At 36.3% G+C, this 69,756-nt stretch overlaps 4 protein-coding genes across 4 annotated transcripts; all 4 read left to right on the top strand.

Moving 5' to 3' along the window:
- Window positions 1-11,098: 11,098 nt before the first annotated feature.
- LOC311606816 (olfactory receptor 8K3-like) lies at window positions 11,099-12,040 on the top strand (the record flags this gene model as incomplete). The annotated part of the gene is made up of 1 exon (XM_084798226.1): window positions 11,099-12,040. The coding sequence occupies one exon, from the start codon at window positions 11,099-11,101 to the stop codon at window positions 12,038-12,040; it is 942 nt and encodes a 313-aa protein (XP_084654352.1).
- Window positions 12,041-22,108: 10,068 nt separating this feature from the next.
- LOC311607360 (olfactory receptor 8K3-like) lies at window positions 22,109-38,120 on the top strand (the record flags this gene model as incomplete). Its single annotated transcript, XM_084799012.1, has 4 exons — window positions 22,109-22,208; window positions 22,620-22,690; window positions 36,411-36,479; window positions 37,093-38,120. The coding sequence occupies exon 4, from the start codon at window positions 37,116-37,118 to the stop codon at window positions 38,118-38,120; it is 1,005 nt and encodes a 334-aa protein (XP_084655138.1). The 5' UTR covers window positions 22,109-22,208; window positions 22,620-22,690; window positions 36,411-36,479; window positions 37,093-37,115.
- On the top strand, window positions 22,930-23,871 carry LOC311606817 (olfactory receptor 8K3-like; the record flags this gene model as incomplete). Its single annotated transcript, XM_084798227.1, has 1 exon — window positions 22,930-23,871. The coding sequence occupies one exon, from the start codon at window positions 22,930-22,932 to the stop codon at window positions 23,869-23,871; it is 942 nt and encodes a 313-aa protein (XP_084654353.1).
- A 6,653-nt stretch (window positions 38,121-44,773) lies between the features above and the next one.
- LOC311607359 (olfactory receptor 8U9-like) lies at window positions 44,774-60,836 on the top strand (the record flags this gene model as incomplete). Its single annotated transcript, XM_084799011.1, has 2 exons — window positions 44,774-45,703; window positions 59,895-60,836. The coding sequence occupies 2 exons, from the start codon at window positions 44,774-44,776 to the stop codon at window positions 60,834-60,836; spliced, it is 1,872 nt and encodes a 623-aa protein (XP_084655137.1).
- Window positions 60,837-69,756: the final 8,920 nt, after the last annotated feature.

The following is a 69,756-nucleotide window of genomic DNA, read 5'->3' as shown; positions in this document are numbered from 1 at the left end:
GTCTTAAAATCAAATTTGATGATGACCTGGAAACTGCTAATTACAGTTCATGATGTAAGTGTAATTCATGAAAATATGTCCAAGCATTGGTCCCACATGCTAAATGTAAATGCCTTTCCCTTATTCTCCTTATTCTCCTTTTCTGTATGAAAGTGCTCATTCTGCATATCTGGCTTTTCATCAGCTATGTGATCAGTGCAGCATCTGATTTCTGTGATCTGAGGGGTGTCTGTGCCCAAGAGAGTCAACCAGTTACTGTGCTTGTCTAATGTACTCAAGTTCTGTCCTGTGATTGATCATGATTTTGCACCATGCCTCTTAGTAAGTATGTGTGTGGACTATCTTAAGCCTAATGTGCTGTGTTTCATCCATAGATGGCCTTGCATCTTTAATTTGATATTATATCTTGTAAAAGCTACGAGAACTATATATTTGTTCTCAACTATGCTATGTCAAAAGACAGCGGTAGAGTAAATATTCATGGACAAATTATTCACGTCTTCTGTACACCTAGCATCTCTCATATCACTCTCTGTATAATATACAATATATTGTACAATTTCTAATGTTTACAAATTGGTGTTTTATTTTCATCATAGTCTTTTTGGTGTATTTCTTTAGTATGTCATCATTCAGTTAATAAAATCATTTTAGATACATACATTGGAAAGCTATTCATTGCAATTGTAAAAGCACACAAGTTTTAATTTTTCTTATTCTTTAGAATTCAATATATATGTACACAAAGAAATATGATCCTGTCTGAATATCACTCCCTTTCTCATCCTTGCCCATATCCCCATAATAGACCACTGCCTTACTTCATAGCTTTTAACTTTATATTTTATGATTATTAATATAAATGCATCATTTCCATATTCCTTTTCCAAAACCAAACCTTCTTATGTATGCTGTCTTTCTCACTCTAAAGTCTATAGCTTCTTTATAAATTATTTGTTGGCATATGATTTTTAAATTTCTCACTAAGTACAGTTAGTGCTCCTCGTAAGTTCATGGGACAGGATCAATCCACTGGAGCAAGAAAATTATTTGCATTTGGTACATATGGATGTTTTTACAATATTCATTGTGCAACATTCTTTTATTATTGATGTTTTATTTAGCTCTACAAAATATATAGCTTAATTTTACCATTTATCTGTATATAATAAAATATAATAATTCAAAGGAAAAGTTTTTGTAACAGAAATAAATTGTTAATTTTAGTGAGCACATAAAATATTTAAATATGTATGTTTTAAAGTATTTTAAGCTGGACATAGTGGCATATGCCTTTCATCCTAGCATTATGGACACTATGGAAGGCAGATCTCTATAAGTTCTAGGCCAGTAAGGTATATGTAGTGATTTCCATGACATCCAGTGCTACACAGAGAGATCCTACATCAAAACAACAAGAAATATTACATTATATTAATTTCTTCAGGGAATTATAATTTCAGTTGCTAAAGACTATGGTTTATATATCTTAATAAAATACTTATAATAAGTGTAGTTCCATATTATACCACTTTAATAAGTACTGGGTACTAGTAACAAAAACTGCATAATTCTGGCATAGACTGACTAGTGGATCAAAGGAATCAAATTGAAGAACAAGAAATAAACTCACATACCTATGGACACATGATTTTTGACAAAGTAGTGAAAACATACAATGGAAAAAAGACAGTATCTTCAACAAATGATGCTCGTCTAACTGGATGTCTACATGTAGAGAAATGCCAATAGAATCATATTTATCACCCTGCACAAAATTGAAGTCTAAGTGGATCCAAGAGTTCAACACCAGATACACTAAATTATTAGAAGAGAAAGTGGAGAAGAGCTTTCAAGTCATTGGCACAGGAGAGATATTCCTGAACATAACAACAACAACTCAGGCCCTAAGATTAATAATTAATAAACAGCACCTTTGGAAACTGAAAAGCTTTTGTAAGGCTATGGACACTGTTAATAGAGCAAAATGGCATACTACGGATTAGGAAAATATCTCCATCAATCCTACATCCAACAAAGGGATATATATATATATATATATATATATGTATATATATATATATATATATATATATATATATATATATATAAGAATATACATATATATATGAACAACAAAAAATAACCCAGTTAAAAATAGGGCACAGATCTAAACAGTGAATTCTCACCAGAAGACTATCAAATGGCTGAAAAGCACTTAAAAATGCTCGACTTCCTTAAGGAAATGCAAATCAAAACTACTCTGAAATTCAGTCTTACACCAGTCAGAATGGGTAAGATCAAAATTCAAATGACAGCACTTGCTGGTGAGGATATGGACAAAGGGAACACTCCCATTGTGGGTGGGAGTGAAAACTTGTACAATCATTTTGGAAATTTATATGGTGCTTTCTTAGAATGCAGGGAATAGCTCTACCTCAGGACCTAGCTATACTACTTCAGAGCATACACCCAAAAGATGGTTCGTCCTACCACAAGGGCATTTGCTCAGTTATGTTTATAGAAGCTTTATTTATAATATCCAGAACCAGCAAAAGACCTACATGTCCCTCATCTGAAGAGCAGATAAAGAAACTGTGGTACGTTTACACTATGGAATACTACTCAGTCATTACAAACAAGGAATCCATGCAATGTACAGGCAAATGGTTGGAACTAGAAAAGATCACCCTGAATGAGGTAACTCAGACTCAGAAAGACACACATGGGGCTTGTCATTCAGTGTGAGTAATATTTCTAGTGATATTACATTATAAGAACACTAATTTTACTTTTGTGAGCAGATGTAAACAATACATTTTGGTTATTGATGGGAACTTGAATCCTCTTCATTCACGCATTACTGGGACCCTGTCTATCTTGAACGTGTGAAAATTCTGTGCACGTCCACAGTTGCTATTAGCTCATTGTGCATCAATCCTGTTGTGCCTCAAAGTCAGTTTCTTTGTAATCATCCATCCCCTCTGACTATTACAGTCTGTCTTTGTCTTCTCCATAGTTTCATCATCACTGACACGAGTTCAATAAAGACATCCCATTTTGTACTAGCCCCTAACCAGCAATAGATGTCCAACACAAAAGAAACTCAGTAGGTTTTTTCCCCTTCTTCTCATATTACTTTGTTTGGAGATGTTTTATATTATTACTCTTTTGCTTATGAACTATGGTTTCAGTTTTTATGGTGGTGGTGGTAGTGGTGGTGGTGGTGGTGGTGGTGGTTGTGTGTGTGTGTGTGTGTGTGTGTGTGTGCGCGCGCGCGCGTGCGCGCGGGCACCCGCCCATGCATGTGTATGCGTCTTGGGCTCCTTTGCTGTTTGTTCTTCTGATTTGTCTGCTTCATTATTTGCCTTTTGTTTTCTTTCTTTTTTGTTTTTATTTTTATTTGTTTATTCATTTTACATCCTAGTTATAGCCCCATTCCTCATCTTCCCTCGGTCTCATTCTCCCTCCTTTCCCCCTTCCCCCTCTCCACTATTTCTCAGAAAATGGGAGTCCCCCTTTCCCCATTTCACCCAGTTCTCCAAGTCACATCAGAACTCAGAAAGTCCTCTTCATCTGTGGCCTGGCAAGGCAGTTCTGACAGAAGGAAGTGATCAAAAACGTGGCAACAGAGCCCATGTCAGAGAAAGCCTCTGCTGCCATTATTAGAGAATGCACATGAAGTCTGAGTGGCCCATTGGCATCATCTGTGTTGGGTGCCTAGGTCTATGCATTGATCTTGACAGGTGGTTCAATCTTAGCAAGCCCCTCTGCGTCCTGCTTAGTTGGCTCTGTGGAGCTCCTCTTACCATCAGGTCCTTATCTCTTTTCCCCGACTTTTCCACAGGACTCCCTCTGTCTTGATCAATATTTGGCCTAGTCTCAGCTTCTGTCTCAAAGTCCTGCAGGGTGTAGCTTCTCAGAGGACAACTCTGAAAGCATAGCAGAGTATTGTTAATTGTGTTGAGAGTGGGCTCCCTCCATGGGACGGGTCTAGGGTTGGGTCCCACATTGGATGGGCATTCCCTCAATCCTTGCTCTATCTGTTCTATCTTTAGCCCTGCACATTTTGTAGGCAGGGTAAATGTTGAGCCCAAGTTTTTGTGGTGGGTTGGTGTTCTGCTCCCTCTACTAAGTGTCTTATCTAGTGGAGGTGATATCTCTTCAGTTTCTATGGCCCTTGTTAGTAGGAGTAGCTGGTAGATTCCCCTCATATCCTCATAGGAGTCTGTCCGGACTTAGGTTCCCAGTTTGTTACAGAGGTGCCCATGACCACAATTTTTTTCTCTGCAACCTTCTGCCTTCCCATGCCCATTCTCCCAAGCTCTGATCTCCACCCTCACATCTCTCCTCACTCCCTCTCCTACCTTCTTCTCTCTCTTTAAACTCTACCTCTGTCCACTGTATTTCTCATTCTGGCTGAGACTGAATCATCCTTCCTTAGATCTTCCTTGTTGCTTGTTTTCTTTGGGTCTGTGCATTGTAGTAAGATTATCCTGCACCATATATCAAAAATATACTTATAAGTGAGTACATACCACTGGTGAAGTTATCTATACCCTGTGTTTTCTTATGTATCCAAACCTCATTGGATTGAAGTTTTCATTCTAGGCCTGGGTTTCTGCATAGATATTTTTTGCATTTGGTTTTGTCTTGGAATAGCTGGATTCCTCCATCTATTGTGATTGAAAGCTTTGCTGGGTATAGTAGTCTGTAATGGCATCTTTGGTTTCCTAGTGTCTGTATGACATCTGTTCAGACCCTTCTGGCTTTTATAATCTCTGCTTGAGAATTCAGGTATGGTTCTTCTAGGTCTGCTTTATCAGTTAGTTGGCCTTTTTCTATTGCTGATTTTAGTATTTTTCTTTGTTCTGTAGGTTTAATGCTTTTATTATTGTATGGGAGGAGGAATTTATTTTCTGGTCTAGTCTATTTGGTGTCCTGAAGGCATTTTGTATGTTTACATGCATCTCATGCATCTCTTTCTTTAGGTTGGAGAAATTTTATTCTGTGATTTTCTTGAAAATATTTTCTGGTCTTTGGAGTCTGGAATCTTTGTTTTCTTATACTCCTAATGTTTTTAAATTTTGTCTTTTCATGTTATCCTTGATTTCTTGGAGGTTTTGTGTCAGTAATTTTTCAGTCTTAATATTTACATTGATCTATCTGTCCATTTCTTCTATTGTATCTTCTTTTTCTTTTTCTTTTTTTTTTCTTTGAAGACAAAGTTTCTCTGTGTAGCCTTAGCTGTCCCGGACTCACTTTGTAGACCAGGTTGGCCTTGAACTCACAGAGATCCACCTGCCTCTGCCTCTCAAGTGCTGGTATTAAATGCATGCACCACCACTGCCCAGCTTCCAGACTGTTTCCTATAGTTATGTTCTGATATTCAACAAATATAAACATGTCCTATAAACTGAATGTAAATGTTCATTATAGGAAGGACAAAACCACATCCAGGAGCAATCCAAGGCACAAAATCTGAACTTGAAGTAAACAACCTTTCAATTTTTTTTTCCTGGAGCCACTCTCACTGTTCCCCAAGGCACAGTCTACCATGGGTCATTCCTTTGATTGTGTTCCAAAAACCAACTCAGGTTACAACAATGATCATCAAAATCAATGCCATTCTCAAATAAAAGGCACCTTAGTCACAGAAACAGTAAAAACAAACAAATAAACCTTATGAAGCTACTTGTTATGCTTCATGTAATAATAAAACATAGCTAAAGCAACCTTGAGTAAAAGGGTTAAATAAAATCCATTACAATACCCCAAAACCATAAAATACTATAGTTGTAAATAATAAAAGCATAAAGCAAAGTAGAAGATGATGTATAACCTAAAATGTGTACATCACATTCACTTGATGTAACTATTGCATTTTATGAATGTGCCCATTTACTTACAACCTATAATGACAATGGAAATTAAATAGAAATATATTTCGAAAGATCTGCTTCAGAAATCTACATTTGGTGTAAATGAAATCAGACAACCATGTCTTACTAACTGTGAAAGAGAATTTAAGACTCCCACAGAATATCTCAAATAATGAAATGCCTAGAGTGGTGCATGAAATACAATGTAGAGCTATTTAAAAAAGGTGAAAAATTTAAAATGTAAAACATTAAGCATATATATATGTATGAGATTAAATAAAACTATAAACCTCATAATAATTGAGAGAAGTGTTCAGATTGCCATGTGACTGTAGAATAGTGGTTCTCCCACTTCCTCATGCTGTGACCCCTCAGTACAGTTGCTTATGTTGTTGTGACCCTGAACCATAAAATTATTTCATTGATATTTCACAACTGTAATTTTGCTACTGTTAAAAATCATAATGTAAATAGCTGTATCTTCTAATGGTCCTAGGCAACTCTTATAAAAGGGTCATTCCACCCCAAAAGAGTCATGACCCACAACAGGCTAGAACTGCTGATCTACAGTATGAATAGTAAATGAATAGTAAATCCAGTTGGAAATTTCCCTAAATGAAAAATACAAATTTAGAAACACTACATTATTAAAATGTGTAATAGCATTCAATTTACAAACCACAATATTACTTTCTATTTATTAATTAAATTAATTTACTTGGTGTATGTGTGTGTGTGTATGTGTGTGTGTCTATGTCTGTGTGTCTGTGCCTACAATAGAGGGCCATAGACACCAGAAGAAAGCATCATCAGATATCCTGGAATCAGAGTCACAAGCTGTTGTCAGCCACTATGTGGGTTCTGGGAACTGAACTCAGGTCCTCTGGAGAGGCAGGGCTGAACTATTAACAGATCATCTATCTCTCTATCCCCCACACTCCCTAATATAGAATGGCCATTCTCCAAATGCCTACTAGTATTCTCACAATGAAAATGCAACAAATGAATGTATTAAAATGGGCATTTGTAAAATATATTTTCTTTACTAATATCCCTTGCTAATATCTTTTGAGTCTCAGGAAGGTGTTTATTGATTATGGCTTATGGATATTATGTAGTCATCTATCATTCAGCATTACATTCAGGTTCATCCACATTAATACATTTTATAGAATATAATTTTTAATGCTGGATGATATTTCAGTGTCTATATATAGTGTATTTTATGTATTAATTCATTTATATATGGATATTTTACTTGTTTTATATCATATCTAGTTAAATATAGCTACAATAATTTGATGTTGTTAATATCTCCTTGATATAAAGAAGCAAATAGTTTAAGATAAAACCAGGCATCTGGTGGCAGGTCTCATAATATTTGTGTATTCGGAGTGAAATGCAAACTTTTCCTGACAATTAGTGGACAGTCCCCAGACATTTCATTAATCAATCTGACATTGTGGGTTAATAGAGGAATTGGCTGGATCACCCACAGGGAGACGCTTTAAAGTTTGAGGAAATATAATAAGTAACCATCTAACAGTCTATGTTACATTATGCAAGAGAGAATAGTTGAGGACCTCTCACCACAGGTAAAGGAAGGTTTTATGTTATTAGTATCCACAGAACAAGAAACAGTTTGCTCTGTCTTTGTAATTAAGTATCAGTGTCCATTTGTATTTTGTTCGTGGTTTTTTTTTTAACCTACTCTTTGGTGACTGAACAAGAAAACCCCTCTTTATCATATTAAGCTAAAGAAAGTTGATAAACCATTTTGAAGCATAAACATTTTGTATGTTTTTAAAATATCTAATTTAGCATATATGAGAGGTAAAATCTGAAACACAAATGTTGGAAGAGATGAAGTATTATTAAATCATATAAGTATTTTCAAGGCAAAAATTAAAAGCAGAAATTCTGTGATTTTAATGTGCTTTCAAATGGTTAAGCATTGTGATTGAAGTGTTTTCCATGATCATCTCAAAAATATAAGGTGAATAGGTAATTGTACTGGTGAGAATGATGCCCAATACATTAAGATTAAACAAGTACTGCATATTGGGTTTACATATAAAAGTAACTAATTGTATAACGAGAAGTTTAAGTAATAAGCTTCATTACTAATGTAAAATATTACTTATTATCTACATTGATCTATCCACAGTTTTCTATAAGTATATGTTTAAAAATATTTGATTAATTGGCAAAGCATAAAAAAGCACTGTGTTGCATCCCATTAACCTCTAAAAATACTGAGATAATGTACATGTTTGTTGCTTTACTATACAAGATTCCTGGAACATGATTGTCTCATACCTTTTATTTTGTAATATGATTATTATTACAAAATCAAGCAAAATAAAACAGCAAAACTATATTTCAACACTTTCTTATTGCCATTTTGCAAAACACTTCTCTAATATTATAAAAGCTTATTATTGCTGTGTTAACATAATACAGGCTTATTGATGAGACAGTGTGGACAATCATTTATGGACAATCATTTGAATAACATTTTATGTGAAGTAGGTAGAAACAATAGAATATGTTTGAGTTTATTGATTTACCTACAGTTCTTGTAATACAGACAGTAAATATTGGAAAAATGTAACCCTTCTTCCAGCCTTGTTCGCTTTCTTCTTGTCTTCCTTCCTTCCTTCTTTCCTTCTTCTTTCTTTCTTTCTTTCCTTCTTCTTTTTTTCTTTCTTTCTTTCTTTCTTTCTTTCTTTCTTTCTACCTTCCTTTTCTTTTCTTTTATTTTTATTTTTTGAGACACCCATAAACAGTTTTGATACAAGGAAACAGTCTCTATATAGAAAATGATGACCTACTGTCTCCGTGTCCCACGAGTTGGGACTACAGGTGTAAGCAGCAAGCTTGATATTTTATTTCCATATTATTCAGTAAAATAGAGAATCCCTCAAACCAAAGGAAAATTTACATTGCATAAAACAATTTTTAAGGGATTTTTTCCTCTAATTTGATCCAACAGTGTCAGTCTCCTAATTTTTCCCACAACAAAAGTATATCACCTTTGTTATATTAAAATAAATGAATATCAAATGTAATGAAAATCCCCATAGTAGTAAATCAATATTCCAGTAAACTGATATAAATACAACTTAAAATATTATTATATTTGTAAATGTTATATGAAAAGTATTGAAAATAAAAAACATTGATTCTTGACCTTATGTGTGTCATGAAGGAGTATCTGAGGAAAAAAAAAGAACAGATTGGTAAAAACAGAAGGTTGATGTGTTATTATTAAATAACCTTGTTTTTTATATTATGATCACTTCATATTTTTAAATTTTTAAGCAATATATTTTGATCTTATTTTTCATTCTTCAATACCTCCTACATAATCCCCACATCACTATCCACACTGGTTTATTCTCTCCCTGCTCCACTATCTTTCTCTGAAAAAATAATGAAGCAAACATAAATATTAAAGCTGAAAAAATACCTTAAAGAATATAAAAATAACAATCCATAATAAAAGAAAGCACACAAAAAGAAAATGGGTTCGTTTTGTGTGGACCAACTGCTACGGAGCATGAGGCCAGCCCTGGAATGTGGATCATAGACCAGTGTTACTCCATTAGAAAATACCAATTTTTCCCTTTATCAGAACATAGCATTTACTAATTGTCATTTGTAGGTGTAGAAGTTTGTGATGCTTTCTCTGGACTGACAAACCCTTTTGCATAAAAAGATACATATTTATTTGTATGGAATAAACCTATTCTCTTTCGGTTTTTGTGACTAACTTCAAAGTCATATTTCCAGACTCTAGTGAGTGAACAACAGGATTCATGTTCCTGAACAGCGTGGCCTGCACAGCAAGATGCTGCTTCTAGAAAGTAGAAGTAGAAGAGTAGGTAGGGTTGCTCAGAGATGGAGTTCTCGGCACATATGTGCCAGTGCCTAGATTTGAACCTTGTTGTATGTAAAACAGAAGTGTTAATAATGCCTGAGGATGACTTCATGACACCATTTCAATATTGAGATATCTAATTGTTATTCCAAATAATGCTACAAAGACATGTAAAACTGAAATAAAGGAGTTACGGATTTAGCTCAGTGGTAGAGCACTTGCCTAGCAAGCACAAGGCCCTGGGTTTGGTCCTCAGCTTTGAAAAAGAAAAGAATTTGAAATATAGTATTATGAAAAATTAAATGTACAAAGCAATGCTTATTTTCACTAAGTACATGTACCAGTGTTACGCCTGTGTATATTTTTCCAGTGCTTTGTTTCTTCACATGAAAACAATGTGATTTTTATTCACCTGTTCAGTGTTCATCAAAAGAGTTAACACCTTTGACTATGTTACTTTATAAGACTATATTATAAAGAATGATTTGTATGTTTTATAAGTATAAATATTTATTTAATTTATAAAATACAGACCTAGCATGTATGCTAGAAACTGACTCATACACTTATACTCTATAATAGCAATGTGTGGTTTTACTGCTAAGCCATCTGTCCAGGCACATGTTTGCATTTTTAACTTCTCATGAAAAATATGATAGAACTGGCATATGTATTATTTATTTTACTGAATTAATTATTGTTACAAATTGAAATTATTTGAAGACTATAAAGAACAGCAGTATAATAGTAATCCACTAGGCATTTATCTAACCATTACATTTTTAACAGTATTTAATCACAAGTTTACTTTATCTTTACCTACATCTTCATATATGCATTTATCCTCTTGTATCTTCTGTATCTGTATGCATGTTTGCATATGTATATCTATAACATGTTTCTATTACCTGTCTATCAATCATCTCTTAAGTATATAACATTAGAAGTATTTAACCTTTATACATGAGTTAATGATACAGTTTGTTTGGAGCTAGAAATTAAATATCTGTGGTGTTTACCAGACCAACTGGCTGCAAATCCTCAAAGCACAGTAGCAATTCATGTTTATATTGGAATTATCTATCTTTCAAAGTTGTATAGTACTTTTCATCATAATCATCATGAATGGAAACACAAATTAGAATCTCCTTGTTAAATCTCTTTATTAGCATACTCCTTTGAATAAATATGTTTGTTTTTAAATATTAAGTTGGAAATGTTAGATGTTTCTTACTTGTAATAATTTAGCCCAATAAATATCATTCAGGTGATAAATTATGAAACACATTTAAGGTTTTATTGCTCCCATTGACAACAGGTTTTCTTATAAAGAATGGAGGAACGGAACCTCTCAGTGGTGACTGAATTCATCCTGATGGGCATCACTGAGAATCCCGCACTGCAGGTCCCATTGTTTGTGCTGTTCCTTATCATCTATCTGACCTCAGTGGTTGGCAACCTGGGAATCATCTTTCTCACCAATGCAGACTCCAAACTACAGACACCAATGTATTTCTTTCTTAGGCATTTGGCTTTCACTGATTTTGTTTACTCAACAACCGTGGGACCAAAAATGTTGGTAAACTTTGTTGTAGATCAAAATGCAATTTCCTATTATCTCTGTGCCACACAGCTAGCGTTCTTTCTTTTGTTCATTGGCAGCGAGCTTTTTATTTTATCTGCCATGTCTTACGACCGCTATGTAGCCATATGCAAGCCTCTACTCTACACTGTTATCATGTCACATAAAGTATGTTGGGTCCTAGTCACAATTACCTATCTTTACTGTACATTTATGTCCCTTGTAGTAACCATAAATATTTTCTCTTTATCTTTCTGTGGTTACAATGTCATCAATCATTTCTTTTGTGACTGTATCCCCTTAATATCACTGCTTTGCTCGAATACGCAGGACGTTGAACTTATAGTTATGATCTTTGCAGCTTTTGATTTAATTTCCTCCCTTATGGTTGTGCTTATGTCGTACCTGCTCATTCTCATAGCTGTTCTCAGGATGAACTCTGCTGAGGGCAGACGAAAAGCTTTCTCCACCTGTGGGTCCCACCTGACAGTGGTTACGGTGTTTTATGGGACATTGATATTCATGTATGTACAACCTGAATCTAGTCATTCCATTGATACTGATAAAATATCATCCATATTTTATACTTTAATCATCCCCTTGTTGAATCCCTTGATCTATAGCCTGAGGAACAGAGATGTAAAAGATGCTCTACAGAGAACATGGCAGAAAATATTAAACACGTCCTCTTAACATTTAGAAATGGTACATAACCCTCAAATGAGTTTTGAATATGCGTCTATTTTGTTTTCCTCTAGAATATACAAGCAGCACCAATGTCGTCAACATGTATTTAGCTACTTGAAAGCTGGTGTTAATAAAATTTTCATTTACCATACTTACATTAGGGGAGATTAATTTCCTTCAGGGGACACTGCATTCTATAAATAATTGCCAAGCCTACTATAAAATATAAACAGATTTAGTGTCTAAAGAGATATATCATTCATAAGAGCAGGAAAGTATAGTAGGTTCAAAGGTGGACTTTGAACATTCTTGTGGAATTTTATGTTAAAACAAATATTCTAACATTTGTATATATTTGCATTGCTTTTGTTTTATTAAATTATAGTGTTTTTGATTTAGAGTTTAGATACTGGACAGTTTCATAATACATCTATACAATGAATGTTAATTGTTATCAATTCAGTTATTGATTCCCTCTTCATCCTCCCTCTCCATCTGAAACACTTTTTTTTTCATATATTCCCTTCCACTTTCTTCTTTGGTGTGTGGCCCACTGAGTTCCTAGCACAATGTTGGGGGCAGGTTGTCTTAAAAAACAGAGTGATCTATGAATAGCTTCAACACTGAAGAAAATGACAGTCCATTGCTTTTCTGCAGGAAATGAGAGTCTCTGGTACTCTTTCAAGATGCAACTGGGATGTTGGTGAGCCCAGTTTAGTGCAGTTTAGTACAGACAACCACAGCTGCAGTGAGTTCATGAGTTCCATGTCTGTGTTATATCCACGATTTCACTCTATTTCTCTCTTATCTCAGTCCTGAAATTCTTTCTGCTCCATTTTCTGTGGTGTCCCCTATGCTTCACAGAGGAAGATAAATCTGTTAATTTATGTCTAAGCCCTGAACCTCTCCTTAATCTCAGCTCTTTGCCTAGTATAAGTTTCTGCATTAAGTGAATCGAACTACAACAAGAAACATTATTTAATATTGGAAAAAGGGGAGATGTATCTCAATCTCTGCTTCATCTTTGGAATACAAACACAAGAAACAAATATCTTTTTAAGAGTTATTTCCTCTAACAAATATTGGAATTAAATATCAAAAATTCTACTAAAACTTGTTAACTGGTGCTAAGAATGAAGAACATTCTTTTCATTTCATAAAATTGAATAATTCAAAATGGGACAGACATTTTGTTTCCTTACTCAATAATTTAGATATTAACCATACACACATATTTATTTACAAAATTATTGAATAGCGTTCATAAGAGAACCTGGTACAAAATAATAAGCATAATATAAAAATACATGTGAACACGAAATGAGAGCTGGACGGGTGGTTGAGCTGATAAAGCATTGGGTTCTTTTGTAAAGGTTCTAGGTTTGGTTCACATCACCCATATTTTAGCCAAAACTGTTGATAATTCCAGCTACAGAAGTTTTGAAGGCCTTCATGAACATTAGAAAAACACATGTAGGCAAAAATATATGCAGACAAACACTGACACGTAAAACAAAAATACACATACTTTAAAATATTTTTAAAAGGTAGAAAAGAATGCCATGAATTTAAAATTCTATCACTAAAAATTATTTCCATCCTATTGAACTCCATCATAGACTTAATAACATCACTTCAAATATAATTTTATTATATATATTTTGACCATTTATATAAAAATAATATATTTTCAAAGAATTCATCTGAAGTTCTTATTAGCATATATAAAACTAATATGTTTTTTCACATATTTGAGGGAAGAAAAGGAACAGTAAATGCTCTCATCAGAGTCTGTCCAGGTGAGGGTCCTGAACCTCTTTATCAAAACCGTGCACCCAACCAAGCCAATTTTGGTCCAACATCCTGTGATTCCACCACAAATCTATGACCCATAAGTTGTCCTGTCAAGAAGAAGGAGGAGGAGGAGGAGGACGTGGAGGAGGAAGAAAAGGAAGGAAGGAAGGAAGGAAGGAAGCATAGATGGATGGATGGATGGATGGATGGATGGAAGGAAAGGAAAAGGGAAAGAAAAAAAGAAGAAAGTCGATGCAATGATACCTAATGATATTCTGCTACACTCATCAATCAGTGGCCAGACCAATTATCATCAGAGATGATTCCTGAGCAATCAAACATTAGGCAGATCTCAGGAACCCCACAGAAGAGTATGAGGGAAGATTGTAGGAGCCAGAGATGTCGAAGACACCAAGAGAACCGAGCCCATGTAATCAATTTAGCATGGCCCATAGAGCCTCAAAGAAGATGCAACCAGGAAGCCTGCATGGGTCTATGCTAGGGCTTCTGTGTACATGCTATAGCTGTTTAATTTGGGATTTTCTTGGACTCCTAACAGTGAAAATGGGGGTGGCTCTGATTCTTTTGTCTGTTCATAGGAGTCTTTTCCTCCAAATGGGTTGCTTTGCACAGCCTTGTTTTGAGGGTTTATATTTCATATTGTTAGGTCATGTTTGGTTGATATACCTGAAAGCCAGCAAGGAAAACCAGAGAGAGGTTGTGCTGGGGTAGAGGAGAGTCGGAAGGGGACTGAGAGATGAGGGAGGTGGAGAAGGGACTGAGAGATGAGGGAGGTGGAGAAGGGACTGAGAGATGAGGGAGGTGGAGAAGGGACTAAGAGATGAGGGAGGTGGAGAAGGGGACTGAGAGATGAGGGAGGTGGAGAAGGGGACTGAGAGATGAGGGAGGTGGAGAAGGGGACTGAGAGATGAGGGAGGTGGAGAAGGGACTGAGAGATGAGGGAGGTGGAGAGGGGACTGAGAGATGAGGGAGGTGGAGAAGGGACTAAGAGATGAGGGAGGTGGAGAAGGGGACTGAGAGATGAGGGAGGTGGAGAAGGGACTAAGAGATGAGGGAGGTGGAGAAGGGGACTGAGAGATGAGGGAGGTGGAGAAGGGACTGAGAGATGAGGGAGGTGGAGAAGGGGACTGAGAGATGAGGGAGGTGGAGAAGGGACTAAGAGATGAGGGAGGTGGAGAAGGGACTAAGAGATGAGGGAGGTGGAGAGGGGACTGAGAGATGAGGGAGGTGGAGAAGGGACTAAGAGATGAGGGAGGTGGAGAAGGGGACTGAGAGATGAGGGAGGTGGAGAAGGGGACTGAGAGATGAGGGAGGTGGAGAAGGGACTGAGAGATGAGGGAGGTGGAGAAGGGGACTGAGAGATGAGGGAGGTGGAGAGGGGACTAAGAGATGAGGGAGGTGGAGAAGGGGACTGAGAGATGAGGGAGGTGGAGAGGGGACTGAGAGATGAGGGAGGTGGAGAAGGGACTAAGAGATGAGGGAGGTGGAGAAGGGGACTGAGAGATGAGGGAGGTGGAGAAGGGACTGAGAGATGAGGGAGGTGGAGAAGGGACTAAGAGATGAGGGAGGTGGAGAAGGGGACTGAGAGATGAGGGAGGTGGAGAGGGGACTAAGAGATGAGGGAGGTGGAGAGGGGACTGAGAGATGAGGGAGGTGGAGAAGGGACTAAGAGATGAGGGAGGTGGAGAAGGGGACTGAGAGATGAGGGAGGTGGAGAAGGGACTGAGAGATGAGGGAGGTGGAGAAGGGACTAAGAGATGAGGGAGGTGGAGAAGGGGACTGAGAGATGAGGGAGGTGGAGAGGGGACTGAGAGATGAGGGAGGTGGAGAAGGGACTGAGAGATGAGGGAGGTGGAGAAGGGACTAAGAGATGAGGGAGGTGGAGAAGGGGACTGAGAGATGAGGGAGGTGGAGAGGGGACTAAGAGATGAGGGAGGTGGAGAGGGGACTGAGAGATGAGGGAGGTGGAGAAGGGACTAAGAGATGAGGGAGGTGGAGAGGGGACTGAGAGATGAGGGAGGTGGAGAAGGGGACTGAGAGATGAGGGAGGTGGAGAAGGGGACTGAGAGATGAGGGAGGTGGAGAAGGGACTAAGAGATGAGGGAGGTGGAGAAGGGACTAAGAGATGAGGGAGGTGGAGAAGGGACTGAGAGATGAGGGAGGTGGAGAAGGGACTAAGAGATGAGGGAGGTGGAGAAGGGACTAAGAGATGAGGGAGGTGGAGAAGGGACTGAGAGATGAGGGAGGTGGAGAAGGGACTGAGAGATGAGGGAGGTGGAGAAGGGACTGAGAGATGAGGGAGGTGGAGAAGGGACTAAGAGATGAGGGAGGTGGAGAAGGGACTAAGAGATGAGGGAGGTGGAGAAGGGACTGAGAGATGAGGGAGGTGGAGAAGGGACTGAGAGATGAGGGAGGTGGAGAAGGGACTAAGAGATGAGGGAGGTGGAGAAGGGACTGAGAGATGAGGGAGGTGGAGAAGGGACTGAGAGATGAGGGAGGTGGAGAAGGGACTGAGAGATGAGGGAGGTGGAGAGGGGACTGAGAGATGAGGGAGGTGGAAAAGGGACTGAGAGATGAGGGAGGTGGAGAGGGGACTGAGAGATGAGGGAGGTGGAGAAGGGACTGAGAGATGAGGGAGGTGGAGAAGGGACTAAGAGATGAGGGAGGTGGAGAAGGGACTGAGAGATGAGGGAGGTGGAGAAGGGGACTGAGAGATGAGGGAGGTGGAGAGGGGACTGAGAGATGAGGGAGGTGGAGAAGGGACTAAGAGATGAGGGAGGTGGAGAAGGGACTAAGAGATGAGGGAGGTGGAGAAGGGGACTGAGAGATGAGGGAGGTGGAGAGGGGACTGAGAGATGAGGGAGGTGGAGAAGGGACTGAGAGATGAGGGAGGTGGAGAAGGGACTGAGAGATGAGGGAGGTGGAGAAGGGGACTGAGAGATGAGGGAGGTGGAGAGGGGACTGAGAGATGAGGGAGGTGGAGAAGGGACTAAGAGATGAGGGAGGTGGAGAAGGGACTAAGAGATGAGGGAGGTGGAGAAGGGGACTGAGAGATGAGGGAGGTGGAGAGGGGACTGAGAGATGAGGGAGGTGGAGAAGGGACTGAGAGATGAGGGAGGTGGAGAGGGGACTGAGAGATGAGGGAGGTGGAGAAGGGACTAAGAGATGAGGGAGGTGGAGAAGGGGACTGAGAGATGAGGGAGGTGGAGAAGGGACTAAGAGATGAGGGAGGTGGAGAAGGGGACTGAGAGATGAGGGAGGTGGAGAGGGGACTGAGAGATGAGGGAGGTGGAGAGGGGACTGAGAGATGAGGGAGGTGGAGATTTAAATATATTATATGAGAAAACTGTGGACGGATGGCAGGCTTTGTCTCAGGTGAAAGCAATCTTGACAGGCTTTGCCTCTTGGAAACACCATGGATACCCCACTGAGATGGACATTGTGATAGACTGGGAGGAGCCATCCTTGGTCTTGAATTCAGGAAGCAGACCAAGGACCCCAGCCTGACTATTGTGTTTCTAATCGGACATCTATGGGAAGGAGGAGGAAAGAGCAGGGATTACACCCTAGAGAGAGACTCAGGCTGAGGCAGAGAAGGCGGCAAGTGGGGACCAGCAGGGTGTAGATAGCTTCTACCAGGGAGAGGATCAGCGCGCAGGCATGGAGACACCTAGGGATCAGTACCATGGAACAGATACCCGAAGGTTTATTCTTCTTTCCCTTTAACCTTTTTTTCCCTCCTGTATAGAATAGTTGGCTTGTAAAATAAAGTCTAATTGTTAAGAAAAGGAGCCAACAGAAAAGAATAAAGAAAAAGAGGAAAAAAGAGAGCAAGATATAGAGTTGGAATATATAGGAAAGTGAGAGAGATCCAGGAGTAGATGAGGAAGGTGAAATATATTTTATGAAAGAATTTTTATTTTCAATTATAAAATAATCTGTAATCTTACTTTAGCCTATTTTTATTTTATTTTCTTATATCTTTCTCCCTTCTCTAACGTAATCTTTCCAACACCCCAATATCAGGTAAGAGACAAAGAAAATTAGTGAGGAGAAATGGCTATATTTTCTGAGCTACTTCCTGCTGTTTTGGGCCTTCAGGATGCTTAGGACAAATCCAATCCTCCTTTCAGGATATCTCTAACTTCTCAACAAACAGCATCATCAGTAACCAGAGGAGACCATCTGAAGCCTTCTTTCTCAAAGACCCCAGCCTCTCTCTTTGTCTGGCTTTTGTTCCCACTGGCAAAGGCCACAGTCTCCATGAGGCAGTTACCAGCTGACAAAGATCACATTCTTTGATAAGGCACTTATTGACTGTGGGCAAATTGGAGCAACTCCCATTTCCAACACCTGAGATTAAAACAAAAACATGTTTATATATCGTAAAGCAAACTTCCACAACAGAACTCAAAAAATTAAGCGAAAAAAAAAAAAGACCCACTCAAGAAAAAAAGGATATATATATGAGAGTCTATGGGAATGACTGGAAGTTATGAACATTAGGGAAATTTGATATTTACTATGACTCTGCCTATCTATCTATCCATCTATCTACCTATCTATTTATCTATCATCTATCTAGCTACTTATTTATCTACCTACCTACCTAATTTTCAATCCAATAATTCCTCTTATGTGAATGTTTTAAAGTATTGATAATAGGGTACTATTAATACTCACATGTTCACTTCAACATGTGTTATAGCTAAAGACATTAAAATCTATTTAAATATTAATCAAGGATTAATAATAGAATGTAATTGTATGTTGCAAATTATAAGTGTTTCTTAAATTTAAACTCATGTTATAGCAATTCCTGGTGGCATAGCTTCTATTCAGATGTTGGATCTCATTTTATAAACCTTTGGTTTACTAGAATCTATTAACTACACAAAATGAAAGGATATATCATTTTATTACATGTGCAAAATTATTCCCTCCTATCTTCCTCCTTACCCTATAATACCATTCCTCTTCCAAGTTAGTACCTTTTATACTGTCCTGTCATGCTTTCTTTATTCAGTCATCTATTAATTTTTATTTATATAGGATCTTATCATCTTCCTTAGTTAGGACTACTTAAGAGACATGGTAAGAAAGTATATTTACATGAAAATGGGTATCTTGATAGTGGCTACATCATTGAAGAAAACATCTTTCCTTTCCCAGCAACCATTAGCTACTTAAAGATCATCTAGGAAAGTTAAAGATTAATGAACCACTCCCCACTACATTACAGGATTTTTGTGTTCCTAGTCTTATACCAATCTTACATAGGTTACCAGTGCTACTGTGGATTTATTGGCTTTTTCTATTTTGTTCCTGACTGCTCTATGAGGTGCTTACAGATACCAACTCAGATCATTGTTCTCAGTTTTAAATGGAAAAGTTTTTGTTTTACATTTATGTCAGAAAACTTCGTAATATATCCCACTTTCATTACATTGTCATAACTCTTTCAAAGACAAAGTAAACTTACTTGGTCTTTCTTTATTTTTTATTTCATTTTTATTAATTTTTTTATTCTGTCCTCCAAGGTTTTCTTTAACAATAATTCACAGCATGATATATTCACAGTGAACAAAGTATAAGCAAACTTTACTTTTCTAAGTATTAGCCACAAACTCCAAATACAGGGTCACAAATCAGAACACTTGCTAGCCTTGGATTTGATTTGACTATAAAGACTAACCCCTGTAATAGCACATGATTCTTTGCTTCAAATTTAGTGTCATAGCTGCAATCACGTGTTGCTTTTACCTGTGGATATGAATTTGATAATTAGAATTCCCCTTGGTGTGTATGTGAATACATACAGGAAAATGAGTACCTTTAGCATCTAAGTCTAAAATATGATGCAAGATCACAGTGAGTAATTAATTGTACTCTCAGTGCTGGTAGAGCCTTCATTGTGGAAATGATTCACATTTATAGTGCAAGATAAAAGCCACAGAGGGAACATGTACTTCTGTTGCATTAAAAAATGGTCGACCAATATGGAGTAGTGGTGCATGCATTTAATCTCATCACTCAGGAGCCAGAATCAGGGGGATCTCTGTGATGTTAAGTTCAGCCTGGCATATATAATGCGGTCCAGAACAGCCTCAGAGCTAAATAAAGAAATTCCATCTAACAGAAAAGACAAACAAATATTGATTAGGAAAATGGGTGAAATACGCAAATGAATAAATAATTTAGAAAAAATTAAACATATATCTGGATGGTGGTGTGTGAGTGTATGTTTCTGATGTATTTGATGTATGTGCATGTGAATGCCTGTGTGTGTGTGATGTGTGTGAAAGTATGTGTATGTCTGATTCTGTGTGTGATGTGTATGTGCATTTTAATACTGATCTCAAAAAAAGTTAATAAAATGGCATAATATTATTATATACTCATAAAAGTGAAAAAGTGCAGAAGCTGGTAACTTTCATAAATTATGTTTCACCAATGAAAACCTTAATGAAAATGCAGAAAGAAAACACTTCTTCACTGCTGGTGGCATTCTTACATAAATAGTTATCCCTGGCAATGTGCAAGGGGAACCCTTGTTGATGGTGTTGCCTGTAAGGAGCAGAAAAGATGTCAGTCCTTTGTTCATCTTAGCTTGATGTCTTCCTTAGGGCACATAAGGAAAAATATAATGAAATAAAATAAGAGGAATAGCAATTTGGGGAGACAATTTGTAAACTTCTGTTAACTTTATATTTGGGAAATCAAAGGATGATGACTAGATAAATGTAGTAAAGCTGAATGAATCAAAACATCAACATAAGAGTGTTGATTTTCAGAATGACATCCCAGTAGCACATAGTATAGCCTTATTTAAAATATTTGTAAGCTGGTATCTTCATTACAAATACATAAAATTATGCTTCACCAATGACAACTTAATGTGAACATTACTTAATGTTGATACCTGATAACAGATTTCAATATGTTAAAACTCGTAATTAGTAGACAGTGTAATGACTCTCAATTTTTTAATTGAAATTCTATGCTAAATTTTAACATTCTACAATATACTTGTACTATGACATAATAGCTTCTTTGAAAACTAAGTTCATAATAGTTTAAGGATACCCAGGGATATCAATCAATTAACTAGGACAGTAAGGTACATAGGGTGCAGATGTTTTGAAAACCAAGGCTTAAAAAGTATTTTAAAGCAAATAATATTACAAACCAATTGAGAGGCAATTATTTTGTTTCATGTCATCGACAAATTTCTTTTCTGGCATGTAAAAATGATATGGACAAAAAAATGAAAGCAAGCACTTGTGTTGAAAGCCATACAAATGGTTGATAAAATTAAAAAATGTATTTCATATCACTTAGATGAGTTTGTTTATTTGCATTTAATAAATTTATTGTGTTATAATAATCAATTAGTTATAATTACTAAGTTGGCACTTTTTCCTTTGTCTGTATCTAGAACTATTCCATTAATGACATGTCTATAGGTAATTGTTCCGTATTCCTTACTTCCTATATACATGGTAATCTATTTCCTGACTTTGTATATATTGTTAGTCTATATACTTCATAGGAAAGACTCATAGTGGCTTTGAATTAGTGTGATATTCTCAAGATCTCACTGTTATGTTTTATATTGAAACTTAATTCCCCTTAAATTGATATTATTTATCTCCATATGATTTATATGCCATTAGAGAGTAAACACAAGAGCTATATTATTGTTGACTTAAAGTGAACAATGTTCTTCAGTACTTAAGAACTTAATTGTAAGTTTGTGTTTATCAATTGTCCTGTGCAAAGAGCTATGGCTACTTTTAGCCACCATATGCACTCTGGCTGAGTTAGAACATTTCATGCAGTTCATGTAACTGGAAGCTTCCCATTTTTATCCTCACAAAATGGAGGATTATTTCACTCAACATTGCATTCTCCACCTTCACCCCTGGTACCATTCCGTGTATTGTTATTGATTGAATAATACTGTATTGCGTTGCATAACTGATTTTATTGTTCATTTAACTATGGTTAGATATTTAATTTGTTTTACCTCATGGCAATTACACATTATGTCACAATAAACAGGAGACCACACATTTACCTTTAAGAATCTCGCCTCTATACTTTTTGATAAGTACTTATAAGTAGGAATATTGCTTTATACAAAAAAATAACAAACAATTGAATACAAATTGATCTGGAGAGTTTATAATCCCCAGACAGCAACTCAATAGAATTTCAAAATTTTTTCTGGCAATTAATTATTTCTTTCTATCTCCTCAGGGAGAATCCTATGGCTTAAATATGAATACATAAGTAGATCTCAGAAATACAAGATAAAAACCCCAGTGAGAAATAAAGACAAGATTTTTCACAACAGGTAACAAATTGTCACACAGAACTTGTTGTTTCATCATAAGGATATGTGGGGAGCATCTTTTGCTATGGTCTCACTATCTGTAGATGCTCATTTCTGATTATGATTCATTGTTTATTCTTTCTAATAGTCTATAATGTCTAAGTAGGAATATAATCACTTTATTTATTTTATGTCATTTTTAAAAACATATTTGCCAGGGTTGAGAGAGAAAATAATATTAACTATCTTAGATATGTTGTTCTAAGAAAACCTCTTTCTACCTTTTTCTTCTTAACTTTCTTTCCTAACATACGCGCGCGCGCACACACACACACACACACACACACACACACACAATGTGTATTTCCTCTTGACTAAGAAAGCTGTATGCTCCATGTTCTTCATAATCAACTCAATTTCTCATCATTACAGATCTAACAAAGTGGCTCTGCACCCATCATGTAGGATGTGCATGCACACATATTTAAAGAAAAGTCTTTCAGGTAAGTTAGTATAAGCAATGAATGTTTGAAATCACTGTGTGCATTGTCTTTGTGAACTATGTGCATAGAAGTGTATGTGCATCTTTTTAACGGGTTTTTTTTTCAAGAAGTGATTTAAAATGTTTGATACATTAAATTTAGTTTACTTAGAATAATAAAAATTGACAAAATGATAATATTTGAAATCTCTTGACTGTGTTCTGGTCTCTATTCAGAACTTGTTTTTTTAATAAACTCAGATGGAGAACCACAACCTCACAGTGGTGACTGAATTCATCCTGCTGGGCATCACTGACCGCCCTGAGCTGCAGGCACCATTGTTTGCACTGTTTCTCATCATCTATCTGATCTCACTGGTGGGCAACTTGGGCATGATCATCCTTACCACAGTGGACCCCAGGCTGAAAACACCCATGTACTTCTTTCTCAGACACCTGGCTATAACAGATCTTGGTTACTCAACTGCTATTGGACCTAAAATGTTAGCAAATTTTGTTGTCCGTAAAAATACAATATCGTTTAGTCTTTGTGCTACACAGCTAGCCTTCTTTCTTCTGTTTATTGCTTGTGAACTTTTTATTCTGTCTGTGATGGCCTATGACCGCTATGTGGCCATCTGTAAGCCTCTGCTCTATAATGTCATCATGTCACATATCATATGTTGGGTGCTAGTGGCAGTCCCATACATTTACAGTGTATTTATTTCTCTTATAGTCACCATAAATATTTTCTCTTCATCCTTCTGTGGCTACAATGTCATCCCTCATTTTTACTGTGATGGTCTCCCCTTGATAACTCTGCTCTGTTCAAATACAAAAGAAATTGAAATGATAATATTAATCTTATCGGCTATTAACTTGATTTCCTCTCTTCTGGTCATCCTTGTCTCTTATCTGCGTATCCTAACAGCCATTCTGAGGATGAACTCGCCTGAGGGCAGACGCAAGGCTTTCTCCACCTGTGGATCCCACCTGACAGTGGTCACTGTCTTCTATGGGACTCTGATATTTATGTATGTGCAGCCAAAGACCAGTCACTCCTTTGACACTGATAAAGTGGCTTCCATCTTTTATACTCTAATTATCCCTATGTTGAATCCCTTAATCTATAGCTTGAGAAACAAAGATGTAAAATATGCTCTGAGAAAGGCAGGGAAAAGGATATACAGTAACTTCTCATAGAAGTCACAGGTTGTTACAGGTTACCTTACTTCACAGAAAAATACACTAAATGCTTTTTAAATTTCAGTGAAGAAAATACTAAAGAATTACTTTTCTTTGAAGAAGAGAGAGATTGTAAACAAGAAATGTGAAAAACTGAGTTATCACAGAATAAGTCTTTTAAAGTGTGTAGGCCTAAGAAGGTAACAGCATGCATGTGGTGTCTGGATGAAGACAAGGACATGTGTCTCGCCTAGTTTTTGGTTTGGTGATGATGAAGTTTCAGGATTTTTTGAGTTTTGTGAGTTGAAGTTTAAAATAAATTATCTGGTGTTCATATGTACCTGTGTATTTATTTGTATGAAAATGAAATTTTATCATATTAGTATTATATTGTTGTTTACATACATTTGGGTTTTCATATATATTTCTGTGAATTGTGTCAAAGATTTTTTTATCATAATATCAAAAAGGAAAAGTTTATCATTTTGATAATAAGGTCGCAGTGAAATCAGAGCACACAGAGGCCTTCATTCCAGACAGAATTTTATGTTCTTATTCTACTTCATTTCCTTTTCATATCACTTTATACATGATCAAAATAGCAATAATTAATGCCATATATTTAGTGATTAAACAGTTCATAATTTCAATGTATCATCTAATATTGTATAATTCTGTTTGTGTGTGTTTATGTTAGATGTCTTCAGCTTTACATGCCAGCTTTTAATATTTTATTTTGTAAGAGTATAATTCTATTACTTTATAATAATATGCATTATTATATACATTATATATAATCGTATAAACATATAATATAAAATATATTATTTAAGGATAACATTAATTACTTAATTCCCACTCCCTGTATTAAACAATTTCATGTTTTCTTTCTTGATGTAAAATACATTTCTCATAATTCATATACTATGTTTTGATTATTGAATGTGATGCCAGCACTATAATTACTTGGTAGGCATTAGCAGAAGAGTCAGGATTCCAAGGACAGCCTGGGATATATAGTTAGTCTGAAATAAGTCTCTGCTTATCTAAATAGGATTACTTGAAAAATGAAAAGCACCAGAAATATTAATAACGGAATAACTTCTGGTATGGTATTGCTTGAAAACATTTTATGAGTTTGACACCAGAGCCTATGTAATACAGTACTATATGTGTGGAACCAAATATTACTTAAAAGGTCTGCAGCAAAGAAAATCATCATGTGATAATAAAGACTATTTAGTAAATTTAGTGTTTAAATTGGATATGAGTAATGAAAATATGTCATTCCTGGCATGAGGGAATTGAGCCACGATGTTAGCCATGCTTGGTCAATGAACAAGATCTCTAGATGTATAAAACAATTATATGACACAAGATTTAACTAAACAGCATGTAAATTAGATATTAAAATATAATAAAAATTTAATTTAAAAAGTTTGCCAATTAGTTTATACACTATTTTGTTTTAAAGGATAAAACTCCAAGCCATGTATGAAAAGCAATACTGTTGATAATAAGATCCAAAGTGTTTTAAATACTGCTCAAAATAGCTTTTATCTCAGGGGACAACAACAGAAAGGACTATATTCTTGAAGCATTAAGGCTTCTTGTTTGTTTGTGTTTTGTTGTTGTTGTTGTTGTTTTGATTTGTTTAGGTGAATTGGTGGTATTAAATGGGAATTCAAACCTTTGTGTTCACAGTTAGAGTGAACAACAGAATATCTGAAGTATTTTGGGAGACTGAAATCTAAACTTTCAGGATTAGGTTTATATTTTTGTTAAGTATTTTTCTACTTAGTAAATATGTTTGTACTTGACTCTTTTGTGCATATTATATATATATATTTGAATTTTGATTTATTCACAGTAATGCCTAATGATTAAACTCAAGGTTTTACTGAAAGCATAGAAAAACTAACCTCAGAATTTACAGTACTGAAATCAAAAGCAGATATCTTTTAAAAGTTAGTGAATTTTCTGATTAATTAATATACTTCAAACCTTAGATACTCATAAATGCATAGAAAATAGCAAAAATGCTTTTTATATTTGATGAGTTTAACAAATTATGTATTAGGTTTTGGTGTAAACACAAGCCGGGGGGGGGGAAACCTTTAAAATCTGAATGCAACAGGTAATCCCTCGGGGCCTATAACCCTGAAGAATAATGATTGTCGCATACTCAGCACTATCATCAATAGATTCTCAGCTCAGATTGGGACTTCCTCACCACTTCCCCATCAATTCTTTAATTTTTGTCTGTAGTTCTTGTGCATGTAGTCCTAGTCACTTTAAGTTCTCGTGCAGAACAGCCCAGGGATATGTCAAGAGCACAGATTGGCCATTATCATCCTCTGTTCCTGAAGCTTACATTGTCCTCATATCCAGACCTCTCCTGGGATGCTAAACTAGCTGTTGGTGTGATGTAGATGTCATATTTAGGGCTAAGTTTTTTTGAAGAGTTTCATTTTCTAGGCTCAGAGAAGTTGTGAGTCTCAGTTAATCACCCTTTATTGGGAATAAGAAGTTTGCTCCTGTGATGATAAATATTGAGAGACATACCTCTCTGTGGGTATCAGTCTTTGGAGCCCCATTAAGACTATGACTTTTATTGGAATCATCATAGTAGAATCTTTCCTCAGGGTTTTGGCTGCCTAAATGGCACAAAGTATAATTTATGTATTTCATGTGTTAGTTTTCTCTTTTTAATATAGGCAAAGGTTATTGTATAGCTTAAATTCTGATATATTTCTCAATGTTGTATATACACTGCCCCTTAATTGTTTCCTGGGATGCCAATAAAGCAGCTTACAGCCAATCCCTGAGCAGGGGAGAGAATAGAACTGCACTTCCCCTGAGGTGCTGGGTTGAAAGGCATCAGGTAGAGGACAACATGATCAAACTGCATATTGAATGTGTATTGTCAAGGTTCAATTACTAGATGAATATTTATATGATAAGATAGAAAATCAGATAACTTTTGGTGTTGCCTTGGAGAAAGATCGTACAATGGCTTGTGTGCTCCATTTTTCATAGTCTGGGGAACTAAAACATATGACCACGCCATAGGTTCATATTCAGAATGCCAAGGCACTTTTGCCTTAAGTTCTGGAAATCATTATTCTAAGGTTGTACATTTGTTAGGGATAGTGACTGTCTTGGAAATGCCATTGCAAATCAGGGCTGATGCCGCTTCAGCATGTGTATCCATTGAAATAACACAAAGTTTTAGAGTTTATGACATGAAACCTGTTACAGATATAATTTATAATCCTATACATCATACGAGTATGAGAAGAATTAAAAATAATTTTGAAAGGTGGTCATAAAACAGAAAGGGAATATAACATCTTTACAAAATAGATTAAATAATAATTTATTGGTTTAGAAATTTTTAAGGTAGAGAAGTAGAAGACCTGCTAAGATACACTGAGTTTTAGAAAAGACTGCTGGATTATATTAACATATACTGCTGAATTACATCAGCATATAAAGTTTCTAATTCCAAAATAGAAGACATGAAATATGTTGTCTTGGGGAAGAGAATGTGCTTTTGTCTCAACAGGAAACAAGAAGTTATGTGTTCCATCAAAACTGTTGGAAATAAAATTTGACAGAGGGAGACCTCCTGACAATCTTGGCTGCAGACAGAAGGAAAGAAATCAGGAAGACCAAATGTTTGTCTTTCATGCTGAAAAACTGACATATTATGTATCTTATTAACATTTTATTATTGTAAAACACACCAGATGTATAAGGGGATAATAGGTGTTTTCCAGAATTTCTGGAGATGCTTATCTAGTTTAATGGTCTGTCTCTTTTTCATGTTTAATATCAGGAAAGTTTGTTTTTGTTAAAGGACCATCAGATTCACAGAGAATATAGACAACACAATAGATGCCACATTCTGCGAGTTTCACTTTATGCACACAAAAGTACAAACAAAAATATCAGCTTTAAAAAAGATGTTGAAAAAAGGCTTCCATTGTCCTTTATTCAGAGCCTAGTATGTCTACCTTTCTCACCTACTGTGTATCAGGTTTTTTTTTCTTTTAAGGAAAAAAAAGCAGGGCATGGAGACACAGGCCTTTAATCCCAGCTTTCAGGAGACAGAGGCACATGGATGTCTCTGAGTTCAAGGTCAACCTGGTCTACAGAGTGAGTTCTAGGATAGTCAAGGGCCAAAGCCAAGGCTGTTACATAAAGAAACCAAAAAAAAAAAAACCCTCCAAAAAAAGACCCTGCATTTTTATATTTATAGATATTGATTTCTTATAATTTTCACTATGATGCATAGGAGGTGCAGAGTTGTGCTTTCTCCGAGTATAGGGTTAATTTCACTGTGTCCTGTATCACAATGGGAAGAGGACCTTGTGCTGGCAGAACAGGAGGATGATCTGTCTCCCTCTGATGCCTTTCAAATGCCATCTTACAATATTGTGGATTTTGCTATGAATTTTATGCACCACATCCAAATGTATATGCAATAAGGAATAGTTACATTTTTATAAGTATTGCCTACTATTGAGACCCTTTCCCACATTACATGCAATTTATTATTTTTGAATCAATGTTCATAACAAATATTCATCTGAAATTCTCTTCCTTTTGGAGTCTTCATTTGATTTAGGTATTAGGGAGACTGTGGCCATATAGAATAAGTTTTACAATTTTTCTTTTGTTTCTATTTTGCCCCATAGTTTGAGGAGTGTTGTTATTAGCTCTTCTTTGAAGTTCTGGTGGAATTCTGTGCTGTCACCTGGTCCTGGGCTTTTTTTTTTTTCAATTGGGAAGTTTTAATGATTGCATGTAATTTCTTAAGTTTTATAAGTATACTTAAATTGTTTACCTAAACTTAATTTAACTTTAGTAAATGTTATTTGCCATGAACATTATCCATTTCATTTAGATTTTCCAGTTTTGTGGTATACAGGTTATGAAATAAGACCTAATGAATCTTTAGATTTCCTCTCTATCATAAATGTCTCTCTTTTCATTTCTGATTTTGGTTATTTGTACATTGTCTCTTTCCCTTTTTGCTAGTTTGGCTAAAGTTTTGTCTATCTTGTTGATTTTCTCAAAGAACCAATTCTTGTTTCATTGATTCACTGCTTTCTTTTCTTTGTATCTAATTTAAGGGTTCTTCATGTCTGTTTTGATTCATTTTGGCTGAATGTCTGTTTTATTTGACATTAGAATGGCTACTCCATCTTGTTTCTTGCATCTGCTTACTTGGAAAATTTTTTTCACCCTTTAACTCTGAGGTAATGTCTATCTTTCTTGCTGATGTGTGTTTCTTGTATGTATCAGAACAATGGATCCTGTTTTCTTATTCATTCTGTTAGTTGTGTCTTTTTTATTGGGGAATTACATGCATGTGGAGGTAGTGTGTGTGTGTGTGTGTGTGTGTGTGTGTGTGTGTGTGTTTATGTGTGCGCACGCGCTCTCCCATGCTTCCTTTCTATTGGTTTTGCCTCTGTAAAATTATTTTCTGTGTTTTTTGGGGGGTGTAGTTAACTCCTTATGTTAAAGTTTTCCTTGTAGTATCCTCTGTAGGGCTCTATTTGTGGAAAGATATTGTGTACATTTGGTTTTGCTATGGACTATCTTGTTTTCTCCATCTGTGGTAACTGAAAGTTTTGCTCGGTATAGTAGTCTGTGCTAGTATCTGTGGTCACTTAGAGGCTATAAAACATCTGCCCAGGCCCTTGTAGCTTTTCAAGTCTCTCTGGAGAATTCAGGTATAATTCTAATAGGGCTGCCTTTATATGTTACCTGGCCGTTCTCCATTATGCTTTTATTATTCTTTTGTTTATTCTGGACATTTGGTGTTTTGAGTATTATGTGGATGGAGGATTTTCTTTTTGGGTCCAAAAGAACCCACAAACTCTATTTGCTCCTCTTCATGTTTCTTGCATGTTTGTAAGTATCTCTTTCTTTGGGTTAGAAAGATTTTCCCCTATCATATTGCTGAAAATATTTAGTAGACCTTTGAACTGGGAATCCTCTCCTGTTCCCATTTTTGTTAGGTTTGGTCTATTCATAGTATCCCGAATTTCCTGGATGTTTTGCTTTGGAAACTTTTCAGATTCAACATTTTCTTTGATTGATGTATCAATTTTTTTCTTCCGTATCTTCTACACCTGAGATTCTCTTTCATTCCGTTGGTGATGTTTGCATCTCTAGCTTCTGTGCTCTTACCTAAGTTTCCAATCTCCAGGAGTCCCTCAATTCATATCTTCCTTATTGCATTTATTTCCATGTTCACTTCCTGAAAAGGTTTATTCATTTTCTTCACTTGTATGATTATATTTTTCTTTATTTCTCTAAAGTATTTATTCATTTCCTCTTTGAAAGCCTCTATTCCCTTAATGGGATTGGATTTAAGATCAATTAAGATATTGTTAAGGTATCAGGTCATGCTGTGGTTTGATACCTGGATTCTAGTGGTACCATATCATCCTTTCTTTTCTTTTCTTTCTTTCTTTCTTTTCTTTTCTTTTCTTTTTTCTTTTCGTTTCTTTTCTTTCTTTATTTTTGTTGTTTTTTGTTTTTTGTTTTTTTTTTTTTATTTTGTTATCATGCTGGCCTTTCACCATCAGGTGATCCCTGATGTCAGCAGGTCTCTGGAAAAGCAGGCAGAGGTATGGGCCCGAAAATGGGGTGCAGGGTAGCAGGTGCAGTTTATGGCCTTTGGGAACCATTTAGGCAGGAAACTGTGGATGGGGAATCTCATTGGTAATCCCTGATGACAGCAGGTCTGCAGGAATATAGGCAGAGATGTGGGCATGGAAATGGTGCACACAGGGGACACGGCAGAGCTCTCTGCTGCTGGGCTTTCCTGTAAGACAACCAGCAGGCTGGAAATTCCTGTGTAGGTCTTAAATTTCTTATTTCTTGGACCAGCAGACCTCCTAACATGCAGACAGAGCTGTGGTCTGCAAAATGTAGTACACAGGGCATCTAGAAATATTCTTCTACATCTTTGTCTATTTTTGAAAAACCATGTACTTATGTGTAATATATGTGTATTAAAATAAAATTTTAAATATTAAAAATAGAAAGAATTAGACTTATATTATATATAAGTTTATAAAAATTTCTTAAGCAATTATAATTGAACTCTGTTAATAATATGAGGTTTTACTTAGAAAAAGTTGTCTGATAAGCTAGGATGGAGAACCACAAATCATGGTGGTAACTGAGCTGTTCCTGTTGGGCATCACAAATCACTCTAAACAATAGGCATCATTATTTAGATTTTCCCTCATCAACTATCTGTTCTCAGTGAAGGGCAATTTGGGCATGACTCTCATTACCATGGTGAACACCCATTTCCTTTTTTTTTTTTAAACATGTAGCTACTAGACTTCTTGGTTATTAACAGTTATTAGAACCAAAGTGTTAAGAACTTTCATTACAGAATAAATATTGAATCTTTCAGACTTTGTGATACATATTTTTCTATCATTTGTTCATCATTTATGAGCTTTTTATTCTCTTGTAATGTCATATGTCCACCATGTGTCCATCTTTAAACCTCTGCTTTTATGTTCATCATGTCAAAAAGAGTATGTTGGTTAATGGTGGCAATCCTTATCACTACTGGACAACTGTGCCTATTCTAGTCAAAAAATGTTCCCTTTGTCTTTCTGTGTAAACAATGTTATTGATAATATTTTTTGAGACAGAATTTCTCTGTGTAGCCTTGGCTGTCCTTGACTCACTTTGTAGAAAAGGGTGGCCTCAAACTCACAGAGATGCCCGCTTCTGCTCCCTGAGTGCTGGGATTACAGGAGTGTGCCACCACACTCTGTCTCCCTGAGTGCTGGGAGTACACATGTGTGCCACCACACATAGCCTCATTAGTATTTTCTAATGAGACATTCTTCCTTTGTAATTTTGGTCTGTTTAAGTATACACAAAATTGAAGCAATAATATTGATCTCTTCATTTTTTTGTAGGCTTTGAACTTTTTAAAAACTATTTATTTGGGATTCTTTAATGCTTATACCTCCCTTCCAACACTCCTCTGGGTAGGAGAGAAAAGAGTTTAATGGGTATGTGAGAAGTAGGCCTTTTAGACTCAATTGGAAGGTTTCACTAGCATAGTCGGCAGGATTCCAGCAGACCCATTAAAAAGCAAACCATCTTGTAGGTTTCTAGGACCCTCTGGGTCCTTCTACTTTGCCAATCTCCCATGCTTCTCTCATCTAGAGTCCCAATAGAATATCCTCCCCTCTGTCTCAGTTTCCTGGTAAGTGAAGGCTTTCGTGGGACATGCCCCTTGGGCTAATATGCAGATATAAGTGAGTATATACCATTTGAGTCTTTCTGCTTCTGGGTTAACTCACTCATTATAGGCAGATTTGGGCACAGGGGTCCTGCTCAAACTAAGGCACCAGCCAAGAACAATACAGGCGGTAAACCTTAAACCCCTACCCAGATCTAGCCAATGGACAGAACATTCTCCACAGTAGAGTGGAGAATGGGATATTATTTTCTCACATACTCTGGTGCCTCACCTTTGACCATGTTCCCTGGAGGGGGAGACCTGGTGGCACTCAGAGGAAGGACAGCAGGTTGCCAAGAAGAGACTTGATACCCTATGAGCATATACAGGGGGAGGTAATCCCCCTCAGGAACAGTCATAGGGGAGGGGAATAAGGGGAAAAGAGGAGGGAGGGAAGAATGGGAGGATACAAGGGATGGGATAACCATTGAGATGTAACAAGGATAAATTAATAAAGGGGAAAAAAAGATTCTAATGAGGTTGAAGACCAGATAGTTTAGTTTTACAATTAAGCTTAGTTGTTTAGGAGTTAAGGTGTTTTTAGGTATAGATAGATGTTTTAAGTTGATAATGATGAGATATGATAGATAATGATTTACATTCAGAATTTTAGACTCACCAAGATAGAAAAGATGTTTTCTTTAAGGGTGCCAAATACAAATAGCCAAAACACCATGAATGAAACATATATGTATTATGTATAAGTGTAATAATATAAATGCATATGTAAAAAATATTTAATAAAAGTTAAAAAAAAAGCAAACCATCAATTCAGCAAAGGTGACAGGAACTGCAGCCAGAACCCAGAATCTAGAAGCATTCTCTGGAGCATTTCTCTCTAGGAGTGTCTCAAAGTGAAGTGATGAACATCCAAGACCCAAGGCCAAAAACGCCAAGCCTCTTATTCTGGAGCATGTGTGTGTGTGTGTGTGTGTGTGTGTATATATATATATATATATATATATATATATATATATATATATATATATATATATATATAGTAGTGATAAGTGATAAGTGATAAGGATTGCCACCATTAACCAACATACTCTTTTTGACATGATGGCCATAATATGTGTGTGTGTGTGTGTGTGTGTGTGTGTGTGTGTGTGTGTGTGTGTGTGTATTCTCCTCTGAAAGTTTGTACTAGGATATTTATCAGGTGGCAAAAGTGCTTCATCTTCTAGTGAGCAAACATCATCTGTTCTCTCACAAGTCAGTTTCTAGTGCAAATGCACTGCACACATGAATGTGTTTCACATCCCACACTTGTGATCAAAACAAAAACATATTTATATACATTACAATCCTTTAATTTGAAATTTTCTGTTCTAGTTACATGCAGCTCATATAAATGGAACCTTACCCTAACTATCATTGCTTAATTGAGGATAATTTCTTTCATTCATCCAGGTGTCCTTCATGTTTATCTGTTACCATACCTTGATTTTAAAGTAGAATGATACTCCCTTGTTTTGTGTAAATTGTATAATACTCTATTGGTTTGTATAAATGACTTTATGTATTCATTCAGTCATGTTTAGATATTTCATTTTTTAACATCTTGGCAGTTACACATTATGTTTTAATATACAGAAAAGCACACATTTATATTTTAGAACCAAGCCTCAATACTTTTTGATAAGTATTTATAAGGAAGAATGCTGGGTTATACAACAAATAAGTAAATCAGAGTTGAATGCAAATTGATCCTGAGAGTTTACAATCTCCAAGCATCACCTCATTAGACTTTAAAAGTTTGCTACCAATTATTAATTTCTTGCTATCTCCTCAGGGAGAGTCTCTGTGGTTTAAAAGTACACAAAAAATAGATCTCAAAAACCCAAGCTAAGTACCACAGTGGGAAATGAAGTCAGAAATTTCACAGCAGGTAATAAACGGTCACACAGAGTTCTGTAGTTTAAGTATTAAAAAATGTGGATATCATTCTTTCTAGGGTTTCACTATCTAGAGAAGTCATTGGTTACTCAGTGTCCAATCTTTCTAGTATTCAACAATGCCCTGGCTGCAATAATGCCTCTTAATTTCTCTACTTTATGATATTTTAAAAATGCTTTTGCTAACATTGAGAGGGCAAATGCACAAACACATATATACACACACACATACACACACACATACACAATCAATCGATTTTATAACTAGAAGGGTCTAGAAGAAAAAAGTTCCATAGTAAATAAAACAATGTAATTGAGAACAGAAGAGTTAAGTATATCATTATGTTTCCTTTATAGTCCTAAATTATATTTGCCTGAGAAATACTAAGTATCCTCTACAAAAGTCATCCTAAAGCCAGAGTAGTGAAGTATCTGTGATGAAGAAAATGAGTATTCACAGAGTATTAGGAGAGAAAGAAATTAGAACAGTATTTGATGATATATATGAAAATACCATAATAAACCAATTATGTTAACCTATCTTAGATAATTAAAACTTTAAAGATAATTTTATAGAGGAAAGAATTGATGTAATTGCTTTACATACTTTAAAGTATTTTACAATATTTCTTTATTCACGATTTAATTAGCTATTTGCTTGTTTGTTTATTGTATCCAAGTGCACGTGTGAAGAGATCAAAGGACAAGTGTGTGAAGAGATCAAAGGACAAGTGTGTGTGTCATTTATCCCCCTCCAAGACTGTCTTCTTGTTGATATGTAGATCCCCACACTCAGGTTTATCTATGGAGTGCTGTCTGTCTCTCTAATGAATATCCTGATGCCTTTGATGATGAAAGTGGAATTTGTATTTCATAATGGGTGTGAAACCATTACTTAAAAGTCAAGAGATTTCCCATAATACCTTATGACAAAGGAAAAGATTCTTTTTCTCTTTTTTTCATATTCTTTCTTTTATTCTTTTATTTTTTTTTTGACAGGGTTTCTCTGTGTAGCCTTGGATGACCTGAACTCACTTTGTAGACAGGGCTGTCCTCAAAATCAAAGAGCTATCCCTGCTTCTGTTTTACCAAGTGCTGGGGTTGCAGATGTTCACTACCATGCCTGGATAGAAAGTTTTTTTATTTTTCTTTTTTGAACTGAGTAGAATTAACTTTTCTTATATTGTAGTTTTGAAAAATAGCATGTAAGTAATCAGTGAACAAAATAATCAAAATTAAAAATGTATTTCTTTTTGTTGAGTCCTAAAACTCTTTAGAGGAAGATATTTTTCTGTCATTACCTCTAAGGAAACTGTCTGTGCTTGCTTATCTTTTATTTACATCATTGCAAATAAAAGCAATATAAAGGGGAAAATGATTAGACATTCTTCAGTTATACTATAATTAATATTTTTACATGCTTAATGTATGAAGAGTATAAATGTAGACTGGAATAATACCAGGTTATTATACTTTGAAACAAGCTTGTAAGTGAGTGAAATGTAAATTAAATATAATAACCTGTTCACAGAGCAGTCATTCCTGGAGAATTTTTCTCCCACTTATCCAGAGACTGCAGTTTCTACATCATGACCATTGTAAATCATTGTTTCTGGTTTTACTCAGAAACCAGTGACACATATACATTTTTATAAAAGTAATAATTGTTCACCTTCTGTGACTTCTTTTTTGGTGCATTGAAATTAGTCAGTCATGTCTTATTACAATGTGACCTGTGTCAGGTTTGGAAGATGTTCCTGTGAGCTAACAAATAGGACACTCCTTTGTGTCCTCATGTGCATCTGTGCACATGCCATGTACTGCACTACTTTGTTTTGTGGTATCTATACCACAGTTAATGTTTTATCCAGTATCAAGGATCAAACATCTATCACAATACTGGACAGTTATATTTTGAATTGTTATTGATAAAATGTATACTATTGCAGTATAGTATCTCTTAATCAATAGAGGATATTAATAGTTCATGAGTCATCTTAATAAACTATCTTAATTTTATTCAAATTTCTTCATTTTTTTAGGTTCTTAGGTGTAACTTGTGTCTGACTCCCTATATAAAAACAAGTTTTGTAATAATTAAAAGTGTTCTTACAAGGAAATATTAATATATGTGAAGATTATTGAATTTTTGTTTTTATTTTCATAGGCTTTATTTTCCCTTTTATCCAAAATAGTTTTTCTCACATAATGTATCCTCATTATGTATATTACTATATTAATGAATAAAATATTATTTCCAAATTAGAAGAAAGTAGAAAATTTTCCTCATGAAATTTAAAGCTACAGATATTTTGTGGATACACTGTTTTCATGACTCACTCTTTCTTTCTTCATTGCTTTAGATATAACAACAAAATTAAGATCCTTTCATGCATGGTATACATACACATTTATAAGGAAAAATCTTTCAGGTAGGTTGGTGTAACTGTGAATGTTTGAAATCCTTGTGTTTATTGTCCTGGTAGGCTATTCTTGAATCACTTACTTGTACTTTAGGTTTTCAAATGTCCATAAAGAAACCTCCTGATTTTATGCATGCCAAAAAAGTATTTCATACATTTCACCTTATTCTTCCAAAAGAATATTTATATATGCAAGATAGTGTGTAAGAGGATTGCACAGATTGTATTACATGCTGTTTGGTTTCACCAAATCAAGGCAATTTGAGTGTAATGTCCAACATTATATATCTTAGTCTGACAAATACGAATGTAATAACAACTCAGATGTTTCATTTTTACATGTTATGATTCTATATATCTACACATAAAACTGTAATATTGTGCCTTTTTAGATTTTGGTAGATATATGTACATTATTGGCATTCATCTTATACGCTATCACAAGTATCACATGTGTGCATATATATGAATCTATACATGTGCATAAGTGCACATGTACATTTTAAATAGATTTAATTTCAAAATAAACTCAAATATCTAGAGATATTTAATTAAATATAGTTGGAATAATAAAAACTCATAAATGACATTTGAAACTCATTGTGCAATGATCTCTACACAGAACTGATTTTCCCGTAAACGCAGATGGAGAACCACAACCTCACAGTGGTGACTGAATTCATCCTGATGGGCATCACTGACCGCCCTGAGCTGCAGGCGCCATTGTTTGGGCTGTTCCTCATCATCTATCTGATGTCACTGGTGGGCAACCTGGGCCTGATCATCCTTACATTAGTGGACTCCAGGCTGCAAACACCCATGTACTTCTTTCTCAGACACCTTGCTACTGCAGATCTTGGGTATTCAACAGCTGTGGGACCCAAAATGTTAAGAAACTTTCTTGTAGATCAAAATACAATACCATTTTATTTTTGTGCTATACAGTTGTCTTTTTTCAGTATGTTCATTGTCAGTGAGTTTTTTATCCTCTCTGCAATGTCTTATGACCGTTATGTGGCCATCTGTAAACCACTCCTCTACAATGTCATTATGTCACAAAGAGTATGCTGGGTCCTGGTGGCAATCCCATACTTTTACAGTGTATTTGTTGCTCTCATAGTGACCATAAATATTTTCTCTTCATCCTTCTGTGGCCACAATATTATCAGCCATTTCTACTGTGATGGTCTCCCCTTAATATCTCTGCTCTGCTCAAATAAAAGAGAAAGCGAAATGATAATTTTAATCTTATCAATTATTGACCTGATTTCTTCTCCACTGATCATCCTTGGCTCCTATGTGTTCATTCTCAGAGCCATTCTGAGGATGAGCTCTGCTCAGGGCAGATGCAAGGCTTTCTCCACCTGTGGGTCCCACCTGACAGTGGTCACTGTCTTCTATGGCACTCTGATATTCATGTATGTGCAGCCCAAGTCGAATCACTCATTCAGTACTGACAAGGTGGCTTCCATCTTTTATACCTTAATCATCCCTATGCTTAATCCCTTGATCTATAGCTTGAGGAACAAAGATGTAAAATATGCCCTTAGAAAGACAGGAAGAACAATACAAAGCTTATTCTCTTTAAAAAAAACCCATGTTATTAAAGGTTATCAGTCCTTAAAACAAATAAATATAAATTCTTTGTAATTTTCAGTGAATAAAACAAGAGAAAACAATGTTTCTCTGAAGAGAAGACTGTTTAAGAAATAAAGTATCACAGAGGAATTATTTCAAAGTGTATAAATTGAAAGAGAGTAACAATGTATTTGTTGTTTGTAAGAACTAGAAGAACAGGTATCTTGGATGATTTACATTAGCTTTGCAAATTGAACCTTATAATAAATTTCTTAGTTTTCAGTTATATCTGTGTTTTTATTTGTATGAAAATGCACCACAGATCTTTGTTATTCAATTGTTGGACCCAAAATGTTAAGAAAATTTATTGTGGATAAAAGTACAATATCATTTTATACTTTGTGCTATCCAGTTGTCTTTCTTTAGTATGTTCATTGTTAGTGGAGTTTATTTTTCTCTGCAATGCCTTATAACCATTGTGTAGACATCTGTAACCCACTCTCTTACACTGTCATTATGGCACAAATAGTATGATGCATACTGGTCATTATTTCCTATCTCTATGGTATAATTATCTCACTTCTCATTAACAAAAACTTTTCACTTTAGCCTTCTGTCACTACATGTCACCAGTCATTTCTACTGTGTTGCTCTCCCTTTGTAATTTTTGATCTGCTCAAGTAACATGAACCAGAGTGATATTTAATATTCTCTGTTTTTTATTTGCTCTCTTTCGGTAGTTATTGTGTCCTGTCAACTCATTCTTACAGCTATTCTCAGGATAAACTCTGCTGAGAGCAAATGGAGGACTTTTGTCTCATGTGCGTCCCATCTTACAGTAGCCATAGTCTTCTATGGAATTTTGATATTTATGTATTTGCAGCCTATGTCCACTTGCTCCATTGACACTGAACAAGTGAATTCTATTTTTATAGCCAGGTTATAACTATGTCTAGCCCCTTAATCTGTAGTTTTAGGAACAAAGATGTAAAAGATGCCCTTTGAAAAAGTGTGGGAAATCTGCATAATATAGTCTTGTAGAATTTGTATACTGTTAAATGTTATCCAAATTGAAAATAGTGACAGAGGTATCCATAAAGGGAATTTATAAGATATGCTTTTTAAGAGGAATCGTAAACACACACACACACAAAGAGAGAGAGAGAGAGAGAGAGAGAGAGAGAGAGAGAGAGAGAGAGAGAGAGAGAGAGAGACAACATAGCATCACAGAAACATCACTTTAGAGTGCAAGGACAACAGAAAAGCTAACTGGGTTAAATTCTGTATGTGAACATGGAGAATAAAAGCTGTCAGGATATTTAAATGGATATTGTATTTTGGTTGTCGCAATAAATTATTCAGTGTTAACACATGTCTCTACTTTACTTTATACAGGTACACTCTATATTTTAGTTTGTTTACACTTTTATGAGTCGATTTAAAATCAAAATCGATCTTTATATCAAGAGGTGAAAGGTATTGCTTAGGTATTAAGGCCTCACACATATTAACGCACTCATCTGCCTCTGTTCCACCCAGACAAATGCTCTGATCTTTCACTGCAGCCTTATTTTCATATGAGTCCAATAGTTCATTTTAGGTTAATATGTTTATTGATTAGATAAAAACTAGTTTTAATCCATCACTTAATTTTGTCTGATTCAGAGCATATGTATATGTTTTTATGGACTGATTGCGGTAAATGGACTAGGTTCTCTAGGAATGACTGTAGTATTTAACTTTTCTTCTATTATCAGTTTAATCATAACTCCTTGCTATCTATTTCTCTTCAACGGACAGACTTTGTTTTCCTTAGATTCAAGAAATAATATTTGTTTAAGTCACATGCTCTAGATTTAACTATAAGATGCAATGTCTATCTTACAATGTGAGGTAAGCAAGATCATAACTTCAAGAAAGCCTTTGGTACACAATTAGTTGAGGCCAATCTAAGATATAAAAGATGATTTTTAAAATGTTACACTCATAACATTCATGAAGAAATTGCTTTTAGTTTTGCATTACATTGAACTATGAATAAGCCATCAGAGTCAAATAAACAAAACAGCAGCTAAATGGTTTGAGTTGAACTAAAATATGTTCTGTGGCAAAGAAACATCATCATAATGCAAATATTAAGTGCAAATAATACTTTTTTATAACACATATAACTATTCAAATTTTGCTTTCTCTGAGATAAAGATTGAGCCATATCTTTGAGCATGCATAGCAGATACTTTTAAGTTTTGCTGAACCACATTTCTAGCCTAAAATCATACAGCTAATATAAAATTAATATACACAGTATATACTATTAATACTTACAAAAATAAATTAATGCTTGAATACTCTGTCAGTAGTTTGAACATGCTTTTACTTCTAAAAAGAAAAATGGCAAACATATTTGAAACACTGACAGCACAAGTGATCATGGATTATTGATATAATAGTTTGGTTTTCCTTTTTATGGTGGTATGTTCTTGTGAACACAGATGTCCAGAGAGGCCAGAAATGGCTTAGGGTAACCTGAAGGTGGAGTTACAAATGTTTGTAAGCTACCTATTGTGGGAATTCAGGATAATTTCAGATCCTCTAAAGAGCACTACTGTGAACATATTTTCCCTTTTCTTGGGAAACTGTCCTTTTTTTCCTTTAAATAATAATTTTAGTTATTCATTTTATACCTCAGTCATAGCCCCTCAGGTCTCTTCAGGACTGTGTACTTCCACTTTCACAGAGTCCTGGCAAAATAGACACATCAAGATGGAGTAACTGAATGGCATGCAAGTGAGACCACTGCATAGATAACCTCCTTCTCCTTTCTGGGGGACCCGCATGGAAGCTAAGCTGCCCATTGGGTGTGGAAGAATAGAGGGTCTATGTCTAGCCCATGCCTAGTACTTAGTGGGTGCATCAGTCTCTGCAAACCACTCTGCGCCCCGGATAGGTGGGATTCTTGGTCTTCATTTGGATCTCCAGCCCTTCTGGTCATTGTTTAGCTCTGTGCCCCATTTAAAAACTTGGATTATTTGATGTGTTCATGTTTAGTTTCTTGAGTTTCTTATATATTTTGGATATAAGCCATTTATCAAATGTTGAGTTAATGAAGATCTTCCAATCTGTGGGCTGCCATTTTGTTCTGTTCACAGTGTCTTTTGCTTTACAGAAACTTCTCATTTTCATGGGTTCAATTTATTAATTGATCATAAAGATCAAGGAGATAAAAATTGGAAGGAAGAAGTCAAAGGACTCCTATATGCAGATGATTGAGCACACACATAAGTGACTCCCAAAATTCTACCAGAGAACCCCTGGAGCTGGTAAACAACTTAAGCAAAGTGCCTGAATGCAAAATTAATTGAAAAAAAATCAGTAGCCCTTCTTCACACAAACAACAAATGGGCCGAGGAAGAGATTAAGGAAACAACACCATTCACAATAGCCATAACTAGTACTCTTGATGAGGCTCTAACAAAGTAGCTGAAAGAGCTATACGACAAGAACTTCAGTTCTGAAGAGGTGGATCCACATTTTCTTTGTTTACTTTAATGGGCGTCATGCATTTTCTTTGCTGAGTCTGTCTGAAGTCATTTATCATGTTCTCTACAAGTTTACACAAGTTATCATGCATTTCAGATGAACTCACTAGTACTAGTTTTATTAATCCTTGAATACATATTTAAGTAGATTTTGATATGTTGGCTAGAATATATGGCATAGTAAATGTGAGAGTACTAATATCTTTAGGATTCTAACATTAATACATATGGAAAAATATACATAAATTGAATTTCTGGATTATAAAATAGATAACCAGCAAATAAATGAATACATAAAGTCATGGTTGAGTAGCAACACTCCCTGATGATTAGTTTATAACCTCTAGGCATCTCATTAGACTCTCTAATTATTTTCATGTAATCACTGATTTACATAGAAGATCCATAGGGGAAAGGGTTTCTACAGTTTCACAAAATGCATAAATTGACCTCCAAGCCCTATATTAGGGACCACACTGGGAAGCCATAATAGCGGTTTCAGGCAGGTAAGAAAAGGTGACATAGCAATATATAAATTGGAATATTGCCACATTTTGTCCTCTCCCTGAAATCACTCAGTGTCCATTTTTAACACCAATTGTGTGCTTTCTAAATTCTCTATAATGCTCAGGGTACATTGTATTACTTTCACATTTTTCTGTGTTAATTTTTAATCCTTGTATTGAAAAAAAGTCAGTATTTATAGCATCTTTGAAAATTACTCAAAAATGTTATAATACTGAGTCTTAGAATGTGCATATATTATAGACTGACTCATTTAATATTTCTTTAGTCTTCATAAATCAAGTATAAGAAATATTTGGTTTGAATTTGATAAGGCCTTTAAATGAATTGTTTGGCATAATTAATGTTTGTGTGCAGTTTATTAAATTATATCATGATAATTTAATATGAGTTCAATTTTAATATTATTTAAATAAAAATGTACTGTCCTGATATTTTTAATGACAAAATTTGAAATTCAAGGATTTCATATCTCCTTGTGTATTTCTAATTTTCAGTTATTTTTCTTTCTAGGACCTCTAAAGATAATACTCAATTTTTATAAATATTTAAATATAATCTATTTCTAAATTATTCAAGATGGAAATGAAGTAAGCAAATCATCAAAGATATATCTATTATTATTTGAGGTGATCTTAACCACTTTCATAGTTATGACACATTTGCTCTAAATTTTAATTATGATCAGTTTAGAGTTTTAAAAACAATATTTTAGTACTCTGAAAAAGTTATTTGGTTCCTGAGAAGACTGTTAAATCTATAAGCAGGGGACAGTTATAGCTGTCCTTTTAAAAATATGGTATTTATGCATGTAGTTGTTTTTTTAACACTTCTGCATTAAAGAATAAATCAATAAAATGGAAACAAAGCATTTGTTGAAGACATTTTCTTGTTATTGTGTAATGTATGTTTTCATACATGCAAGATATTGTGTCAAAAATTACAGTCAGCATTTAAGTAATCAGAGAAATTAAATATACTGTTTTTTCAGAATGCTTAATTTGATCCTTACTGCTTATATATATAGAGAACCCAAAGAGTCATGTCCAGTATGTTTACTATGAAGTGTCACATTTGTAATCTCTTTTTATTCAACCAATGAGGGTACTTATAATAGTCAACACAACTAGTAATGTCTACTCCTCTATACTTTAATCTATGAGATATTCTGTGTGTTCATTTTTATGACCTGTGATTTTAGAAGTTACCTCCAATGTCTTTTATATTAGATTTGCAAACAAAAAACAAATGAACAAAAAGATGTGTACATAATACACAGGTAGATTTTTAAATCATATTAAGTTATCCATGTAATTTATATAAACATATTTCAATTTATCTTTATAATGTTATTTATTATAATAAAAATATGTAAAATATAAAGTATTAAAATGTGTGATAAGAAAACATACTTCTTTCTCTTTTATTCAAGGAGAATTCTGAGTCTTCGTTCTTAAATCAATAATAACAACCACTCTTCCTAATTTGCTCAGATATGTTTATGTTTCCAAGTTCTTCGCTATAATGTACAAATACATTTATCAAATTTATATTAAAAAGTATCCTTAGCAAAATGTCTCACACCACATATTTATATCACACATATAGAGAAATTTGTAATGCTTATTAAAAAAAATCAAGAATCAGTTGAAACACAGCAAGTCATCCCATGTTCCTCTTGACACAATGTAAACCAAGCCTTGCATAGGTCTCATGAACAACAGATGTTTGACCTAATTCCCTATTTAATTATCATTTCAGATTAAAGAGTTCAGTACTGTCCAGTGTGATGTACACAAACACATGTGAACACAACCCCTTCATGGTAAGTTTAAGCCCTGTTTAAAAATGCAAAAAAATATATTCATGTGACTATTGAGAGCCATTTAGGGCACTATGGATGCAATACAGCATAAAATCCTGCCTTCATTCTCCAAAACATGTATAGCCACATCTGTTTGGAACATGCTGTAAAGGTTTTTCAATGAAGTGTTTGACAAAATATCCCTTTGTGTACACTATGTTAAAATACATAGGGGATATATGTGAATATATTCTCTTTGGTTTCTTGATACCAATCTAATTTGGGATTGATTTGCTCTACTAAGCTTAACATAAATTCAATATATTGCTGAACTTAACACATTAAGATGCTCTATTTGTAAGTGTAAGCATTTCATAATCCAGTTGTACAGTAGATCTGATGCATTTTTAAATGCCCTTAGATGTTCTTGCAGCAGAGTCAGTATATGAAATTACTAAATTACTAAATTAAATGATTAAATGTCACTATACAATGATAAATAACAATTCTGAAGAAGTCCAGTAAATATCCACATTAATGGCATCTAAAGTTCAAAGTGTTAAAATGTTATTTTATGTGAAAATTAGTAAATTATGTATGTGTAATCTCTATTTTCATGTAAATTTTTATCTCCTTCTAACTGTATTCAATCTATCTGGGCTTATCAATCTTGAAACTATTGAAACATCACATTAAATATTAGGAGCAATTATATATGGATATTAGATATATAATTTTAAATATTAAATATTGATAGAATTAGGTATATGTTTTACATATTAGTTTATAACAGCTCCTCTAATTAATAATGATGATGATGCTATACCTGATCAGAACAGATTTCCTGATAAGCTAGGATGGAGAACCACAACCTCACAGTGGTGACTGAATTCATCCTGATGGGCATCACTGCCTACCCTGAGCTGCAGGCGCCATTGTTTGGGCTGTTCCTCATCATCTATCTGATGTCACTGGTAGGAAATTTGGGCATGATCATCCTTACTGTGGTAGACTCCAGGCTGCAAACACCCATGTACTTCTTTCTCAGACACCTCGCTACTACAGATCTTGGGTATTCAACAGCTGTGGGACCCAAGATGTTAACAAATTTTATTGCTGACCAAAATAGAATATCCTTTAATCTTTGTGCTACACAATTAGCCTTCTTTCTTCTGTTCATTGCTTGTGAACTTTTTATTCTGTCTGCAATGTCCTATGACCGCTATGTGGCCATCTGTAAGCCTCTGCTTTATATGGTCATCATGTCAAAAAGATTATGTTGGGTGCTTGTGACAATCCCTTATATTTATTGTACAGTTGTGGCTCTTCTAGTCACAATCAAGATTTTCACTTTGTCTTTCTGTGTCTCCAATGTCATCAGTCATTTCTATTGTGATAGTCTTCCTTTGTTATCTTTGGTCTGTTCAAATACACAAGAAATTGAAGTGATAATGCTGTTCTTGTCGGCTTTTAATTTGATCTCCTCTCTTTTAGTTGTTCTTGTGTCCTACCTGCTCATCCTCATAGCTGTTCTCAGGATGAACTCAGCTGAGGGCAGACGCAAGGCTTTCTCCACCTGTGGGTCCCACCTGACAGTGGTCATTGTCTTCTATGGGACTCTGATATTTATGTATGTGCAGCCAAAATCCAGTCACTCCTTTGATACTGATAAAGTGGCTTCAATATTTTACACCCTTATTATTCCCATGTTGAATCCCTTAATCTACAGCTTGAGGAACAAAGATGTAAAAGATGCTCTTCATAGGACAGGGAAGAAAATACACAGTGTATTCTTTTGAAATCCATATAGGATTTGAGTGGTTCAATCTTTGTTTTCTATAAAAATGTTTAGCAATTACAAAGGGTTAACAGAATTAAATGCTAACATTCTTCCTGAAGGTCAAGCATTTCAGTGTTCTATAGGAATGCATGAAGAAAAAAATAGATCTCACCCCCTTTTACTGAAGAAGACTGGATTGTAATCCTAATAATGCAAGATATAAATAACTTGGAGATCACATATAATATTCTTAGAGTGTATAGATCACAATATTTGGTGGTATAGCTTAGTTCCCTTTAAAAAGAATGAGAGCTGTAGAGCAGGGCTTCAATGGTGATTGTATACTTGATTTATCATGTGTTCTAATGTGTTGCATTTTTTATGTACACATATTTGCTACCATTTAGGCCTCATTCATTTCTATAAGTTGTATGAAAACCTAAGTTAATCACAGTGAGAAGAAGCTAAACCTTCTCCTTTGCTTGTCGATCGCCATGGGCCTTGCTTAAATGTCTCATCCCATGAAAAGCATCTAGGATCTCTTGTGATCAAAGGTACATCACCTTTCATGCTCCTTGTGCTTGATAAATGGAGCATGTCTTTCCATTCAAACTACTTGTAGTTTCTTCTTAGTGTCATTTTTTTTTCTTCTAATTCACCCTTTAAGTAAATGTACCACTTCAGATAGACGCTAAAGTTCCGAAAAAAAAATCACGTTCCTTCTATTTATTTATTATTGGCTCAATCTTTATTTTTTATTTCCTGTTCTTCTTCTTACATTATGTAATTCTGTAAATTAAAATAATAAAACAGCATAAACACTCTGTTGTCTTTATTCTTGCACATAATTGTTGAGTGCATTAAATATATTTCTTGTTGTTTTCTGGTTAAAGGACATTTGTTTATTTGCCTAAGCAACATTGATTACACTATTGTTTTCAATACATAGTTCATTGTATCAATTTGATAAGCAAATACAACATCACAACAATATATGTACAGAAATATGACACAATAGCCTAGAGTATATGTAGTCAAAGAAATAAGAGACTTGTAAAATGTAAAGATTAAGATGCTGAAAAAAATTGAAAAAAACACCAGCATATGAAAATTCCATCTAGGCTCATGGATTGGTATAATTAATACTGTTAATATGGCCAGTTATATAAAGCAATTATATATTCAAAACAATCTCCATTAAAATGCAATAGAATTTGTTACAGAAATTGAAAAAAAACTTTAAATTTCAAATGTTAACATAAAATACCCAGGAATGCCAAAACTATTCTAAACAGTATAAAAGAAACAGCTAGAGGTAACACCATCTCAGATTTCAGATTATACTACCAAGCTATAGCAATAAAAACAGCATGGAATGGACATAATCCGGAACTGATTTATCATTGGTACATAACTGATTACCTTCATATAAATCCACACTAACATAGTCACATTATTTTAGACAAAGCGACTGTTAGTATACATTGCAGAAAAACAGAGTCTTCAGTAAATGAAGCTGTTTAATCTGTCTGGCTACATGTAGAAAAATAAAATGTGATTCTTATTTCTCACCCTGCACAAAACTAAATTCCTAGTGTGTTAAGAACACAGAGGAGAAATGGGACCTGAATTTGAAGTTACTGGCAGAAGAAAAGTCTTTCTGACCAAGACCTTGGTAGCACGAGAATTAAGAATAAAAACTGATAAATGGTGCATAATGAAGGTTAAATTCTTCTGTGCGGCAAAGGAAATAATAATCTGAATGAAGAAATAGAAAAGATGGTCTCTACTGCCTGCTTGCAGGGCTGGCCCATCTGGGACACAGAGATTGAACAAGCAAAGGTAATTTGGGCACGGGCCGACACCCACATCTGTTGACATCCCAAGAAGGACTGTGAAACACATAAAAAGCTTTGTGCTTGGATCTCTCTGCACCCTATCCTTCCTGGTCTGGATCTTCTGGGTCACAGAGAGATGATTAGCAGTATGGGCCAAAGCCCACAGTATCCGCCATCCATAAAAGGCCTTTGGGACATTGGCACAGCTTTGGGCTTGGGTATCTCTCCACCCCCTGCTTAACAGCCTGGCCCGTAGGACACAGAGGGCACACAGTCAGAGATGAGTTGAGTGAGGGCCACAACCCACATTAGCAGCCATCTCAAGAAGAACTGCCGATCAATCAAACAGCTTTGGGCTTGGATCTCTCTCTGCCCTCTCCTTTCTGGCCTGGTCCATCTCTTCTCAGAAAGCAAACCACCAGAGCGGAGTCATGTGCAGCCCACAACCCATATTGTCCACAATACCAAAGAGGCTCGAGGGCTATTGAACAGTTTTCAGCTTGGAGCTCTCTCAGCCGGCTCCTCTTTTGCCTGAACCAACTGGGAAACAAAAATAGAACTCAGCAGACCTTCGCAGACTGTAGGCTCCCACACCCATTGTCCACAATCCTGAGGAGGGCTCACTTCACCTGCCCTTCATGCCTGGCCCACCTGGGAAACACACAGACAACGACCGCAGTGGAGGAACCTCCAGGCCTGCTAGCACCAGAGACAATCAGATGTCTAGAGGCCGGCACAAGAACACAAGAATAAAAAATCAGAGCAAAGTAACACAAACAGAAACCGATGATCCCACCACAGCACACCCAGGAGAGAGTAACAGTTCTCAGTTCAAGAAGATGATTTTAAATCTGAGGTGATGAAAATGATAGAATCCTTGAAGGAGGAAAATAAATCTCTCAAAGAAATACAGGAAAATACATTCAAATGGATGAAGGAACTGAATAAATTCTACGAAAAAATTACAGGAAAATTCAATCAAATGGGAGAAATAAACGAAAGAAATGAATAAAGCTATTCAAGACCTAAATAGGGAATTAGAAGTAACAACAACAACAACAACAACACACTCCGAGGCAGTTCCTGGAGCTGGAAAACCTAAGGAAGAGAACAGGAACTGCGGAAACCAACAGAACACAAGTGATGGAAGAGATCATCTCAAGTGCAGAAGTTACTGTTATCAATATATCAGTCAAAAACATGTTAAAACTAAAAAGTTCCTCAAGGAAAAGATTCAAGAAACCTGACCCACTATAAAAAGACCAAATATAAGAATAGTAGGAATAGAAGGAGGAGAAGACTCCAAGTTCCATGACCTAGTAAACATCTTCAACATAATCATAGAACAAAATTTTCCCCACCCAAAAAATTATATAAATGCTCTTAAACATACAGAATCCTACAAAACTCAAAAGAGATAGGACCAGAAAAGAAAATATTCCAGCCACATAATAATCAAAACATTAAGTGTGCAGAACCAAAAAGAATACTAAAAGTTTCATGAGAAAAAAGCAAAGTCACATATAAAGGCAAACCTCTATGAATTACACCCAATTTCTCAACAGAGACTGTGAAAACTAGAAGGGCCTGGACAGATGCCTTATAGACAATAAGAGACCAAAGATAGATAATAGTTTGCATCTGTTAATTGTACTGAGTCTTTAGTCTGGTTTGAGGCCTCTGACTTCTGCTACATGATCAATACTGGATCCTCACTAGGACTCCTCTTGGGTATCCTGTTTTTGCCCTGTGTCACAGAGATCCTGCAGCTTGGATCTATACAACAGGCCCTTCCATGTACCCCAGCCATTTATAGATACGTTAGATGTTGGGGTACACCAACACAAAGCCTTGGATGGGGACCTGTGTATTAGGTGAGTTGTTCAGGCAAGCAGCTTACCTGCATGCACACCGCCAGGGCAAGCCTTTCAGCACTTCTGTGGCTAGCTCACCTCATCCACGCTGCCAAGAGGCAGGGCAAGTTCTCACACTCTCAGAGCTAGCTCACCTAGGAGCTACCATCCAGGCTAGCTCTACTGTGCTTCCCGGCAAGGAAGAGGGTCTGCTCTCCAAATGCGAGGCCAGCTCTCCTGCTCTCGTGACTATTAGGCCAGCTCTCCTCCTTGCCACAGAGGGTGTACGGCAGTAGGGAAGGGCATCTTTCCGTTTTGCATGTCACCATAGGCAAATGATGACCTGGCCAGCTCTCCTAAGTTTTTGCCCTTGGCACTGGCTCACTCATGCTCATGTTACTAGGACCAATTCTACTGGATTTGTGAAGTACAGGGTCTGTTGTGCCAAGTGCTGCAGCAAGTGATGGCTACCTCTGCATAGACCTTGGTCATCAGCATGGTCCCAGGAGGCAGCCCAGACCCTGGACACCTGTGGGGTATTTTGTATTAATATGAGCCATGAACAAGAACATGAGCCATGAGCAGACCTGTGCTGCTGCCTGGCATGGGCCTCAGGGGCAGCATGGACTAGAACTTCCCCATGTCCTCAGGGTGGCAGAGAAGGCTACCCCACATCAGGCTATTCCTCTTCACCTCACCTGTTTTCAGTTCTATCTCTCTTCATAATGTTGAAACCATCATGATTTGTAAATGTTATTTTTATTTCCTTAGAAGAGGGGTTATATGAAAGCAGTACATAAGCTTTATTTCTACATGGCTTGGGCTGATCCCAGAATGTTTCTATCTATCCCTAGGCCTGGGCCTGGAATCTTCTAGTCTATGCATCTTGAAGGCTTCAGCTTCTAGTCCCTGCTAACCTAGGTCAAGAATGAGTTTAGCTTCTGAAAATTACTTCTGAATTAACTCACCACTTTTTACATAGGGGAGGGGAATAAGGGGAAAATGGGAGGGAGGGAAGAATGGGAGGATACAAGGGATGGGATAACCATTGAGATGTAACAAGAATAAATTAATAAAAAAGGAATAAATAAATAAATAAATAATTTTTACATACACCTTTATATTATTACACATATATGTAATAAACTACCTACAAGAAAAAGATCCATGAAACAATCAGGAATTTATATATATATACTAGTCATTGATATGACCATGATTTGATCATTTAACAATTAGCTTGTATAACTTACTGATCCTAAATGGCCTGAAATAGCACTTTCAAAGTATTGGAATGTATATATATATTACATTCATATTTTTTTGGCTATTTGTATTTGGCAGCCTTGAAGAAATCATTTAAAATTCTGAATGTAAATCAGTATCTATCTTTATCTTATCATTATCAATTTAAAAACCTATCTAGACATAAAATCATAAACAACCAGGCTTATTTGTAAAATTAAACTATCTGAGATTTGAGAAGGAATAAAATTATTTACCTCAGTATGCAGAGAGTGCAAGTTAGCAGCTTCCCAAATGAGAAGATGACAGAGTTGGTTTGCTGCCTGTATCGTTACCCAAATTCTCTATAACATTGGAGCATCATCTTCAGCCTTCTGGCCCAATATATTGGACAGAGATATTTGTGAGGCAGGAACTATTAAGGACATGCTTACTTTGTCTTGGCAGAGTTCGGTCATTGACTCTGCCTGCATCCAAGCTTACCCATTTTTAGGCAGAATTCTGTCTGTGGTAGAAATGAGGACATTTTGGTCATGGCTTGTTTGCCACATTTGAAGTCATCTCCAGAGGGAGGTTCTTTGATGCTCATTATCTTCTTTGAGGTAGGTTCAGTGTTGCCTGTCTCATTGTAAATGTATCTTTAAAACAATAAAAACATTTTAAATGCCATATTCTGTACGTGTCTGAGGTTTTTGAAGACCTTATGTATTTTACCTTATCTTTCTACAGAATCATGTCCATCTGCTACACTTAGGATGTATATTCTTGTGATAAAAATATACTAGTCATTGATATGACCATGATTTGATCATTTAACAATTAGCTTGTATAACTTACTGATCCTAAATGGCCTGAAATAACACTTTCAAAGTATTGGAAGGAATCCTTGTATTATAATTGAGTTGTATGGGTGCAATACCATATATTAGAGGAGAAATATATATGGTGTGTGTGAAGAATAATATTATATTTTAATTCTATAACATTGTAACTAAAATTAAACTCATTTTGCATCTATATACAAAATTCTATACGAGTGAATTAAAAATAACTTTGTGAGTAACAATTAAGATTTTGTCCTGTCATCATTATGTATGTCTATATTCCCCCTTCTGTCTTTTCACCTCCTATCTCCAAACCTAAGAGTGAAAAATAAGAAAGGGGAGACATCCTGGAGTCCAAACTTGTTTTCTCTCTAAATAAGACCAATAATAATTTGTAACCAACTCCCAATGAATTAACATCTATCACCCAAGAAAGCAACTCAAAACCTACCCAGCCCCACATAAGGGAAATGGGGCATCATTGTCTTAAAGTTTATTCCGGCTGATTGGGAGGAGTAATACCTTTGTAGGTACTCAAATAAAACTGGGATAATTGTTAAACAAGCTAGGAATAATGTTTGTGGGCCAGTTTCTGAATATTGAGAAATTCCACGCTTAATTAGAGCCCTACATGGGACAGTCTGGAATGCTGGATCAATTGAGATTAGAAGCTCTCTTCAAAGCATCCTGGAAACTCTTCTGTTCTGGTGAGGCACAGCAACTGAAGCCCTTGGTGTTGGAACATGAAGGATTCAGGAGGTCAGTGTCCCAGCATGCTGAGAGGAATGAATCCTGTCAGGTCTGATCCAGCCTCAGTGTCTGGTTCTTTTGTTCTGAAACATAATTCCTCACAAGCATTACATAGTCCTAAAATTATAAATGTATAAGGTGAGTGTGATGCACAGAATAATGAAGGCTGGTGTGCTGCTCTTTGTATGTGAAGAAAAAGGACATCTGTAAATCTTCATTCATAACATACAAATAATGGCATCTAATACTAAATAATTCACACAGAGATTCTGTAGCCAACAAGAAGCATTGTCTATGAATAGACATTCATGTCCCAACAAATCTCAGAGCTATTCCTATATAGTGGGAGTAGCAATATAAGTTACCTGTTTGTTCTGCATTTGGATCCTTCACATACTGATTGTATCTCCATCCCGAATTCCCTTTCCCTCCCTCCTCTAGTCCTCAGAAAGTGGAGCCCTCCTCCCCTAACATCTGACCTCTACTTATCAAGTCTGAATTCTGGCCAGCTGATCCAACTCAGCTGTTCTGGCTCAAATCTTCTCTTTAAACACAATGATTCAAACTGTCTTCTCTTAGCTTCTCTTTGAATTGTTCCCCTTTCTCCATGAACTGAGCTACACCCACCTGAACTGCACTGAACTGCAATGTACTCAACCCCCCAGAACTAAATTGTACTCAGCTCTGCTGTTTTATACTGTACTGTGCCGTCTGTCTGTTGTGCTTTCTACTGCACTCTCTGAATTCCTGTACTGTACTTTCGTCCTCTCTACTCTCACTGTGTTGCTTTAGAGGAGGTTCTCTTTCCTGTCCATTCACGCAAGAGTTGGGAATATTGTATCTCTGACTCATCCTATCAAATCTTGCTCTGATTCATCACTTTGCCTGTCCATAAATAGAAGTGATTTTTTAGGATCAAAAGTGTGTACTAAAGGGATGTCTGACATTTACACAAACTCTGGTGCCCCATATTTGACCACGTCCCCTGGATGAGGAGGCCTGGAGGCCTCAGAGGAAGGATAGCAGGCTACCAAGAAGAGACTTGATACCCTATGAGCATATACAGGGGGAAGAGGTCCCCCTCAGTCACAGTCATAGGGGAGGTGAGTAAGGGGAAAATGGGAGGGAGGGAGGAATAGGAGGATACAAGGGATGGAATAACCATTGAGATGTAATATGAATAAATTAATAAAATAAAAAATAAAGGGATGTCTGTATTCCAGCCAGAGGACTTAAAGAGGTATACTAAGGTAAGGGTGTGTCAGTATTCCAGCCAAGTGACGTAGACCTAAATGGTCTTTGGATTTTAGCTCTTACCAGAGCAGCCATATTGCTGGATTAAATTAGTTTATACTGCTTTTGTTTCTCTCCCATATTTCTCTTGCATGTCTGCACATCATAGTGTCTCTCACTGCAGAAGGCCACAGAGCAGGCAGGCCTCTGAGTGTCTTGCCACCATTGCTTTGCAATTCTTAATGTAAATGTGTCCAGTCACATCCCAGAAACCAGGAAGACAATAGGAAACGTAATTGATGATTCTGACTACCTCTTAGTAAAGAGAGGAAAGTGTGTCATTTGTCCATAAAGACAAAATTTCACAACATAGATACTTTATTATACCTAAAAATTCCAACCATATTTTATACTGCAGTAGAGGTAACAAAAATTATAATCTCAGAGGGAGAAATAAGGAATGTATAACTAACTGAATATTCATTACGTATTACATGAATGTACACAAAATGGTTGCTGTCAATGATGATCATATTTTTGTTCCAGGAAATTAAGCAAAATAGCGAAACATTCATAAGTCATAAACTATACTTTAAAAAAGCTTCAACTATCAAAAATGCATAAAATTACTTCAGACATTAAAATGCTTACTGTTTCTACTTTATAAGAACACTTTTATTTCTATTACTTATATAACATTTATTTTTATAGTAGATACCTATATATAAGGAAAGGGATGGATAGGTAGTAAGGACTGATAGACTCCTGATGATTACAGATATACAATTAATCTATCATTTACTGTCATTTGATAGATAATACTTGTAATAAGTTAATAATAGTAAATCTTTAATATTTAAAAGTCACCATAGGTTATGTTTAAATGATTCTCCATAAACAAACATTAAGTTTTATTTAACATATGGTAGAAATTCTGAATGTTAGGTCATTACATTTAGGAATGAATGAATAAAATATTGAAATATAAGATGTATATATATGTATTTAAATATTTCAAATTAAATTTAATAACAGAGAAAATTATTGAATGTTGTATTAGATAATTTGTCAGTAGGGAAATCAAGTGGCCCCAGGACAATTAACAAATACACAATGACATGATTGTCAGGTCCAGGGTGTTTAGGGAATAACAAAGATATTATATTCAGCTCCCCGATGCAAACTTCAAAAGGAAGAAACACTTGTAAGGGTCCTCTATTGCAGGGTGGTTTTTAATGTTACTGGAAAACAAGAGCCCATTTCTGATTCTAGGTGAGTGGATTGAACCAGTCTTCATGGTATCAAAATATTCATACTGATTATTCCTCACCCAATCAGTTTCAGCTATAAACACGGTAAGTCTCGTCATATTTAAATTTTTATGTTTCATTTTGTTTTTCTTTATCAGCTCTGTTTCTATTGTTAATGAGAAGTCTGAGGAAAGTGACTTTTTAAATTTGCCAAGCAGAATGTAATCACAGCAAATGTCTTCTTATTTGTGTTTGTGTGTATTTGTGTGTGTGTGTGTGTGTGTGTGTGTGTGTGTGTGTGTGTGTGTGTGTGTGTTTGTATATATAACTGGGGATAGCATAGGGTAAGTATAAATGTTTCCATTAAAATGCTTTCTAAAGGGACTTCCTTTTATTCAATAAAGGCCTATCATCTTCTTCAGTTTTTAATATAGCCATATTTTCATTTATGCCATTACTATATGCTTTACTATTATTATACAAGAGAAGATTTGTCTCCATGTGATTCCCCACAAGAACTTTCACTTAGACAATATCTTGATTATACTTATTTCATAAGAGGTTCCCAAAAAAGACAAAGTAATATGAGAAGAAAAGGGAGTAGGAGGGGCAAGAGGAGGAGGAGGAGGAGGAGGAGGAGGAGGAGGAGGAGAGAGAGAGAGAGAGAGAGAGAGAGAGAGAGAGAGAGAGAGAGAGAGAGAAACAGACAGATAGACAGAAAGACAGACAGACAGACAGAGACAGAGACACAGAGAGAGACAGAAAGAGAGATTGAGAGAGAGAGAGAGTGAGAGAGAAAAACAGAGACAGAGACGGACAGAGACAGAGACATAGACGGACAGAGAGATAGAAAGAAAAATCCAAAATTAGGTGAACCAAAAATAGGTTGCTTCTATTTACAAGTGGGATGTAGGTCCAAAATGTGTTGAAACATACTTACTGCCACTTCTAGAAGTAGGTTCAGTGAACAGGCAACATTGAGTCTTGACCCATCATTACTGTTCCTGATTGACCACATGTTATTTCTTAACACTTTAAACTCTACCTTCTCCATATAGTTTTGTAAACTTGTCATAGTTTAGGGAAAAGCAAAATACTCAGTCTGCAGACCAGGTGCAAAGTGGTCCAAGGTAATATATTCAAGGTGTATAGACTGTTATTCATAGCCAAACCTATAGTAAGAAGAGAAAACGAAGCTCAAATTTAATAAAAAGCATGTATTGAGGCTAATGCACATCATCATAATAGGCCATGTTTCCCCCTAACTAACTTTATATTAAATTTGCCTGACTCTAATCAGTGATGGCCACATATAGAAAATTACTGATGGAATTATGCTTCTTCCACTTCAACCAGCTGGTCATAAACTGTAAACCATTCTAGATTTGATGTTGCTTCTCTCACACCCAAAGGAACTAAGAATTTTCATTCTGATTTGGTTTTCACTAAGATATTTAAGAGTGTCATGGTAGTAATTGTGTCAAAAAATCTATCAAGTTTTGAAACAGATGTTCTAGAAGCCCCTACAAGGCAGGAAATCAGAGGTTTTGAGTTTTCTATTACAGGAACCAGCAGCTGAGATCAACCAATTAATATGATGAAATATAGCTCTGATACACCTTCATAGATGTTAGAATTTTCATGCATTATGAATGAAAACAGGAATGTATTTTTAAATGTTGAAAAGGAAAATCTGCTCATATCCTTAAGAGATGTGACTCATATGACAGAGGTACCAAAAAGTCAGACACCTGAACACAAAGATGTTCCTCTAAGCATTTGATATCTTAAATAATGAGATGTAATGAATAAATACACTCTTTAAACAACCAATATTATAAATAACATAAAATCTTTAAGGAGAAATAAAAAGCAAATTTGGACAATTTAAGTCTTTTTTTTTAATCCAGTGGGAATATACTTAATAGTATTAAATATATACTCAGGTGATGTCTGGTAAAATTTATAATGTGCAGTTAAGAATAACAGTCGCACAGATAAAACATATACTAAGAGTTCAATAAATTAAATTTAACTTACTGGTGGAGACTGATACTATTATCTGGCTCAGTACTCAGTACTTAGTAAATATCTAAATAATTATCAGAAGGAACATATTACTGATTTGTGTGCTGACATTATGTAAGACTCTTGGCCACTCAGTCACCTCTGCAGGCCTCATATTTTCCTATGTGTTGCCTTGTCCAGCCTAGATATGAGGGTTTATGTGGAGTCTTACTGCATCTTGTTATGTGGTACACTCTGGAGTTTTTCAAATATATTATACAAAACATATATATTAGGAAGAGGGGGTGCTTTTAGATTTGAAAATTAAAAGATAATATTGCCCAATCTGGTAATTACAGCATTGGGAGGGTAAGAAGGATGAGAGGTGGAGAAAACAGAGATGAGACAACAAAGCAGAGTGGAGGGATGAGCCACCATTTTAATTAACACAGCAGAGAAACTATTGGTTAAAAGGATGCCTCACGTGTATGCATGTAATAACAATTATTGAAAAATTAGGCCATGAGATCAGGTATGGAGATTCCTCTGGAGGATCTTTTATTGTAAAGGATTGTTTTTGCTATTTTGGGCTTTTTGTTTCTCCATATGAAGTTGAGAATTGATCTTTCAATGTCTTCAAAATATTTTGTAGGTATTTTGATAGGGATTGCATTGAATCTGTAAATTGCTTTTGGTAAGATGGCCATTTTTACTATGTTAATTCTCCCGATCCATGAGCAAGGGAGATCCTTCTATCTTCTGATATCATCTTCAATCCCTTTCTTCAGAGATTTAAAGTTTTTTTCAAACAAGTCCTCCACTTGCTTAGTTAGAGTTACTCTTAGATATTTTATACTGCTTGTGGCTATCGTGAAGGGTGTAGTTTTCCTAATTTCTTGCTCTGTATGTTTGTCATTTGCATATAGGAAAGCTACTGACTTTTTTGAGTTAATTTTTTATCCAGCCAATTTGCTGAAGGTGTTTGTCAGCTGTAGGAGTTTCTTCAAACCCCTACCCAGATCTAGCTGATGGACAGGACATTCTCCACTGTTGAGTGGAGAGTGGAGACTGACTTTCACATGAACTCTGGTGCCCCATTTTTGACCACGTCCCCTGGATGGGGAGGCCTGGTGTCACTCAGAGGAAGGATAGCAGCCTACCAAAAAGAGACTTGATACGCTATGAGCATATACTGGGGAGGAGGTCCCCCTCAGTCACAGACATAGGGGAGGGGAGTAGGGGGAAAGTGGGAGGGAGGGAGCAATGGGAGGAGAGAAGGGATGGGCTAATAATTGAGATGTTATATCAAAAATTAATAAAATATATTAAAAAAAGAAAAATTAGGCCATGCGTTTGAAGGAGAATTGGATGGTTGCATGGCAAGGTTTGAAGGAAGGAAAAGGAAGGGAGAAATGTAATCAAATTATAATCTTAAATGCTAATAATATGAATAAATACAACAAGGACTAAATAAAAGGATGTATATTCTCTCAATAAAGAATGATTTGCCTTCCCTGAGAAAGTATGAACTCCAAACAGTTCTTCAATAACAGAAGGGCCTCGAAGAGACTACCTTCCCATTTTTGGTGGGCTTTCAGCAGTCTTGATTCTGTGATGTCCTGTGCAGGTTGCCATAGGTACTGTGAGTTTATGAGTGTAATGACTAATGATGTGCAGAAGACATATTATATATACATGCTACACATTATATGTAAGTTTCTCTCTGTCTCTGTCTCTCTGCATCTGTGTCTCTGTCTCTCTCTGTCTCTGCCTGTCTCTCTGTCTCTCAGTCTCTCTCTGTCTCTGTCTCTCTGTGTCTCTCTCTGTGTCTCTCTCTCTGTCTCTCTGTCTCTGTCTGTCTGTCTCTCTCTCTCTCTGTGTGTTTGTGTGTGTGTGTGTGTGTGTGTGTGTGTGTGTGTGTGTGTGTGTGTGTATTGGTGTGTTTTGTTGTCTGGATTTTGCTAGCCATATTGACTGGAGGAGCATAGTGCTCTTCATTTTTTATATTCTATACAATATTCTGAACAATATGGTTATATGCAATACGGATAATTACCTATGTGGAAGCATTTGTTTAAAAGTAGCTGGATACATAGACGATATCAGAAAGGAATTTGCAAACTGTAGTTTTATAAAATTTCAGCTGCTAATTCAGATCTGTCAACAGTTATCTGATAGAAGATGAAATGATGGTTTACAAGAGTGAAAATTAAAATATGAGCATAGTAAATTCCTAAGAAAATGATGGCTTCTTAGGCATCTAATATTTGTTTGTTATTTGAATCATTTTTGTGTTTAAGATTATTCTTTACAGTACCTAGTTACTCCTAGTAACCATAGGTATTTCTTAGCTCCACATGGTGCATCATTTGATGTTGTTCCCACATCCTTCCCTCACTCAGGTTGAAGATCTGCTCCATTAATCACATATTCCCAATTATGAAATGTGCATGATTATAGTAGTTCACTTGGGAAGAACACTCCACAGGTTAGCTAGTGCGGTCATACATGCTTACTTAAAATGGGCTAGAATCAATAACGGCCACATCGGACATCATTTTCATGATGCTATTCCTAAGCACGGAACACAGGCAAGACTGCGACCTGTTCCTCATTGTTAACTCTAGATGGACTCAAACAGTTAAGAATGAGGATAACGATTTCAGAAATATTGAGAATATAAGTATCCTGGATGCTGGGATGATACTGGATATAAGATGATGCAATTAGGAGATATAAAGCCACAACTGTATAGTGCATTGGTGATGTTTCCATGGATGAGTTGTAACAATATAAAGCTGAGCAAATGTAAATTATTTATTTCATTTTGCTTCTTCAAATTGATATTTCACAAATATTTGCAGTTTTAAGCAGAAACATCAGAAGTCTTAATCTACTCTTCACCTCTTCTAAACAGCATATTCACACACAAAATCACAAAGACATTATTCACACATACTTTGCATTTTAAGGGAGAAGGTACGAAATGTGTAAGCTATGCAGGGTGCAATGTTTTTGAAACTTGTATCTGTGTTCAGTAAGGCAAATGAACTAAAAAATTACTTTCTTTCAAAAAGAAATAAAGGACATAAAAGCATAAGACTGTCTTAAACAATGTGTCCTGAATTCTGAAATTTTAACAGGTAAATTCCTGATTCCAAGTGAGCTTTGAAGATCCCCACAAGTAAAGATTTCTAGATGGAGACACAGAACCTCTCCTTGCTGAATGAGTTCATACTCATGGGCATCACAGACCGCCCTGAACTACAGGCACCTTTCTTTGCATTGTTCTTTCTCATCTACGTTGCCTCAATGGTGGGAAATTTGGGCATGATCATCCTTACCAAGTTGGATATGAGGCTACAAACACCTATGTACTTTTTCCTCAGACACCTAGCTTTCATTGATTTTGGTTACTCAACAGCTGTAGGACCCAAAATGTTGGTAAACTTTGTAACAAATGAAAATACCATCCCCTACAATTGGTGTGCTGTCCAGCTAGCGTTGTTTATCTTCTTCATCATAAGTGAGTTATTTGTTCTGTCAGCGATGGCCTATGATCGCTATGTTGCCATTTGCAAGCCTCTGCAGTATACTGTCATCATGTCACAGAGAGTATGCTGGGTCTTGGTAACAATTCCCTATCTCTTCAGCGCTTTTCTTTCTCTCATCACCACCATCAAAATTTTTATTTCATCTTTCTGTGGCCATAACGTAATTAGTCATTTCTACTGTGACAGTCTCCCTTTGCTGACTTTGATCTGTTCAGGCACACGTGATGTTGAACTGATAATATTGATTTTCTCAGCATTTAATTTGGTTTCATCTCTTTCTGTAGTACTTGTGTCCTACATATTGATCCTTGTGGCCATACTCAGGATGAGCTCTGCAGAGGGAAGACACAAGGCCTTCTCCACCTGTGGGTCTCACCTGACAGTGGTGGTTGTATTATACGGGACTCTGTTTTTTATGTACGTACAGCCCAAATCTAGTCACTCTTTTGAGACTGATAAAATGGCCTCCGTGTTTTACACCTTGGTGATCCCCATGCTGAATCCTATTATCTACAGCCTGAGAAATAAAGAAGTAAAGAGTGCCCTTCAAAAGCTGTGCAAAAATGTCTGTAAAGTTTGTATCTAATCTGTAATAAAAGGAGAGGTCCCCAGAAGCATAGAGCATGCCTTACATATGCACATGTCCTGTTGCAATCTTGAGTACTGCAAGAAATAAATTAATAAAATTAAATATAATTCTTAATGTGTTTTAAATAAATCTGATTATATACAAGTGCATATGGTATGTACTAGACTTTTAAGTGCAGTGGACTGGAAACGCATAGTGAATTTGAAATGATTTTCTTGTTTTCAATATGCAGTTTATTTGACCTGGTTCCCATCTTGGTTTTACAGCAAGTACCATGTTAGTGATTGTAGTATTCCATTGTTCTTATACTGGCATCAGTTTATGATGAAATGGAAAGGAAACATTCATTAATGTACCTCACTTTAGATTTTCATTGGGTAAAGATATCTTCATGTATTGAAATGTATAATTTAATTTTCTTTCCTTCTTATATGTCATCTGTATAGAAGTACATATCATACTGACATGTGGACATTTAAATTTATTTTCTCTTGTGTTCTGTTGACATATATACTCTGAAAAGAGTATCATATAATGTTTACTAAATAATTGAAAGAACAAATGAGATCTGATCCTTTATAACATTCTTGGACATTGGCATAGAGAAATCAAACAGCACAGATGAGAGTTATATGAGTCCCAATGTTTATTATTACATATTCACAACAGATGGAACAAAAAATCGTTATAACTTCGTAAACATCAATTGGACAGATAAGCATGTGATCTTTATACACAATTGAACATCCTGAGCATGGATAAGGAAATCATGTCAGAAAGAAAAATTATGTTTATTCTCCCATTTCACAACAGATGGAACAAAAAAATCATTATCACTTCCTAAACAGCAATTGGACAGAAAAGACCATATATATACACACAATTGAACATCCTGGGCATGGTTAGGAAAATCATGTCAGAAAGAAAAATTAACAGAACTGGAGACCACGATTGTGTTAAGCAACATATGCCAAACTGATAAAACCAAGTATTATATACTTCTGCTCATGTGGAAAAAATTTAAAGATATAAAAATAGAAATGGGATTATTAGGAAATGGGAAATTGAACAGGGGGAAGGGAAGGTGGTTGAGGGTGAGTAATATATGTTAGTAAATAAGTTACACTAAAGTACACTACATATACGTATGTGAAAATAATGAAAATATGTTGTTTTGTAAAATATTGTATGTATTAGTTAAATAAATAAATATAGTATTAAGTCATGACTTGATGGCATATTGTACCTCTTATTATATTAAGTACAATATTTAAAATGTAAATACACACACACACACACACACACACACATATACAGGATTTGCTTCAGGAAGCAAAAGTTCAAGTGTAGCCAGCTACTGCTTATACATTAGTTAAAGAAGTGGACATGACAAAGAAATAAGGGAAATAGCATCAGGCACCAGTCACAAGCAAAGCCCTGTAGCCAACTAAGGGAGACTGAGAATAGCAGAAATAGTAATTCCTAGGCAAGAGCACACCAATTGGTTTTCCAATACCAAGCGGCATAAAACAAGAAGGTTGTACTGGATAAAATAAAGGGAAATGAGAAATAATCTGATTGTAATTTCACAATTAAGAAAAGATAAACATTAAAGATTTAAAGAATAAAATTGTTCATATGTTGTCAAAGTATGAACTATCAATTTAAAAGTAAGTAACATTTAGTAAGCAGAGGGAACATCTGAATAATTGTAAAGCTAAACTGTACACACATATCCCAGGTAGACTTCACCTTGTTCTGGAAACCAGTGTGTACAGCATGGCAGTGTGTACAGCACGGCAGTGTGTACAGCACGGCAGTGTGTACAGCACGGCAGTGTGTACAGCACGGCAGTTTGTACAGCATGGCAGTGTGTGCAGCATGGCAGTGTGTATAGCATGGCAGTGTGTACAGCATGGCAGTGTGTATAGCACGGCAGTGTGTACAGCATGGCAGTGTGTACAGCATGGCAGTGTGTACAGCATGGCAGTGTGTATAGCATGGCAGTGTGTATAGCACGGCAGTGTGTACAGCATGGCAGTGTGTACAGCATGGCAGTGTGTATAGCACGGCAGTGTGTACAGCATGGCAGTGTGTACAGCATGGCAGTGTGTACAGCACGGCAGTGTGTATAGCATGGCAGTAGCCTCAACCGCAGCTTTATTTTTTCATTTTCAAATGCTTGTTGGAGGCAAGCCTGCTTCAGATGGCCGTCATGTGACACTGACATACAGGCATCTTGTATATCTCCCACACCCATGATATCTATCATTCATAAGTGATTTTTGTTATACAAATAAAGATCTTTTCACCTTCTAATCAGGATGCTAGGAGCCATTCCTAGGTATGTAACCATTGAAATGCAAGGTATACCTTAATAAAGCCAGCCGGTGAAGTAATTCCCTTTAACAAATAGAGGAGATGAATTTGTTCGGATGACCATTTTAGCCTGCTACCCCTAGTCACCGTTGGAAATACACAGACAGTAGGCAAATAGTTTTAAAAAGAGCACTGAGCAGAAAAAGATCTGAGAGCAGCAAAGCAAAATTAATCAAAGTGTACCAAATGGGTAGCTTAGTCTCAATATGGGTCCCCCAGAAATGGGGGGTAGGCTGTCCATGACATGGTCCCAGTTACATGCCTTTCTTCACCTCCCACTGGTGTGTCTGCACTTCCAGGAGACTGTGAAAGAGGACACACACTGTCCTGATGAGACTCAAAGTGCTGGGGCTGGCTTGTGGGTGGGGTGGTCTCCCCTTTTCTAAAGGGCACTTAAGGGGGTACAGGTAGGGGTATGAAGAAAAGCCAGAGGGAATGGACTGGGGGGACCAGAGGGGGGGGACTATGATTGAGGTGTAGAGTAGAATAATAATGATAATGATAATAATGATGATGATGATAATAATAATAATAGTAGTAGTAGTAGTAGTAGTAGTAGTAGTAGTAGTAGTAGTATCCTAAGAACTATTTTTTTTAATTAAAAATAATCATGAGCCAAAACTGAAGTGTGCAGACCTCAGAGCTGTGGGAAGCTGAGAATACAAAAAACTATGAATATCTTATGAAGGCCCAGCGGCTGAAGAAAGATAAGTGTAAGAGTGGAAAAACTGCCAAGACCCACAATAAGTATCCCAGAAAGCATATGAGACTTAGTGCTAAGGACTAAATACTGAGAATGCTACACCGTAAATTGGGATCTGTGAACTTAATGCTGTCTACAGACTGCTGGCACATAAGACCCACTCTCAGAACACTGTGCATAGAGGAGACTAACCCCTTATGATCAGAGACATCAACCCTCAAGAGTTAGTTTCTTTTCTATTAGGAATTTCATTCTGTAGTGAATAAAAACATACAATTAAATACATCAGACAATTGGAGACACAAGCAACATGGAGCAAAATTTTAAGCCCCTCGTCAGTAAAAGAAAAGTCGAAGAACAGGATACATATCATATGACCCAGTTATCTCACTAAAAGAATACATCCAAAGGAAATAAAATAAGCATATCAAAGAGACACTGATTCATTTATGATAATAAAGATAAGAGAGTAACCTAATGGCCATAAGCAGATGCATGGCTAAACAAATAATGTGTATGCATGTATGGACACATGTCTAATGTTCTCTCATTTGTGGCAAAACAAATAGCACTGGGTGAAATTTTGTAATATGATGGAACTGACAAACCAAAGACAAACATGACAGCTCTTTCTCATATATGGAAAATAGAAAAAAAATGTGAATCAATGTACATTACAAGATTCTGAGAAAAATGGGAGAAGGAGGAAGTTCGTAGTGTGTACCATCACAGTCAGGTAACTCAAATGAGTTAAAGGCTCTATAGCTCTAGACAACATAACTATAGTTATTGGGAATCTGCTAAAATCTATATTTATTACATTTCTACTGCTGTGATAGGGTTTCATGGTTTTGAAAACTTATAAACAGAAGTTTATGTTCTTATGGTCTTAATGTTTCATATGTAAAATAGTCTGTCATGGTGGGAAAGCAGGAGACAAGGTGGCTAGAGCAGAAGCTGAGGTCTCACATCTCAAATTGAGAGCAGGAAGCAGAGGGAAGCTGCTGCAACTGAGCAAACTTCAGAAACTTCAAAATCGAACCCCAGAGGTGTACTTCTGCTGGCAAGGCTGTATCTCTTAGACCTCCCGAGAGAGTGCTGCTAAGAACCAAGTGTGGGATGCCAGAGCCAGTGGAGCACATTGCCTTCCAAGTCACTGAGCATGCTTTATATGTAACTAGACGAGAGAAACTTAGAGTCCAAACACTCACAGGACAGCATCACTCAACCCTCATCAAAGAAGCAGCTTTTTGCCTTAATGGTAATTAACACAGAGACCCTCTAACTAGGCAATGTGCAAAGAATGAGAGATTTGAAAATACTCAGCCCTCAGTGAGATGCCTTCCTCAAGCACCTCACCTCAAAGTTCAGTGAGCTACCTAAAGATTGTAAAAGTAATGAGACAACTCAGAGGAAATAGTGTGTTCCTGACAGAACAGGACCAATACCCATATAAATTTAAAGACACAGTGACAGCATGCATAACACCAACACAGCTTAAAAGCAGACAAAATTCCAGGATGGAGAAGTGGGCACTATGCCCCAACCCTAAGCAAGGATTTATTGGTAAATGAGACCTGCTGGTAAGGGAAAAATAACTTCTCTGCACTGAACTGTCACTGCTTCTAACAGCCATATTCCAGAGAGGGTTCTGGGTCCAGGGCGTTTGGTTAACACAAAATGAACAATATTTTTAATTGAGTGCTTTTTCTTTAATTTGTTGGGATAATTTAGTCTTAGATTTTTTTCTTTATTTTTTTGATCTTTGGTTTTGAAGGATTTTTTTTGGAGGGGTTGTCTCTAAGAGACATAAAGAAAGAACAGGAATTGGATGAACGTGGAAGATACAAGGGCAGTCGATGGAGAAGGAAGATCAGGATGAAATATATTGTTTAAAACAAATATTAAATAAAAAATTTAAAAGAGTCAAACTCTAAAGATATTTACTTAAGAATTTGAAAGTCCTAACTGCATTTTCTCACATTGCATACATGTGTGGAAGAAAATTCATACTTTTTCTTATAATTGTCCTATATTTACATAAAAAGTTTGCTTGTTTTCATTAAATAAGCAAAGAGATACTCTGAAAACTCATGTTTATTGTAATGTATTTGTAAAAGACATGGAATTATTTTAGGTGCCCTCAATAGGAGAGAGGGGGAGAGAGAGAGAGAAAGAGAGAGAGAGAGAGAGAGAAAAGAAGAAGAAGGAGGAGGAGGGAGAAAGGGAGGGAGAGAGAGGGGGAAGGGAGGGAAGGAGGGAGAGAGAGAGAGAGAGAGAGAGAGAGAGAGAGAGAGAGAGAGAGAGAGAGAGAGAGAGAAATGAGAATATCATTCATCTAAAATGCATGATGAGCCGGGTGTGGTGGCGCACGCCTTTAATCCCAGCACTCGGGAGGCAGAGGCAGGTGGATCGCTGTGAGTTCGAGGCCAGCCTGGTCTACAAAGCGAGTCCAGGACAGCTGAGAATACACAAAGAAACCCTGTCTCGAAAAACAAAAACAAAAACAAAAAAATAAAAAAATAAAATAAAATGCATGATGTCCTAGACTTTGAAAGTCATTGACCTAGAATTTTATATTTGCAGAGATAGAGATTGGTATTTGTGGCACCAGCGCCACCACAGTATCAAGTCGAGGGTGAGGGACTGCGGATTTAACTCATGCACACACACATACACGCCATACACGCGCGCGCGCGCACACACACACACACACACACACACACACACACACACACACACACACACAATAACACAGCTAAGAGAGCAGCAGCAGCAGCAGCAACCACAGCAGTGGTTTATTATTAATTGTCCCAGAGTTCCAAAGAGCCTTCTTATTGGCAGCTAAACAGGAATCCTCCTCCCAGGTGAAATCCCTCAAGAGGTAACCGCACACAGGAGGAAAGGTCTCCAGGAAGAAAGGGGCACTTTCTCAGAGCAGTAAACACGACTAGCTAACCAGGATAAACACAGACATGGAAGCTGCTAGAAACAGGACATGAAACAGCAAGCCAGGCAGGCAGCCCAGTCAGGCCTGTTTCCTACAGTATTTTATTTGATATTTACCCATGTAGCTCATGCATAAAATTATTGTTCTGTAGTACATTTTTTAAAAAATAGATTAAATAGATAAAGACTAGGGTGTTGGTTACACTATGGAATACTACTCAGCTATTAAAAACAAGGAATTCCTGAAATTTGTGGACAAATGATCATAATGAGTAAGTTAACCCAGAAGCAGAAAGACTCACATGGTATATACTCACTTATATCTGGACACTAGCCCAAGGGGCATATCCCATGAAAGTCTTCACTTACCAGGAAAGTGGGACAGAGGGGAAGACATCCTATTGGGACTCTAGGTGAGAGAAGCATGGGAGAATGGGGAAATAGAAGGATCCAGAGGGTCCTAGAAACCTACAAGAAGAACATTATGATGGGCATATCTGGGCCCAGGAATCCTGCTCAAACTATGGCATCAGCCAAGAACAATATGTACAGTAAATTTTGAACACCTACAAAGATCTAGCCAATGGACAGGACATTCTTCACAGTTGAGTGGAGAGTGGGGACTGACTTTCTCACGAACTCTGGTGCCCCATATTTGACCACATCCCCTGGTTGGGGAGGCCTGGTGGCACTCAGAGGAAGGATAGCAGGCTGCCAAGAAGAGACTTGATACCCTATGAGCATATACAGGGGAGGAGGTCCCCCTCAGTCACAGTCATAGGGGAGGGGAGAAAGGGGAAAATCAGAGAGAGGGAGGGAGGGAGAGGATAGAAGGGATGGGATAACAATTGAGATATAATATAAATACATTAATAAAATATATTTTTTAAAAAGACGAGTATGTTGGAAATAGCAATAGAGTTTGTATTATTTTTATGAGTCATGGGGCAATTACTAGTAGATATGTTGTTGGTAAAATTGTAAGTTTTTATATCTGGATTTGTATATTTGTCTTATACTTTGTGAATTAATTTAAAGTATCACAGAATATAGAGAAATACAAACAGTATTTGAAATAACCTGCTTTTAGGTATGCTGTTTAAACTTTTGCTGCTGTCACTTTATGTATAAATTTATAAAATGCAACTTTATTAGAATATCAGTAATATATCTTACAGGAACAAATTAATCAGTTCTAAAAATCTGAGGTACTGTAGAGAAGAGTTAATAAAGAGCATTGGTGGAATTATATCTACCATAACTCTCCTCACATAGAAATATAAGTTTATATCATATAATTATTTAAAGTCTCATGGGCTCTTTTTGAAACTTTGTAATGCCTATGTAGAATTAGCAAATTGAACAAATTGCTTTCCACTCACTCAGGAAGAGCCCCCAGGGTGGATGGAAACTCATAAATGATTGGAGTTGAGAACACAAAAGGAGAGTGTATGAATGATTCCTCCTTAGCGGTGAGTACCCTGTATTTGCTTCTGAAACACCCCCTCAGAGTCCAAGTCACAACCTGATAAATGTTTCTGCACTCTGGACTATACGATGCTGCAACAATCTTCTTTGAAAAATGAAGTCTGAAACAACTTGAAACTACTTCTGCACATGGTACAGGGAAGGAAAGACGCATCTTCATTTACATTTAGTTCACAGCACCGTTTGCTGAAGGGATTATTTCTTGTCCACTGATTAGTTTTCACATATTCTCCACATACCGCATAGATTTTCTATAGTCCATAATTTACGTGTTTATTCCTTGTGAAATGCTATGCTTGTAAAGTAAGCTGTATTAAGCTTATGCCACTGTTACTGTAAGCATTAACCTATAAAACACAACTTTATTAGAACTTTATTAATATATCTTACAAGCACAGTTATTTGGTTCTATATATCTCAGATACTGTACAGAAGAATTAATAAAGAACAGCGGTGTATAAAATTATTGTCTAAAATTAAGTGCAGAAATCAGGATATGTGAACAATCTAACTTCATTTTTCCTGTTTGCGTATTTTGACCACCTTGTAAATTCTTAAGGTTTCATGTAAATATTATTACTAATTTTTTAGCTCCATTTCATAACTACCACAGAGATTTGGTAGGCTGGCTCTATTTCTGGGCAAATTTGATATAAACAGCTATAAAATTGATTTTCAATAAATGAATAGCAATCAAAGAGGGACATATAGGAATGGTTAAATCATTTTCTTTTTATGTTTGTTTGTTTGCTTGTTTATTTATTTTTATTTTTAATGTTTAATTTGTTCACTTTACATCCAAATTTAGGCCCCCCCTTCATCATCTCCTGATCCCATCCTCCCTCCCTCATACCCTCTCCCTCTGTCCCTAACCCTCAGAAGGGGGAGCCATCCTTCCCTAACATATGACCTCAGCCTATAAAGTCTTATCTGGATAGTGTGTAGTCACTTCCTCTATGGCCTAGCAAAACCACCCTGCTAGGGGGAAGTGATCAAAGTGTAGGAGCCAGAGTCCATGTCAGAAATAGTCCCTACTCAGAAAGAGACAGTGTGGCCTATCTAGTGCATGTGAACAGAAGGTCTAGGTACTTACTCACAATGCATGGTCCTTGGTTGGTACATCAGTTTCTGCAGCACCTCCCTCCTCTGTCCTTACTTGTTGGCTCCATTGGTCTCCCTGGGAGTTCTAGGCCCGTCCAGGTGCTTGTACTTCCCAAATCTTCCATGAGACTCCCTATGCTCCACCAAAAGTTTGGTTGTGTGTCTAGGCATCTGCTTTGTTCTCCTGCTGAGTGGAGTCTTTCAGAAGACCTCGATGGTAGGCTTCCTTCCTGATCCATCTCTTCAACTCCTTCTTGTGTCTATTCTATTTTTCCTTCTGAATGAGAATTAAGAATT

Source organism: Acomys minous (assembly GCF_964271855.1).
Source record: "Acomys minous genome assembly, chromosome: 10".
Taxonomy (NCBI): Eukaryota; Metazoa; Chordata; class Mammalia; order Rodentia; family Muridae; genus Acomys; species Acomys minous.
Note: the sequence above shows the minus strand (reverse complement) of the source record. Positions and strands in the feature narration are given on the sequence as shown.